The 60,948-nt window shown below is 34.7% G+C and overlaps 2 protein-coding genes across 3 annotated transcripts; both read right to left on the bottom strand.

Moving 5' to 3' along the window:
• Positions 1-583: 583 nt before the first annotated feature.
• LOC137408512 (uncharacterized) lies at positions 584-14,112 on the bottom strand. Its single transcript, XM_068095066.1, has 10 exons — positions 13,959-14,112; positions 12,861-12,973; positions 12,046-12,174; positions 9,959-10,141; positions 6,024-6,240; positions 5,244-5,545; positions 4,389-4,530; positions 3,694-3,851; positions 1,829-2,002; positions 584-923 (listed from the first exon to the last, which is right to left on the bottom strand). Exons 1-10 carry the CDS (start codon positions 13,967-13,969, stop codon positions 742-744), a joined length of 1,611 nt encoding a protein of 536 aa, XP_067951167.1. The 5' UTR covers positions 13,970-14,112; the 3' UTR covers positions 584-741.
• A 24,300-nt stretch (positions 14,113-38,412) lies between these two features.
• Positions 38,413-47,268, bottom strand: LOC137408413 (uncharacterized). 2 transcript variants are annotated; one of them, XM_068094936.1, is made up of 3 exons: positions 47,033-47,268; positions 44,779-44,964; positions 38,413-39,412 (listed from the first exon to the last, which is right to left on the bottom strand). In XM_068094936.1, the coding sequence occupies exons 2-3, from the start codon at positions 44,960-44,962 to the stop codon at positions 38,862-38,864; spliced, it is 735 nt and encodes a 244-aa protein (XP_067951037.1). In that variant the 5' UTR covers positions 44,963-44,964; positions 47,033-47,268; the 3' UTR covers positions 38,413-38,861. The 2 variants fall into 2 exon arrangements, with proteins under 2 accessions (XP_067951037.1, XP_067951036.1); XM_068094935.1 differs by lacking the exon at positions 47,033-47,268 and adding an exon at positions 46,585-46,717.
• Between the last annotated feature and the right edge of the window lie 13,680 nt (positions 47,269-60,948).

The following is a 60,948-nucleotide window of genomic DNA, read 5'->3' as shown; positions in this document are numbered from 1 at the left end:
TTTGCCTGGTGAACGGCAGATCAAATTCAGCATGAAACGGATATTTCATTCTTAAATTTTATTAGCTATAGCTGGACACAACAAATCACACAAAAACTTTGAGATTTATATATAGAGTTAGATTTACCTTTTCCGTAAAACCATGTGCTATCCAATCTATTTTTTAACTTGAAGCAGATCTACCTCGGTGTCTAGTTGTCAGAGCTGCAATAGCACCGATCAGATCTTCAACTGACATAATATACAGATGTCTATGGTATTATTGTAGATGTTCGTCGCACAGTACCACATTTGGCTGGCTGCTGGCACTCATGAGATACTCGTTTTGGTACTAAACCACCTAGTGCTTACCCTTGCAGTTGTCTCCTTTATATTTATATGCGCTACCCATGAGTTACACTCTGCCACCAAACAAGTCACCAATCACCTCATGCCAAATACTTTAGATGGACTTGATAAAAATGTTTTGATATTCTGCATGGCCTTTATATATTCATGGTCCCACTAGCCATTTATAGTTGAGCCTTTAATATGTAACACTGGCAGCATCGCGCTTGTTTTATCTCTATATTATTTTTTGTGGTTGGGAATATTATATTTATAACATAATATGAATATTATATTTACAATATAATATAACTTTGTTCAAATGCTTTGGTATTTAAAAAAAAAGTATTTTATTGTAAATATCCCTTTTCCTATTGTTAGTACCAAAAATAGAGTAGCGTCAGAATTAGTTCTTTACGATGTGATCTTTTGATATTTTGGTAAAAAGGAGGCAATTCGATGTCTGAATGAAGTTGTAGGGATGACTGGCAGCTCAAGGTGTAATCGTTCCCACTTGAGCTCCTGCTTTGTCCAGTCTATGACAGTGGCTACTTTCAGGGCTGACTCTACCTCGCTGAACTTCTTCCCAAACATCTCTGTAACAGAAGGCAATAGAGTTTATAAAACATGCAGAGACCTTCCTTGGACCCGGCTTTCTGTGAAACAGAGTTGTGAAATTTTTCTATTCACTGCATCATTCAACATTCAATGGTCAAAAAGTTCATTGTATTTCACTTGTTCTTTTTTTCTTTTTTTTATTGCTTTGTGCTGTTGTATATTACAATTCTTTATTTCATAACACTTCTATGGCTTTTATATGCAATATGGCGTATGTATAAGGCTCTGATTATAATTTACAGAAACACAGCATTGACCAATCAAAAGCATGTGATTAAGTTGTTATGAACTTTAACATGTGGAATATACATGTCACTCTCTGTGGCTGCATGACGTGTGCAGTTTGATTTATGGTAAATACAAGCACTCTACTATCCTGACACAGTTTTAGCTGAGAGCATCGAGAGATAACTTTTGATTACTAGTTACTTCTAGCATTGTGGCGATGGTTAATCACACAGAATATTTCAGACGCTAAGATGAGTTGTTTTTTCATCCCTCAAATGCTGCTAGACTTGTAACTGAAGTCATAGTGTGATTAAAGTATGCATTGAGAGTTGAGACTGCTACAGATCTCTGCAGAATGCAGCTCAGTAGCCAGTAGTAACAAAACAGCCCAACAACTGAACACAATCACTGACCGGTATAGGCAATAAACCTGAAGCAATGTTCTGATGCCATTAAAATCATCATTAAGGTCAACATTTTTTTACCAGTTTGTCGGTAAGTGCAACCAAGATAAACCAAAGCAATGAGGTTATGAACAAAAAAATTTCTTGGAGACAAATAGAACTTGAGCCATTATTTGGTTTCTCTTTAATAAAGCAGTATTTTTTAAACTGTAAAGTAATGACAAAGGTCAAAAATAAAAGACAATTCTTACCAAACAATTCTTGAAAGTTTATGTCTTCCATTTTTAGAAGTATTATTTTTCTGTGCTTGTTCAGTGCCACATCCAAAGCATATATTTTCCATTCTTCGGCGAAGAGCTCTTCCGTTAGAATGAATATGACCTTTTGACTGTTTTTTATGCCTCGCACGCAATCCTCGCCTTTCGCTGCAGATCAAGGTAAAACGACTTACAGTATAACAATTTATTACACGACCAACACAGATTGAATAAAATCAAGTAGCATACTTGAGTCAACAAAACAATCTCTCTGAGGTATAATAAAGTAACATACTTGAGTGAACAAGAGAGTCTCTCTGAGGTGTAATAGAGTAACATACTTGAGTTAACAAGATAACCTCTCTGAGGTATAATAGAGTAACATACTTGAGTCAACAAGGGAATATCTCTGAGGTATGATAGAGTAACATACTTGAGTGAACAAGGTAACCTCTCTGAGGTATAATAGAGTAACATACTTGAGTTAACAAGGTAACCTCTCTGAGGTATAATAGAGTAACATACTTGAGTGAACAAGGTAGTCTCCCTGAGGTATAATAGAGTAACATACTTGAGTCAACAAGGGAATCTCTCTGAGGTATAATAGAGTAGCATACTTGAGTGAACAAGGTAGTCTCCCTGAGGTATAATAGAGTAACATACTTGAGTCAACCAGGGAGTCTCTATGAGGTATAATAGAGTAACATACTTGAGTTAACAAGGTAACCTCTCTGAGGTATAATAGAGTAACATACTTGAGTCAACAAGGGAATATCTCTGAGGTATAATAGAGTAACATACTTGAGTTAACAAGGTAACCTCTCTGAGGTATAATAGAGTAACATACTTGAGTGAACAAGGTAGTCTCCCTGAGGTATAATAGGGTATCATACTTGAGTCAACAAGGGAATATCTCTGAGGTATAATAGAGTAACATACTTGAGTCAACAAGAGAGTCTCTCTGAGGTATAATAGAGTAACATACTTGAGTCAACAAGGTAGTCTCCCTGAGGTATAATAGAGTAACATACTTGAGTGAACAAGAGAGTCTCTCTGAGGTATAATAGAGTAACATACTTGAGTCAACAAGGGAATTTCTCTGAGGTATAATAGAGTAACATACTTGAGTCAACAAGGTAGTCTCCCTGAGGTATAATAGAGTAACATACTTGAGTGAACAAGAGAGTCTCTCTGAGGTATAATAGAGTAACATACTTGAGTCAACAAGGTAGTCTCCCTGAGGTATAATAGAGTAACATACTTGAGTGAACAAGAGAGTCTCTCTGAGGTATAATAGAGTAACATACTTGAGTCAACAAGGTAGTCTCCCTGAGGTATAATAGAGTAACATACTTGAGTCAACAAGGGAGTCTCCCTGAGGTATAATAGAGTAACATACTTGAGTCAACAAGGTAGTCTCTCTGAGGTATAATAGAGTAACATACTTGAGTCAACAAGGGAGTCTCTCTGAGGTATAATAGAGTAGCATACTTGAGTCAACAAGGGAGTTTCTCTGAGGTATAATAGAGTAGCATACTTGAGTCAACAAGGTAGTCTCTCTGAGGCATAATAGAGTAACATACTTGAGTGAACAAGGTAGTCTCTCTGAGGCATAATAGAGTAACATACTTGAGTGAACAAGAGAGTCTCCCTGAGGTGTAATAGAGTAACATACTTGAGTCAACTAGGGAGTCTTTCTGAGGTATAATAGAGTAACATACTTGAGTCAACAAGGGAGTCTTTCTGAGGTATATTACAGTAACATACTTGAGTCAACCAGGGAGTCTCTATGAGGTATAATAGAGTAACATACTTGAGTCAACAAGGTAGTCTCCCTGAGGTATAATAGAGTAACATACTTGAACCAACAAGATAGTCTCTCTGAGGCACAAGTGTATCATATTTCCATTTGTCCATCAACTTGACCAGGAGTTTACTCTGAACAAACTGCTCTATATCCTCTGTGCAACGCTCAGCATAGAATATGACAGCATGATAGTCGTAGTCAGCATTCGCTCTAAAACCATAATTACACCTGTTATCACAGTCACCAGCGATTTTGTTTTACATTTTCTAGGATTTTGGGCTACAAAAAAATCTGTCTAATCATCTCAAAATATTGGATAGAACAAAACAATTCCTAATTTATAATAATACTTTATGGATTCTATTACACCACATTGCATAACAACACACCGTAACAAATTATTCTATGTTACATTGCAATAAATTATACTGTATTATAAAACCATTAAAGATGACATGCACTATAATAACTATGGTAATGGCATGATACTAGTACAAAGTGACGTATTGTACTATTTCAGTTACATTATGTTAATATACTACACTAAGGTATACAACCTACCACCTTTCTTTGTCAGACCAGACACACATCTAATCTAATTCATCCAGACTTGCTTAATCAGCTCTAACCAAGCCTATGCATATCCAAACCATTTTTTTAAGTTTTCTAGATTTATAAACCCGTTCATTCTTCCATGAACATTTACAAACTTTCATTACAACAAATCTATCTGCTTTAAGGACTTACATATCAGTGGTGAGGTGCCATTGGTGCTTCAAATACTCGCGTATAAGTACTCGTTTTTTGTAACTGCTCAAAAATAGGATGGCTAACATCATGGCAATTGCTCCAGACACTCCGGCAGCCACATATGTCCAAATATGAATGACTGTTAATGCAACAAATGAATGGTGGCATTATCTATATTGGAGTCAGCACCATGTAAAGAAAGGTTACGAGACATTGGTTCTCTAACAGTGATCACATCTATGGAACTGACATATACAGACCTTACTCAAATGTCTCTTTCTTAAACCTTGACCTTTTGCTCCCGGAAAAACAACTCTTAAAAAACATATTTGACACATCTACTCAATTTTTGCAATATCATGTACAACATCATCCATTGGCAACACTTTCTGTATTGCTGTGCTAAACATTTGTATTTAATATGACTATAGAATCAGAAAGGCTTTTTCAAGTTTTATCCAGACTTTACAGGTTGTATCTCTCCCAGTCATGCATGAAATGAAATTAAATGATTAGTTTGGAACTTCTAAAACTGAAAATGTATGCATAATAACATAAAAATAGATGGTCGGTTTGGAATTTTAAAAACTGAAGATGAATTCAAGATTCAAAATTTGTTTTGGACATTCCTTTACTCTGGTAGAAACATTGTTAGGCGGTCATTGTGAACTGTGAGCTGAAGCAGCCTTGTGCAACAAAATAATTACTGGCTGTCCTTTATATGTGAACTAATACTGCCTTGGGCAGGCGAATGAATAAAATATTAAATGTGCCATACCGAACAATTGTGAAACGGAAAAATGTCAAATGCTCTCAGAATAATTCTTACAAACTCATCTCATAATCACTCACCTTTTGGTGCTTTTAGCAGAAAACTTCTTGTTATCATACAAGGTTTATCTAGTGTGCAGACTCCTTGTGTACCGTCCTCATAGTAAGTAAGGTTGGACTCATCTGACATGTCAGGTTTAGGAATAACTCCAACAGAATGTTCAACTCTCGGGTCAGCTGAGTGAAGGGTGTATTTGTTGAGAGTTCTATTGTATGGAGAGATTAAATCGACCTTTGTGACTACACATTCATAGCTCTGGTTAAAGTTCTCTGATGTTATGTTAGAGATTGTTAACATCAGGGTTAACTTATACTTGTCTGCACTAAAACAGAAAAAGATGCATTTTAAATGATTGAATTAGGCTAAAAACAATTATTTAAAAAAGTTTTCATGTAAGTTCGAATATAGCTATTGGTTGCAAGAGTTTTGGGATTTACAGGATATTGTATATGAGTCATCAATATTGTATATGAGTCATCAATAGACGAGCTGCAAAATGAAAATCTTCGCTTGCAAAAAAACAGTAATTATTTACAGGTATATGTAGTAGCAGTCGTTGCTTACAGATTACAGTATATATATATATATATATATATATATATATATAAAATCAATAAAACAGACTATAACTTCAGACACTTTAAAGAACACTTTATTACTATTAGTTTCATTGAGCACTCTGCCCGGATCTTACGCTTTTACTTATGTATATATAAACACATGTATATATATATATATAGATATATAGTATCGGTGGTTGGTCACAAATATATATAGTAGCACATCCAGTCCTAATATACCTTGATCTTCCACACATCGATACGTTGTGATTTCGTATGCCTCTCACATCAGTATGATTCCCATTGTTTACCAAATACCAGTTTATGTGGATCACTGAGGAGGCCTGACTGACACTAGTCTCGCAAGGCACACTAACAGATTTCTCTGGTTCGGCAACTTTGGATGCTGGGTCGTCATAAACTTTAGGTAGAAAGCCAACTTTTGTATTCTTTTTAGCTACAATCACAAGTTACATTAAGAGACCTGGTGAAGAGATCCAAATGCATGTTTTCAGTAATTGTTGTAGGAATAGCCTAATAAAGTTATGAAAATAGTTGTATTCATGAAGTTTTCTACATCTGGACTGACAAACAGGTCTTTGCAAACCAACCAGATATTGTAGCAGTGAAAAGGAGAGCAAAAGGGCTACTATAATATATACAATTGTGTATCAGTACCTAATGACTATAACAGAGCCAGCAAAGAAAAAGAAGTGGAAAATACCTCCCAATCAATGAAGAGATTACAAAGTGCTTGCATGTAAAAAACAACAGTAATTCCGGTAGGCATTGGAGCATGGGGTGCAAGAACACTGGCACATCAAATATTGCTTGCCCAAATACCAGCAACAATCAGCACAAGCTGCAGAAACGCAACTTGTGATGAATGTCTAAGATTTTTGGGCGCGTGTTCAAACTCCCAGGTCTTTGGTTAGGAAACTCAAGCTTGTGTAAACATTATCACCCACTTGAGTAAACCAGGGTGAGAAACGATTTTCTATATCTATATATATTTCTCAAAGTTGGTCGTGTGTGTATTTGTGTATTCATCTGTCGTTGTGATTGTCCAGCTATAGCTATTATTTTAGCATTGCGCCCATGCGTTACGTTGCCCCTGTTGAGAATTATATTGGGACTCAAGTATATGCAAAACGGTGCTTCTTTGTCTTCTTTTCGTTAGGGCTGATTTGTTCCGCCCCACGATATCGACAATGTAACTGCTCCCCTGGATTTTGTTGCGTATGATACACTGATGTTGGGATGTATATATGTAGCTTTATTTATACACACCACAAAACACCGTGAAACTACAAAGATATATACATTTGGCTAACATAATGTTGCTACATAAAATGATATAAGTAATAAAACATTCCAAGCAAGGTACAAGTACAGTTACAGTAGTTTTGGGTTTAAAATAACAACAAAAACATTATGATAATAGTTAAGATGCAATTACAACAAATTCAAAAGACAAAAATGTATAATCATACCTTATTGCACCTTTTCAGAAGAGAGTTAGTTACGTACTTGTAGACACTCCGTATACTTGCATATAAAATACTTGCAGAATATATGTATAATATGCTTGAATAATATGAGTAAGATGTAATCGATTGTCACTGTCAGATATAACATATATATGTAAGAAATATGTAAAGCCAGAGAACTCACATCTTGACAGTTGAGGCTCTGGTGTAAAAGTGATAAAGACGAGCACTTGCTGACAAAATACAGTGTTGAAAATTCTAGAAAGATTGATTCACTGGGTAAAAATTAGCCAAAATAATATGATTGCAGCAGTGATATCACAAAGGTAGCAGCGTGTCTCAACAGGAACTTTATTCATTAAAATAATATTGCTTGTATTTTGAAACTCTTTTGAATCATCGCACTTCTTTGTGCTGTGGCTATTTTTAATTCTGATTCTGGCAGTCTTTTGTAGGATAAACAATCAAATCGAATAACAAGGGTGATAGAAATGTTATTAGAAGTTTCTGGAAACGTTACAGACAATAATTTATCTTGAGCTTAAAAATTGGCGATTTGTGTATCGATTATAAACAGTAAAAACAGTAGAAAGTAGTTCAGTATAAACATCATTTTGTACTGATTATAAACGTTATAAAGAGATATACGTTGCTCGCCATGGCAAGTTCAGCGTTATCCGTTTTGGTAAAAGCCCACAAAACAAATAAATGATAAAAATGTAGTTAAAAGTTTATTAAAATACATAATAAAACTTCTTGGTAGCATGTGTTTAGTAAGCTAAATTCATTCGATTTATGTTCAGATTTTATGTTACACATCTGTCTCGAAGGTAAAACTCTCCTCGTAGTTAAAAACTCTCCTGTCATATATACTAATGGACATATGACAGGCCAACAAACCAACAAACAAACACATGTTATATATATATATATATATATATATATGAAGTTTATTAAAAACTACAGGTTAAAATCATTACTACTATTAGTTTCATGCAATCGTGTTGCAATCTTCAGGTAGAATCTGAAGATTCTACCTGAAGATTGCAACACGATTGCATGAAACTAATAGTAGTAATGATTTTAACCTGTAGTTTTTAATAAACTTCATACACAGCTCTAATTGACTCAATTATTGAGCACTTTACTTTACAGTGTAAACCACATATACTATATATATATATATATATATATATATATATATATATATATATATATATATATATATATATATATATATATATATATATATATATATATATATATATATATATATATATATATATATTAAAAACGTACAGAGTAATAAGAAATAAGCATATACAACAGACAGGGGAGACGAATCATGATATTTAAAAGGACAAGACGGTATAAGGCATAAAGGAGTAAATAAAGTAAATGCAACGTCCACCACAGTATTTAACATATAACAAAATTTGCCATTTTAACTTTCAAACTACATGTCATGAGTAAAGGGTTTTGTGTAGTTGAAATGAATTGAGAGAGAGAATAAAAACAACTGTAAAGGTTTTCAAACTTCATCAAACATTTGTAAGTTTCAAAGTTTCTATCATGAGAAAAAGGTTTTGTGTAGATCAAACAAAGTAAAAAAAATAAAACAGCTATAAAAAGGGTTTAAATCCAAATGGGAAATAATTAGAAAGTAATAAGTAAATTAAGTCTGTTTTGCTACGATCATAATAAAAGATGATTTGGTAATGTTACATTTAATACGAACTGAGAAAACAAAATAAATTTTTTGAATGTGTTGAACTAATAGTAACATCTCTTAGTAACAATCCTGAATGTGCTGAATTAATAATAATAATTCTTGCATAGAAGTGTGTGTACAAAAAGGGTTACTGTTCCTTCAGAAGCTATTCATCAAGACTTGGAATACGACAATACTGGTACTTCTCGATACTGGTAAAAATGTAAAAATGAGATATCGTAGAGATGTTGTCTGACCGAATGGAGAAAGAATGTACAGGCTCTTCTTACACAGATAGTACAATTGTCTGCGTGAAAAGAATTGGCCTTGACTGCGATATAGCAATTGAACCCTAAGAAAAACTGAAAATAAAAGTTCAAGAAAACACGAAAAAGCATCGGGTTTCATAGAGTTAATAGAATTCATAGAGTTTCAAATAATTTGTCCTTTGGTGTGTGCATACGCTATATGGTATATGATTATGCTTTTGATCAATATGATTTGTATAGCTCAGTGGTAGAGTGGGTAGATTTAAAACTTAGGGTAGAAATCTCCGTGAGTTCAAATCTATCACAATACGGAATTTTAATTCCAAGATTTAAATAGTTATAGCTGAACAAACACCAACACACACAGACACAGACAAAATTTGAGAAATATAGACATAAGATATATATATATATATATATATATATATATATATATATTGCATGGTAAAACATAAATTAAGCTGTATTCATTAGCCCAAACTTGCAGTATTAGGTAGCAAATATTGTGTAAGGGAAGGTCATCTATGAACACCATATACTAATTAAATATTATGTTACCCAAATTTTCAGTTTACCCATTGATTGTACAATGATCTTGCTGTAAAACCTGATAGCGGGCAAATGTAGGGCATGTTATTAAAAATAAATAGATATTTTGAGTAGGTATTGGAAGATGTTTTTGGCAAAGGTACACAGGTTACTCACGCAAGGCATAGAGAATGTAGCTCATCACTGTCTTTGCATCAGTAGAGTTGTTAGATGAGCTACAGGTGTAGTTATTCCGCGCACTGCCTCCCGTTGTATAGATGCTACTGATATAACTGTCAGACACCTCTACTGTACAACCATAGTTGGTGAAGAATCTTCTAGGATCACGGCTGTCTTTAACTTATTAAATATATATAATTTTAATATAATATAAATATAATACATACATTATATATATTAACCTATTATATACAGTATTTATATATATAGTTATAATAGCTGAATGCCAATGTTACACAAATGATAAAAAAGTTTTTGCACAAAAGATTTATTTTTAATCAACATATTCATGTTCAGCATTTATCATTCTAACTTTTAAATTAAGAAGTTTACTTATTTCTGTGCATGTCAGGCCAATGCATCATTTAAATATTTAAAAATTCGAGGAATAGCTACAACAGATTGTTTAGAAGCATTGCTTACTTCTTATGCTACACATTAGGTCAAAATTAAAAATAGCTTATAAACAGAGGCAGGTAATTTAGTTGCCATTGGCTAAGTTTCTTTATCCAGGGAATTTGAGTAACTTAAGCTAGTCTAAATTTTTACTATTGAAAGATCCATGTTTGTTCTTTTGTCTGGGTGTTAAGAAAAAATATTGCACCTCACAGGAATTTAACCAAACATGTGACGGATGCACCAATGTGTAGCCAAGCACACTACCACAAAGCCTCACAGCCAGTTAGCCACAATTTGAAATAATTTTACTTACAACCATTACGTGTCATGATCTCTCACACAATCATGATCTTCAAGCATGCTAGTAGTAACCAAACAATTATTCTATAGCATGACAATGTGGTTGCGTGGCATTTTGGTTGGTGCGCTTGTCTGCAAAATCGTTGTTCCCGAGTTAAAGTCCAGTGAGAAGAGGTTTTTCATTTCTATTCCTTCATCGCTATAACTGGACATACAGATGACAGACCAACAAACACTTAGATATATATATTTAACATATATATATATATTAAATATATATTTGGGGCACTAGGCGCAATAACACCGGCGCATAAAATGTGGCTTGCCCAAATACCAACAGCAATCAACTCAGGTGAGTTGCAGAAAAGTGCGCTATTGGGAACAGCTAAGATCTTGAGGCGAGTGCTCAAACTCCCAGGTCTCTGGTAGGAGACTCGAGTTAGAGCAGAATTTACCACTCATACGGGGTATCCGGGGTAAGGAAACAATTTTTTTTTAAATGGAAAGGTACATAGTAGTTAAATGAAAAGATAAAGTTATACTGTTTTATATATAAAGATATATATATATGTATAAACTATTTTAGCTACCTGGCAGAAGGCAGAAAGCATATGTTTGCGAAGTTTGAATGAAATTAGCCAAAAAATGTTGAAACACAACCTCCCATGCATGCACACATGTACATACACAACCTCCCATGCATGCACACATGTACATACACACATACAGACACAATAAGAAAGTGGCACATAGTAATATATAATATAAATATTATATATACATGTATATATGAATATATGTACAAAAATACACACAAATATAGGTTTTAATACGGGCGCAAGGGCACACACACGCTTGCACACGCACACAAGTCAACATATATAGAGATACACGCATTCACATTTCTTCTTGAGCTTTACTTGCCACAGGTTTCTTCCAACACCGTTTATAAAATGCGTTTTATTAAGGAAGAGGTGAGAAGCTATGAAGTTAGTTTAATTTTCTGCAATAGAAGAGGTCTAGTAAGATTGCGTCATAGACTATTTAAAGAATCAGTAAACAAACTGTACAATGTACATTTAACACAAAATCTTCAGCTCTAGTTTACTCTATTGTTTAAATAACTTTATGAACAATTAATCATTGGCAGCAACATCACACAAACCCTCCCTTGCCATAAATGTCTTACATTACGTCTTATTTGAGCAAAGGGAGCCACTTTAACATCTGTAGTCCCAGTTTTTCAAGACTGGGTTTCCCTTGATTCTTTAACAGAGCTTTCTGCATAAAAAATGGTCTACTTGTAATGTGGTACAGCTACTTACAAACACGTCCATTTTTCCACCAGGAGCATTGTGTAGCGCCATACTCCCCTTTCCTTTCAGGGATGCATTGCAAAGTTTTTGTTCCCGCTGGTTCAAGTGATATCACGGTGCCATCACGGTAGACGAAGTCTAAGCAGAAAACAATACACAACCAAGTGAAAATATCCACCTAGCTTGCTAATGGCTTAGACCTTTTAATTCAGCCCTGCCTGGTCATTTATCAGATAAGGAATAGAATTTTGGTGTTTTGCCATCATTTGATCATGTTTCTAATGTTACTCACTGTTTAAATATTTACTAAACACCCTTACCTCTACACTATTTACTATTTAAGTAAATACTTGACACACTGATGGTTTATAATAGCACCTGTACGCTTGTAGCTAGTCCTTTTTGAAATTATGAATTTGAACTCAAAGTTGGCGTTAGTTAGCTCGTGACACCTGTTGTCTCATATACTGTTGGCTGGATGACAGTGAAATATAAAACATGCCAATTAATTGATGGTGATTTATTGGATGCTATAATTAACACTTTAATTGATGCAATAAATATCAAAGCGACTGCTTCATTTCCTTGCATCACCACTTTACTTTTACCACCACATAGCTCTAGATGAAATAAACAACAGCTGAGAAAGCCACCCAATGTCACACAGTAGCACGAATGTTTTCCAGAGCAGGTGCACAAACTAGCAAACTCAAAGGTAGATAAATGCTGAGCATTGATAGCTACCTTTACCCAATAAGAGTAGAAATAATTTCTCATCTTTGGCCAATTAGTATCATTTAAGTATCTGATGTAAAGGTACTTACCGAACTCTTCATCAGTCAATGAGTCAACGATGATGCTACATTGATTGTCCAGACTTAAGGAGGAGCCAATAAGAAGAAGAAAACCCAAATATGGTTTTAGAGTGTTAGTAAGTCTACAAAAGTGACACCCGAATTATGCTATAAATATGTTTCTTTCAAAACCTTTTAAAATATGTAGAGACATGATTGTGTTATTTCTTGAACCATGACTTGTACTTGTCCTTTGTCAGCAACGTAGAAAGCATTGCCGGCAATGTAGACAGCATTTTCAGTGATGAATACAACATTGTCAGCGATGTGCACAGCATCGTCAGCGATGTAGACAGCATTTTCAGTGATGAATACAGCAATGTCAGCGATGTTGACAGCATTTTCAGTGATGAATACAACATTGTCAGCGATGTAGACAGCATTTTCAGTGATAAATACAACATTGTCAGCAATGTGCACAGCGTTGTCAGCGATGTAGACAGAATTGTCAACAATACACAGCATTGTCAGCGATTTAGACAGCATTTTCAGTGATGAATACAACATTGTCAGTAATGTAGACAAAATTGTCAGCAATGTGCACAGCATTGTCAGCAACATTGAAAATATTGTCAGCAATGTAGATGGGCTAAGAAGAGAACTCAGTGATATAAACCAACTCTAATATTGTTCTATATATTTCTTTGCTCCGACATTTCTCTATACAGCTTAATAAGTATTTGTTTCAATATACTCATCAGTAGTTTGTACAGTACACTTTGGTTCTCAATGTACTCAGTACTGGTTTGTACAGCACCTTTGGTTCTCAATGTACTCAGTACTGGTTTGTACAGCACACTTTGGTTCTCAATGTACTCAGTAGTGGTTTGTAAAGTACACTTTGGTTCTCAATGTACTCAGTACTGGTTTGTACAGTACACTTCAGTTCTCAATATACTCAGTACTGGTTTGTACAGCACACTTCAGTTCTTAACATACTTAGCAATAGATCTTCTAATAAATAAAAGCAGCTTTACTGTAGTTGGAGCCAAAACACATTGATCATAGTCGATAAGATCAATAATCTATTGCAACTGCAAACAGTGAATCAAAGAAACTGACACGTACCGCTCTACCATCTTCTTCTAAGTATATGTTATCACTAGCTGACAGAAATTCAACCCGACAAGTAAGCAGCCTCTCCAGGCGACTGAACCGCCTCTCCCTTTTTCAAAAATGCTATTAACTCAAGCATGACTTTTGTTCAAACCTCACACATACACGAGCATGATTTCTCCCTACATACACTGCAGCCGACTACTGAGGAATGCATGTTATTGAAGGAATTGTTGCCACCTGTTGCCATCTTTCATGACATTGCTTTAGAGTTGCTCATTTCCTTACAGATATATATCATAAGGAAATAGCAATGCCACACCGATAAACTCCACTTATAAACAATGCCACTTGCCATAAGACTGGCACATTGCCAATGGCTATTTTAAGTAAGCTAGTTATTTACGGCTCTTACTAATACATAGAATGATGTTGTGCGGTAATAGAAAGCGGTAGCGGATTTTCACCCATATAACCACATATATTGCCCAAAATTCCATCAATCTTGCATAACTAAAATTGTAAGACATTTACGTGGTGAACTGGAGGTTCCAAGATCAAATCTTCTGTGATCCGGATTCTTCATCCTAACATTTTAATAGCTACAGCTGGACAAACCTAACTACAGGCAGATACACACACAGACTTTGTTATATATATATATATATATATATATATATATATATATATATATATATATATATATATATATATATATATATATATATATATATATATATATATATATATATATATATATATATATATATATACATATATATACATATATATACATACATATATATACATATATATATATACATATATATATACATATATATACATATATATACATATACATATATATACATATACATATATATACATATACATATACATATATATATATATATATACATATACATATATATACATATATATACATATATATATATATATGTACATGTACATGTACATGTACATGTACATGTACATGTACATGTACATGTATATGTATATGAAATTCCACTGTCATACAGCCCACGACCAAAGTGATATTGGAAAAAAGAAAGGGTACTGATGGTTGAGAAATGCAATATTAGCAGTCAAATAGGATAACTGCAATGGTAGCTGTAATGTACTGGGTGTGGGTGTTATTATATACAACAAATAACAATAATGAAAGGAAAAGATTATATGTCTATATCTCTCCTCCTGCAAAAAGAGAAATGCAATATCGGCCAATATTAGAAGTAAAATACACTGATATAGATTTTTAGAAAATCTGTACTACGTAGCCATTGTTCTGTAGTTATCCAAATCTATAATTAATTATTGTAATAATCTCATTAGAACCGTTAGAAAAAATATTATCGTCTTTCCCTTTAGGCTACTTACATGTACACTGCGTTAGATTTTTAGAAAATCTGTACTACGTAGTCATTTTTCTGTAGTCATCCAAACTTATGATTAATTATTATAATAATCTCATAAGAACTGTTAAAAAATATCATCGTCATTTCATTTACTTATACTTCGTTGGACATCAGTTAGAATACGAAAGTCCTCAAATGTGTCAGCAAATGAAATTGAAAATGAAAAAATTGAAATCAACAAGAATGAAACGATTTCTGTACTCTTATGTTAATTGCCGAAACCTTGGGAACAATGCTATAGACTGGTGAAAAGTGCACGTTTTTTTTCGTGAAATGCGCAAGACTTTTTATCGTTCTATTCTCTGTTCCTCGGCGTTTCAATTTCCGGTCTTAACTTTTATTAAACGAAGCTTTTCAAGCGTTTTGTGACGATTTTCATCCTAATAAATCTGTCTATTTATGTATAATCCGATCAGATGGGTTAGTTTTAGGAATTTGCGGTAACCTTTCAAAGGCTTGGTAACATATTTAAATAAGTTTATATGCATTTTGTATCATTATTTTACTTAAACGACTTCACTGAAAAATAGTTAAATTTGTTGATAGGATTTCGCTGCAAGGGTTTGGTGACGGCCGTTAACGGATAATTTTTCGGGAGTTGTGTGCACATGTGCATTTATCATAATTTTCCCAATCATTCGTTTCACTCTTGTTTGGTCGTGGGAAAATATGTAGGATGGGAGGCTCCCTAATAAGAGCCTTTCGTGTATATATAAAACTTATCTAAAATGTGTATAGCAAATTGATAATAGGAGGCGGAACATTTTTGCCTATATATAGGCAAAAAAATATATATAGTATATATAGTATACATATATTATATATAGTATATATATATATATAGTATACATATACTATATATAGTATATATATATATATATATATATATATATATATATACTATATATATATATATATATATATATATACTCATGCTACAGATAGTACTGTTTTGGCTATTGAAGCCTCATCAGTGCAGTTCAGAGCTCAGGCAAGGGACACAAATCTCATTACCAATGAGAGTTGACTTCCTGCCATATATACACATGATAAGAGATAAGATATATTTAAGTATCTTATGTACATAGCTACAGTGTTAGAATAGGTTAAATTATTTTACCTTTTTCTAGGTTGATTTTTCTCTCTGGAGTCACAACAGGTCTGTTTCAGGTAACCTGTGGTTCATGGCTGATGGAATTACTTCTCTTGTGGTTATTGGTGTTGTTTGTAGTTCCGCCTCTGCCTGGATTGTATTGGTCTAAAAATTATTTTATGAAGCACTTGCATGTTTTGTTCATTTTGCTCCTTTTGTTTAGAGTTGCTGTTTCTGGCTTGCAAATAATGTAGTATTTCTCAGTAAGGCACAGATGAAATTTCTTTGTTAGGTTTGATTAGGATTTAGTTTCCTGTGTAATTTTCTATTTAATCCAATAGCTTTTATGGTCAGTTTTAAGCTTCTAGAGCGAACACGTTTAAAGGTAAGTTTTAGTATGAATGTTACTAAACTTTAACTTTATCATCGTCTAAAATTTTATCTCCTATCTGTTTCCAGTTTTGTTTTCACCGTAACTTATAGCAAATAACGCTAAACTGAAAGAGAGCCAGTGTCATATCTCTTTCAGATGTTGTGAGAGGGATTTTGGCTATTAGCATTTTTTCATCTTCATTATTCCGACATATTCAGAACACTGACTACCAAATTTGGAGTTCTACAGAAATTTTTGTAAATGGTGTATGGTGAAAAATCAAGTCATCAAGCTGAAGCCTTACAATGTCACGTATGAAAAAAGATTGTGTTTGTCATCATAAGGCAAAAAAATGTATAACAGGGATATCATAACCCGGAGGTGCACTGGGCAAGTATAATCTAAGGTATCACATGCATCTAAATAAATCTCCAAATTTGTTGTGGTTTGTAACCGCTGGGTATCTGTCCAACTATAGCGAGTAATATCTAGCAATGGAAAATTTGTACCTCAGAAGATTTGATCTCAGAACCTCTTGGTCACAATGCAGCAGGCTAACCCATTCGGCTACATGGGATACAATGGAATCATTGGGCGATACAAGTGATTATCTGGGTTAAAATACACATAGCGGCTCTGCATTACCCGCGGTGTCACTAAAGCTTGCTCTCCCGGCTCTTATTAGTAAGTTTAGCAATACTAGCTTACTCAAATTAGCCAATGAAAACCACATTACCTGCCACTGTTTGTAAGCTGTTTTTTAATACCCGTGCAACTCCAGCCATTCGGCTAGTATAGTATAATAATTTCATCTCTTTGAAAAACTAAATTAAGCATGTTTTATAAAACTGTAGGCACCTGCATCGCAGTTTTTAATCAGCAGAATAAATGAGTGGTTTTGATGAGTTCAGATTGAGTCGAGTTAAGATTGTGCATGTGCTTTTCACCAAGCTACAGAAAGTTTAAAGGTCTACAAGACACAAAGAATTAGGAGATGCGACACAAGAGACTAAAGTTGAACCAAAAAGTTCTTGAAGGCCTTATGATGGTTGAATTTATATGTATAACGTTTGATTCATATAAAGTTGGCAAGGAGACAAGATCTTACATGTAGCGTGCAGAGAGCTAACTTTTCAATCTGCCGAGCTGCCTTGAATTTTGACCATGTTTTTAATATCACATTAGCAATTGGAGCAAAAAAATGAAAAATGTGTAAAAACTCAATCAAAATCAAATTAAAATTGAAAAGTACTTGCTTTACCAACATTGCCCACATCGAAAAGCGTGCAAATTTAAAAAATCGAAGACCTTTGGTCACCTCTATTTATGTTATTTGTAGTGAATAGATCATCATCAATATCTTATAGAAGTCCTTTAATAAATTCATAGCTTGACTCACAAGTATCAGAGGTGGTTTTAGAGATCAATTAATGCTCAGCCAAAGCAATAATTATTATTAGTACGCTGGCAGCACCGTGGGAGATCATCATGTGTAATCAGTACGTGTACAGTTATTTCTTGATGCTGCAAGGAGGTTCAGCCATTCAGATTTTAATGTGCTTGACTGAGAATCCAAATATCTGGGTTTAATTCCTGTGTAGTGCAATTTTTTTCTAAAAGCTCTAAGCTTAGCTTTGGACTGACAGATGGACAAACACAGCTCTTATTATAGTAAAGATTTGAGTAAAAAACAATAATGAGATGTAATCTACTAAGTTTGCTGTTCCGACAGAAACAGACTGAAACCAAGGAAAGACAACTCTTTAAAGAATCTTTTATATCTAAGGAAGCTAATGTATATTACAATTTATTGTATTATACATTACAACTGTATTGAAATGCATAATATCATACAATTTTAAACTATTATACATTATAATATTATTATTGTAATGTATAACTTATTGCAAACTAGAAAAATTTTCCAAATGATGTGCACCACTATTGATTGGCAACTTAATACCCTGTTGAGTTTGTATAAGCGTAGTAACACAGTTCAAAATAAGGCAAAGTTGTCTGTCACTGTGATTACATACATATTCATGCAATGGTTTGGCTTTGCACTAAAAATAACATATTGGGAACCATATTTTACAAAATTTAGCAAAATTATCCTTAACACATGATCTAATCGCAATTTTCTACTTGTAATTAAAGTTATCCTCTCTTTTTGTTCATCATTTTGCGCTGAATTTGAAGCAAGTGAGTGAAATTGATCTTATTATAGTGGTTTGAAATACAAGTTTGGAGTTATCCTCTTTTTATGGTTAAAAAATTTTTGAATGCCAGCTAGTAAATAATGTTGTTTCAATTTCATTACTTTTTTCTATTGCTGTAAAAATTCACTATATAATTTGGAAGGTATTTACAATTTTAATTTGCCATATAACTAGTTATAGTGGTAGCATTATACTGTTTTGAATAATTTTAATATTTTTAGCATTACCGCTATTTTATACTTTTGTTACTACAAAATAAAGTTTTAAAATTAATATGAATTATACTGTATAACCTTGCTTAGTAGTAGTATCTCAGTGTATAGCAAGAAAACATGATGGATTGCTAGCTAGCTGGTTTTCTAATTCGCTTGTAAGAATTTTTCAGTTTGTGTGTTTATTTGCTCGTTCGATAGTCTGTCAGTTGAATCATCGACTCATTCAATAATTTCATAATCTATTTATGGGGTGTCATTTGCGGGTTCATAAATGACAATGAGTACAGTTTCCCAAGTTGTGATTTTACTTTCAAAGATGCACTTACACAAGATTTTAGTCTATTATATCAGAAAGCATCAGTATTATTTCTATCAATTGTGATTGTTTTAGATGTTTGAGGTGATCTGAATGCCAGGATGTTTCAAGATTCAAATTGACAAACCTTGATCAAGTGCAATTATGTTGCATTTCTTATTAAATTATACAAATCATGTGAAAGTGCAATTATGATGTCTATAGTTGCAAAGAAACTGACAGTATAGAAACACGTAACATTGTAACTTGAACGCAACAGTCGACTATAGCAAGGATAAGAAATAGTGATGTCTTTTCAGCAAATATTTTTCTTCTGAGCATTTTGAACCGCGATTATGTTTTGTCGATTTTAATCTTGAAACATCCTGGCAGTCAGATTACCTCAAACATTAGCAATTGTTGCAAATGATAGAAAAATACTGATACTTTCTAATAAGACCTACTAAAATTTGGTGTAAGTCAATTTTTAATGCGCAAGCCCTGTTGTCAAAGTAGTATTTACTGTTAGCTGGATGCAGTGCCAAGAATAATTGAAAACTAAATCACGTGTTCCCCCTAGTAGGATAAATTCAAAATTACATTAAGCATGCCAGACAGCTATTTGGTGACATCTCACAATGGAGCGTAAATAGCAAAACAATATATATAAACAATATATAAACGAAAGTGGTCAGCAGAGCTATTTCAGGCACTCATACTTGGCTGTCTGCCAAAATAGTTTCATAAACTCTGTATGCCTGTTTATAACTTTATACCTTTAGCCATGCTGTTGCTGCCGCTGTTTAATGAATGATTTGTAAATATCATTGTAAGGTTTGCTCGAAATACCCTACTTCTTGCAGCTACTTGTGTTAGGATTACAAATAATCTTGCGCTGACAGGCGGTCTTTCCAATCAACATTTGTCTTTGGCTGTATAAACCCCTCTTAGTTTTCAAGCACTATGATGAACATTCGAATCAATATTTACACAAATGTGCTGCAAATAGCAAAGCTTTCTCTGATGGCATGACTGGTTGAAACAATCTACATGTTTTGGAATTCTTTAACCGTGCCAAGCAACAAATTCAGCTTAACCCTGATAACCTACAGAATAAATAATTTTGTTTTGGACTTAGAGCAATGATGCATCAAATTTGAGAAGTTTGCCACGAAACATTTAGCCGAACCAAATGCTTGAAAAAGGAGATGACCTGTTCAAGATGCTAATTGCTACATATATGTTTGAAGGATTGGTCTCTTAGGAATTGTTTCAACCCTTTAAAACATGCAAACAACCAAGATTTGACTCTTTCAAAAAAATATTGTTTTCGTATTTATGTTTACAAGAACGAAACCAGCGGATGATATACTTAAAAATTTACATAAATATAAAACTAATATAAATTTATGGCTGACTTTCTTTAATTTATTTATTGCAATAGAGCAGCATCATGGTTTTAAATATTTTCTGTTGCCAAAAAATTTGGTCTATCGATAGTAAAAATAAATAATGTTTTAAGCTCACATCTGAAATTTTACTTCCTTATAAAGTTGAATTATAAATAGAATTACTTATTTGTAAAATGTCAACAAGAGAGATTTGCCATGACTCGTCAAAACTTCCTAATACAAACATTCAGAGTGTTTTAGAAATGTCACCTGATCCATGTCAAAAGTCTTACAAACAATATAAACACAGCTGATGCCAAGAATTTTAAATATTACATCAGTTGTTGTAGCAGAGCGTGGCTACACACTCTGATTTTATGCATTAGTCAGTTCAATACATGCTTTCGTTGATTCAAGATGTTCAAAGCGTTTGTGTTGCTCATTGACTAATTTGGCTAACCATGCCCCCAATTTTAACATTTTTAAAGTTGCTTGAGACGGATGCTTGTCACTGTGGCAAGTTTGTTACCAGACTACTAGAAATGAAAAATGATCTTTTAATAGGCAGTTTTATTGGTCAATGCATATTCAGAGACAAAATTATTAAAATATCACAATCTACTGTACATCAAAATGAAAAGAACAAATCAGATTTTTTTTTGGTCACTTGCCCCTTAGCCATATATCTTCTTTTATCTATCAGCAAACTAAAACAAGCAATTCCCATTCTCAATTTTAGACACATGTATCAGTGAGTCTTCTAGGCATTTATAATCATACACGCATTTATATCGTGTTCGTTTAAAGTGAAACAACATCTTACACTAAAACAGAAACTACTCTAGTCCAAAATGGACATTATCACAAGTAACAACTAAAAACATTTATGATATGGGTGCTACTTTTGGCTGTCACGAGGTCAAATAAAACTTTGGATTCTTATTTTTAGATATAATTTCTATGTCAGTAACTGAATAACTCCAACAGCAAATGTCTTTCACTGCTAGCAGGAATTTTTGTGTCTTATTTATGCGACACACCTCCGCTACATCTCAGAGTTAGAACATGACAACAGACCTGTAGCATCTGAAATGCATTTATATGTATATATCAATAAACATAACTAAAGTTTGCTAGGATTCCAGCTAAACTAAAAATATCAATGTCTTTGAAACCTTGTGTCTTCTTATTGCCCTGTTTTATTTTATGGTTTTTAGATCACTTCCACGATACTTTTTTTAGAATGAAGGCTTATCAACTACCTCATGACCAAACCTCAGTTTTATTGTAGAGAGAATAGTGGCTAGAGGAATGCTCTAAGCCTCTCGACCACATCTATAGTCACATAAATCAGATACCTTCATGAATTTTTTCTCTCAGTTTATGAATTCTTTTTTTTTGATCACACTCTATTGAGCACCTGTAGCAAACATTGCTAACGTTTGAGGTGATCTGACTGTCAGGATGTTCCAAAATTAAAACCGACAAAACATAATCACATTCAAAATGCTCAGAAGAAAAAAACGTGCTAGAAAGTCATCACTAGTTGCTATGGATGCTATAGTTGATATCGACTATTGCGTTCAAGTTACATCGCAGCGTGTCTTTATTCCCTTGGTCTCTTTACATCGATAGACAGCATAATTGCACTTTCATTTGATATTAGCGTTTTAACCGCGATTAAGTTATGTTAATCTTGAAACATCCTGACAGTTCAATCATTTCAAACATCAGAAGCAATTGCAAATGAAAGAAAAATGTTGATACTTTCCGATAAAATTTATTGAATGTTTGTGTGTTTATCTTTGATTGTAAATATTTTTGACTAGAATCTACTAGCTGCACATTTCAATATGAGTTCATCTTAAAAAGTGTAAACAAATTTAGGTAATTATTAAACCAAATGCAAGCTTCAGTAGTGCCTGACTATGAAACAATATAAATCAATTTTTCAAAAAACGAGTACAGTGTCTGCAGACGCTGCAGAAGCATTACATGTTTTTAAGAGCCATTGTTGCCCAAAGAATTGCTCCGTGAAGTTGGTTGAACATGTCTGAGTTCAGTGACAAGAAAGCCTTGACAACTGGAGACATGCCCAGTTGCAGAAAGCAATTTAAGGTTGGATTTTTTGGGAATTGAACCACAACCTGTTGTTTGCAGGTCAGTGCCTAACTAAATTTGTGACTGCAGCCACTCTGTTGTAAGCTTCTAGGCTTCAGTTACTTTAGTTGCTTTTATTATAGAGTTGAATCGGACTTGTTCAACTCTGAAATGTTATTCAGAACAATTTCTCGCTCGTAAACATAATTAAAGAACAGTTGTACATTAAACTCTCATGAAAATTAAAAGAACAAAGTTAACAATCAGGTGGCAGATTTCCAATTTGGAGTTGTCTTGTCTCAAGATTGTTTAGGACCATAAGGCTGGGCATTTCTGACTGTTTATCATTTGTGTAAAATTTGGTGTATTGAGCAGTGATATCAGTCAACTACAAGTTTGGAGTTATCATTCCAATATGAGTAAGCAGTTTTTAGCTCAACAGTTCAGCTCCGTCAAACACTAGATTCCTAAGGTTTGTTTTGGGTTTTATTGAACTAACATTTTAGTTTTCATGAAATATAGTTTTTTAGTGTTGTTAGCTGAGCTTTGATTGTATAGTATATATATAACTTCTATATGTATTATATATTTGAGAACCTCTAAACTTGAAGCTGTGCTACTTCTAAAGGTTTATAAAAATGAAACTATTTTGTATTTGAAAATTTAAAAAAAAATTAGCGGTTCTAAACTTGGCGGTTTCGAAAAAGGAGACTGTTTGTATTATATCAGATTCATGCTTGTTGACCATGAAGGTCACATAAAAAGCTATCTAACTCATGATTGTCTGGTAAGTTAGGCTATTAATAACTGGTAACAAGGAACTTAGTTCTTTGTTACCAGTTATTTATAATATAAATACATAGATAGATATGAACTTCATCGTCACCATTCAAAGCAAATTAGAACATGAGACACAAATAGATTATTAGGCAACATATAAATAACAGTAAAGTAAGATTATATCATAGTTGTACTCTGGCAGGCTAGTCTAGGTGTAATAACTATGCGTACAATTGTTCAGGGAATTGTAGTGAAGAGGTTTGTTGGTGCAGCTGGTAGTGAGTTGCTAGTGCAGATGTGCTGAAAGTCGCATGTTCTAATCTTGTTTGATGCAATCATTTTTTCAAATTTCCAACTTTGAATAGACTTTGATTGCGGTTAAAACACTCAGAAGAAAAATAAATGTGAAATTACATCACTAGTTGTTATCATTGCTATAGTTGATATAATCTATTGCGTTGAAGTTGCAGCGTTACTGTCTCTATTCTGTCGGTCTCTTTGCGACTATAGAAGTCATAATCACACTTTCGTTTGATCTGAATATTTTAATCGCTATCAAGTTTTATTGATTTTAGTCTGGAAACATCCTGGCAATCAGATCAGTTCAAACATAAAAATCGATCAAAAATGATAAAAAAATACCGATTTTTTTTGACAAAATCTACTAAATCTTTTTGCAAGTTCATCTTTAAATTAATCACTAAGACTAAGGTCATTGCTTCATGGCAAGAACTACCAATAGAGATTGTTTTTCATAGTTTCTCATTATTTCCTTATTATAAACCTCTATGTAAAAGTGAGTTTGACATTACAATGTAGGCTAAGCCTGATTCATAGCCTAACAACTTTTGAAATTTTACCAAATGTGTCATATTAACAGCCGCTTACCTGCTGAAGGTTGTCAGCCATCTCTGGTGTTATTGAATACCTTCGAGAATCAACATATAAAAGCATTTTACTCTGTGGTTGTTGCTTCAGACTAGTGAGCACAGAGATGATGTTTTTTGTAAGGTGAAGCAAAATGTGGCCGAGCTAGGGTGGACAGTTGGTTGAGCGTGTGGTTTGTAAGTTGATAGTACCAGGTTCTTCTATCTCCAGTCGTGGTATGCCATTCTCAGCAACTCAGTAATTTGGGAACTCGGCATTCATCTATTTTAAATACTCAGTAACTTCAGAATTGTAAGGCGGATATGTAAAATGGCTTTATGTAAATGACTCTAGCTGTAACTAAAAGCATATAAACTACATCTTTCAGCAGCTAAACTTTTGTACAGTACGAGCTATGTCTGTCCGCAATCAAAACTGGAGATTGAAAAAAACATTGCAATAAGCAGGATTTGAACTCACAACATTCACCTTCACGGAGCAGCCCTCTAAAACTTGTACCAACCAACCGCTTTGCTGTATCATGGAATAATTGGGCATATAGTTATTCTCTGAGCTTGATTGGAGTATCTGAGAATCTCTCACAGACTGAACTGCAAGGGTGCTAGTATGTAAAAAAGTGCTTAGTAATGGCAGCAAGATGGTAAAAGGAATATAGATTTTCTTATGATCTATTTTATGTAAACAGCTAAAAGATAATTTGTATTTAAGATAGTCACTCAAACTGTTTGAAGAAAGTAACTCTTGCGCCATTCTGCCAAAATCCTTGATTCATAAAAAGTTTACCACTTTTTGGCTAAGACAACAACTTCACACAGCTTTTGAGGCATACACTTTCATACCACATAATTCCTGAATGATGATTTGTCCCTTTCGTGGCTTAAATTCTGACTTAGATGTGTCTCGTTTTTTTCATCTTTATCAGTAAGTGGTCAAAGAAATTCCCTGACTTGCTCTGTATTGAAGCGCTTCCAAGTGTTGTTCAAAATATTTACTTTCTTTCTGGAAAATTTTCTTAAGGTAGCATTGTTAAAACTTTACACAAACACATATACGCCAAAGAAAAGGCACAACACCTACAAGCAAAACTGTTGAAAGTCACAAATGGTTATTTGAATGCCAACCCTACACGCTACATGCAAGTCTAATGATATAGGTCAGTGGTCTAGATCATTATCCACTATTCGCTCTGATAGCTGCGATGTCATGCCATTTATGTTTACAGTAAACAGATAGCTGCAGAAAAGCGGATTTCGCCATAACCTGGTTCAGGTATGGCCATGACAAAGCTATTGTTTGACCTCTTAACACTGAGACTACAGGTAATGAACTCTGTCTATCCCTCATGCTATGCTGATGTTACTGCCTGTATCCTGGTAACATGTTTATAAAATAATCGCCGAAGAGATAAAACTACCATTAAATCCATTATTAAACTATTAACCGTAGACTATTTTAGGAGCAATATTGACAGTTTCATGCAACCTTTCCTGTTTGAATGAACGTAAGCGCTAACCGCAGTGTCTAATTGGAATTGTCAAACCTGTTTAGAAAAGATTTAGGCGATGACTTTTGACATAAAAGATCACAGATTTTTCGCAAGCTTTGCAAATCTTGCCAAAAAGGTTTAACGAAATTACGTAACGACTGCTTGGAATTACCTTGAGTAAATACATGACGAGAAAAGCAAACCGGCGCAGAGATTTTCTTAAAAGACTTGACTGTTTATCTTTGGTCGAGTCTGTTATGTGGGCGACCACACAATCATTGTTTTTTCACTTAGTGGTCAGACAGCCGAAAGTGTTTTTCACTGTCATCTACATGTATGTGGAAAATTTCGAGCTATTAGGAAGTAGCAATAAGGGGCTGCCTCACACCCCACCCCAACTGAGAAAAGTATCTGAAGTCACTGAAACCAAGAAGTATGCAACAAATACCTTCAGCCATCTTCAATTCAGTTTAACCAGACACAAATTAGTATCTTGTTTTGCTGAAAAATTCATTAAATATAATTTGCCACAACAATTTTTTTTCTTAATTTAAAATTGCAGGCAAATTAAACTAAAACTTCAGGGATGGTGTGATTTTTAAAGATAACAATGGCTTTTAAAGGTTGACTTGCAACAAAATTCACATTACAGTTATTTGGTATCAAAAGATTCGCCATGTCTTACTCTATTGGGTTGTAAGTGCCAAATATGTGGGAATGTGATTACAAGCTCTTAAAAGCTCAAAAACGAACAGAAAATCGCAGCCACACGAGACCGCCCTAGTTTGGATTCGTTTTCCAAAACGGCTAAAATGTGACGTATGTGTGCTAAAACAGCTAAAATGTGTGCGAGATAGTTTATGTTTACACTTTCATGCATCCTTATTCGTCGAACTATTTTCACAAATATACTTCACGCTTGCGATAAAAACCATGTCTATTGTTCTTACGCGTCTATTTTATCGGCATCGTAATGCTGCAACTTTGAGCACTGATATCTCAAAACATAGCATAAAAATATGTTTAATTTTTTAAGCTTAGCTTGAACGATTGCATATCATTCTCTGATAAAAATGATGAGCTTTTTGGTCCGCTATGATAGTTGAAAAATGCTGTAAAAATTTTTCGCGCCATATAGCGGGAATTGTAAGTCACATGATCAGATAATGTTAGTTTCAGTTCAAGTTTGATCTATCGCAAATGGCAAACACGCTATCTCATATTAAACTTGTTTATTTCAATTCGTCATAATGTCTAACGCGCCACATAGTGTTTGTGCAGCTGCCAAACTGAGAAGCACCTTTTTTGGGCCAAGAGCTGAGAAAAGACTAGACCTTCACCGGGCGTGGAGCAACTGGGTGAAGCTGGATGTGACAAACTTTATTTATTCGTCTGCTTACTCTTACCTTTGTTTTCGCCAGTTCAAAGACGACATGTTTTCTAACCTGTTTGCATACTCCACATATCACCAAAGCACGTGAGTAATTTATTTTATGAACTACTTGTATTAGTAGTTGTAACTCGGGTTATTATCTAGTATTCTCCTAATAGTACTGTATTAATCTATATTTAATATAACAATATTAATGTCATTTAATTGTAATATTATATTATTAGTATTTTATCTTTTTAATTACGTGTATTATTCTTATTATAATAACAAAACTAATTCATACTGCATATCTATCTGTAAAACGTAATATATTAATATATAATTGATAAAATAATGTTGTTTCACGATTAATTTCGCCAAATTTCTTAACCCCACTCACTTATAGATATGTTATATAAAATAGTTATTGTCATTTTCTGGTATCATCGTTAATAGCATATTAATATTATTAGTTGATTATTATTAGATAAAGAGTTTGTGCCAACCACTGAAGACTGGGGAGAGTTTGAGCGCTATGTTGGCCAGCATCAAACGCTCTCCAATTACATGTAAGATAGAGCTGAACTAAACCAAACTTGACAAAATATAAAAAATATCCATAGAGTTATTACTCACATTTTATGTTTACAATATCATGGATTCTGATAGGGTTTTGTAAAATCTGTGTCATGATTGCATGGCTATATATTTATTCTTTTTCTGATCAAGCAAATATGATATAATAACAGGAAATGATGTTGTACAAATCTTATTGCAAGTCAACTATTGTGTTGTGATTTCAGAACCGAATCCTCCTTCAAAGAGGAGAAAATAATAGTAAGTGTGACAGCACTCCAGCGACTATTTCACTGTCACACCTGCGCCCTCCCCTGCTCATTCACGATGGTGCGAGAAGGCGGATGGGTAGAGTTCAAGGTTACATGTGCCTCCTGTCACCGATCGTACACTTGGGAAACAACTGCCAGGGTGAACAGAGCTCACGTCATCAACCCCCTGCTGGCAGCTGCATCACTCTTTTCTGGCGGATGCCTTACGCAGAACCTCCGTTTTCTGTCGCTCCTGAACATCGCAATACCAAGCCACAGCGTTTGCCTCTACCAACAAAGAGAATACTTACATGGTGTGAGTGTTAATATTTACTCATAAACTTGGAAAATGTGAGTAAAAGCTTGGCACACTAATTGAATAACGACATTTAGAAACAATTTTTTTTTGAAATGAAAATATGTCATCCTTCAAGCAAAATATATTATAATTCAAAATTCTGATTCATCATAATATAGCACAAAAAGGGGAAGAGGATTCTACATTCTTAGACTAATGATAATGATACAAATTAATCTTGTATAATGAAGTTTTACAATATTTTACAGTGTATTGCTGAGCAGTACACCCTGCATAACGAGGGATTGATGGCAGCAATCGATTGGGAGCTTGATTTGGCAGGTGACGGTAGATGCGATAGTCCGGGGCATTGCGCACTATACAGAGCCTACACTATGATGGATCAGAGCTGCGGTTTAATAGTCAGCAGCCATCTTGTCAAGGTAAAACTTTGACAATTTTTACTTCACAGCCTGACAAAAACCCAAATTTTTTAGTAGTTATCAATACATAAACATGAAGTTGCTCATCTAGCTAAATAGTTCATTCAAATAATGTGAAAGTAATTGTTGGTCGTAACTTTCTTTACATTGCAGTCAACAGAGACCACCAGCTCTAACACCATGGAGCTGGAAGGCTTCAAGCGATGCCAGTCCGATCTAATTTCCCACGACCTGAGAGTGAGGTCCATTACAACGGATGTGTGCATACTGCAAGCTTGTGTTTTGGCTTATGCCGCAAATTTGTCGCCGTGAGCGACGGCCTCTACCTGCATGCTTGGTGTCTAAGATTCGGGCTCTTTTCCCACCAACGAATGATGAAGAAGAGTTTGCAGACTTGCAAACAAGATTTGCGGCATAAACCAAAACAAGATTGCGGTATGCACACAACCTTTTCCGAGCATTTGGCGATGGCTCTCCAAATGGGAATAGATTATCTACCAAAACAACTATTGAAAAACAATAATTGCTGATCATCAAAATAATCTCGATTTTTATATAATAAAATCATAAAACTAATACACTCTCTACTGTAGTAAGTGTACAAGCCAAATATACCAGTTCTCCTTGTGTTCCACGAGTTCAGAATATGTGTGTTCAACTGATGCATTAAATGTGTAACACAAGAATTGTAGATAATGCTTGACACATTAGCATAACCTTGGTGTTGTTGGCATTAAATGAATATCCAACTCACTATGATATCGCAGGTAATTATTCCACCTCAACTCAAGGGGTGCAGACGCCACAAATTCGTTTACACCAGGATGCATACGCAGGCATTCATGCTCCCCTCGGTGAAGGAGACAATGCGCAAACTCAGCATAATGGCAGCACAAACATTCAGGAAGAGATGGCATGTCTTGACAACGCTCGCAGGCACACCACTCTGTAGCCGGTGGTATTAGCTCCTAAAGAAATGAACAGATATGTCTATGCAACCATAGCTAATACATCAGGTCGATGTTATCCAACAGTATATCAGTGCAGCACTAGATTTAAATATTAAAATTGTTAATGTTGTCATTCGAGAAAAATCTGTAATTATTTTTTCGCAATATTGAAGCGATAATTATCATCATTAAAATCATATATAATAATATTCGTTCTATCACTCTCAAGCTAAAACTATTACTACTAGCTAGCTTGGCACATAAGAGCTGGCTAGTGGCGGTGCTTACTTGCTGGGAGGTTTTATTCTGTTGAGGATTTTCTTCAGATAGAGCGTCAGACTCGAAACGCCAGGGTCTTAACTCTTCAGAATTTGACATTTTTTATGATCGCAACTCAGACATGAATAGTCAAACGGAATGGCCAAGCCGAAACTGTAAAGTAGCGAGCATCTATATTTGATACGGGGTCTTAGGTAAAACCCGAAGTGATTATCATAAACTATTGCTACGATAAGTTTGATATTGAGCTTTTTATTGGCCTTTCAATTCACGCGAGAACATCACGTGACAAGACAATAACCATACAGCGCGGATACGTCATCGAAATCAAGAGATTCCAATCTACGGCGGCTTTTTGTTTTTGAGCTTTTAAGAGCTTTTAATCACATTTCCACATATTTGGCACCTACCACACAACAGAGTAAAACATGGCGAATCTTTTGATACCAAATAACTGTAATGTGAATTTTGTTGCAAGTCAACCTTTAATGATTTTGGTTGGATAATCATACTTAGCGAGACCCTTTTTATATTAAACTTTTGCGCTAACTATATTGTTTGTAAATTATAACCCATTAGCTAACTAGTTGTTACTGCTCTTGAATAAAGCAGATTTTACAACATAAACACAACTTTTTAGCAGAACAAATTATATGTAGGTAGAGTAATTAGCACAAGTCTAAGTAGATTTTATCAGAAAGTATCAGTATTTTTCTATCATTTGTGATTATTTTGATGTCTGAGGTGATCTGACTGCCAGGATGTTTCAAGATTAAAGTCAAGAAAATTGATCAGATTCAACGAATGTGCAATTATGACATCTATAGTTGCAGAGAAACTGACAGAATAGAGATGTGTAACTCTACAACTTGAATGCGACAGCCGATATCAACTTATCAACAATAGAAACTAGCAATGTCATTTCGATACGCATTTGTCCTCTGAGCGTTTTAACTGCAACCGAGTTTTGTCAATTGTAATCTTGAAACATCCTAGCAGTCAGATCACCTCAAACATCAAAAGCAATCCCAAATTGTCCCAAATCTGTCGCTTTGAAATGCTGGTTTCTTCGTCGTCTTTGGACACTTCAACGAACTCGGAGTGGTGGAGCGTATCCATTCAAAGGCTCGCAGTACTGCTCCAACTCTGTGATGCTGCAGCGATGAATGCAGTACTCACACGGCATTCCACTCTGGTAACTTCCAATCGGATAGTTTAGGAGAGCGTTAGCTTCTTGGACATCAAGAAATATCTGTCGTGTTCCAGCTGTAAAAAAATAAGATTGTCGCAAAAGCTGACTGATAAGAAGATGGTTTAGACAAGGGATTGATATGTTTTGGTCAAACATTTCGGAAGCTATCAGAATAGTCTTGATAAATAGCGTCTACACTTTGTATTTCTCTTACTGTCACATTTCAGCATTCAATACTACATTTGGCCAAAATAGTAGTCTGTGTTACTTCACATCTACCATTCCAACTGAGATTACTACTGATATAGCTATAAAAATGCCGATTGATAGAAAAATGCGGATACTTTCTAATAAAATCAACTAAAATTTTGTGTAAATTTATCTTTAATAAACCTTTGCAACTTAATATACTTTACAGATATTCAATTTGTACTGAAGTTTTTGAACTTCAAAGATTTTCTAGTCAAATTTAAGTTTAACTTTGGTTTTACAGTACAAAAACTTTATTTGTGAGTCTGTTACCATCGCTAGCCATTGCCATTCCACCAAAAATTACTCTCCATAAAATAGCTCTAACAACCGCCAAAGTGTAAGCAACTCTTTCATGTTTTTCACTTTAGTAGTTGAATATTTCAACGTTATGGTTGTCTGTCAAGTCAAATCAAGTCATTATCAAGTCATTATCAAGTCATTATCAAGTCATTATCAAGTCATTATCAAGTCATTATCAAGTCATTATCAAGTCATTATTAAGTCATTATCAAGTCATTATCAAGTCATTATCAAGTCATTATCAAGTCATTATCACGTCATTATCAAGTCATTATTAAGTCATTATCAAGTCATTATCAAGTCATTATCAAGTCATTATCAAGTCATTATCAAGTCATTATCAAGTCAAATTATACTATTAGTTTTATTCATGCTACATTTAATTCAGGTACAATCTATTATTATTAACTGGCAGTCTGCTGCGCTGTGAGAGATCGTCAGGTTTAATAACTAATTTCACAACTATTCATAGGTGTAGCAAGGTGGTTGATTGGTGCAGTTAGTATAGTATTGGTTAGTTGGTATAGTTGTGGTTGGTGAGGGTGAAACTCATGAGTTCAAATCCTGTTTATAGCAATCTTTTTTCTAATCTCTAAATTTGGTTTCAGACATACGAACACCATAAGAAACCATAATCAAAAAATCATAATTATCATAATAAAGATTTGCATTGCTGTACCGCATAGAGGTTGAACACTGGTACAATTATCATAACTTCTTTTGCGCATCCTTTTAGCAAATATAATTCTAATATCAGCCAATGAAATCATGGCACAAGTTAAAACCTAGTCATGTATTCGAAAGTAAAAGAATGGTAAGAAAGCATAAAAGTATTAAACATTAATTTAATTAACAGAGAACATTAAAAAACGTTTTTTTTTATATTTTTGCCCGCAAGATGGTGACTTACCTGTCAGCACCAATGCAAAGGTTTATGTAATGGAGATGTTTGATATGGAACTATTTTGTTCAGATAATTACTGTTAAAGTATGACCTTGACCAAAGCTAGTGCATTCTTACGCAAGATAAACTTTCTGAAAAACAGTATTGGAGTATTTGTCAATGTGGCAGTTTATAACATACCGTAAAACCTTTAATTGAACGCCAGGCGCTCTATTTTTCAACCCTTTTCTAATAGTGGCAGTAAAATAGAGGTGATGCTCAATTAGAGGTTTCACGGTATGTTGTGTAGTGACAAATTACTAGGCTAAGTGGCTTTGTCAAAGTCTTATTATAATAGTAGGTGCATGTTATAAATATACCCATTTATTTTGCTCTGTTCTTTGAATTTTGTCATTTATACCTGCGTGTTCACCTTAAAATTTTGAATCACCATGATTACTAATTGCTGGAGTGTAATCACTTGCTTGCCAAAACTTTTGGTCAATCTTTCAAGGTCGACTAGTGTTAAAAACAACCTTTGAAATTGTATGAGAATGATTGTTTGTGCTTAATTCTTATCCCTCTTGATGTCGGTCTGTTGTTAAGTTATTAGTGATCTTCAAATGTACAGGTCATCCTCACTTAATGACAAGGTTTCATTTTGATGACTCCGTCATTAAATGATTCAAAAGTGATCATTAAGTGATGCAAAAAATTTGCATTGGTATTTCACGTTACCTAGAATTTACATTATAGAAGCATCTACTGTATTTTATTTTTATTTTGCTGCTTTAAGCATATTTTTGACAATCTTCACAATTTTTAACACGTCGTCGAAACTGAGAGTCCCCATTAAGCGATGGCTACATGCGTCAATATCTTGTCAATATCAGTGGTGTCGTGGATAGTAGCTCTATTGCTCTACTACATTCACAGAGAACTAATAGAGTGTTGTCTTTGAAATTTATGGATAATGGCGCTATTGTTCTCACGGGAGCTAATAGAGCTTTGTCTATATAGTTCATAGATAGTACCTCTATTGTCTAGAAAGTGGCAAGAAAGGTTTCTATGAAATTTTGCACTCAAAAATCATAAAAAACCTTTGAAAATCCTGCTATGAAGAACAAGCACCAGTCTATCAAAAATTTCCTCACATTGGTGGTTTAGTTTTGTAACTATTTGGCTAAATTCCTTTGTATCATTAAAGATGGTCATCATCAAATGATGTTGCTTTTTAGGACCAAAGGCTATAAACATTATTATAGCTTGTTCAGGTCAGTCTACATGACATGTTACATAGGCTAGACACATGTAATATAGGCTATGTACATGTAATATAAGCTATAATACACGTAAAACATTGTAGAATATAATACATGGTCATTGTAGCATATAATACTTTGGTCTCGCGAAAGAAAGAAATCACTTGAAAACATCTGCGTGCAGCTCTATAGAAATAGGCAATTGTAACAATTTCTAATACCGGCTCAACATCACCCAGGTTAACAAGGTTTGCCCTAGATCGCTTCCTCTCTCCTGCACCCCATGAATATTTGGATAATAAAGATGAAGATATTTGCTTCAAAATTGTGAATTATTTCTCCTAGGTTTATGCATATAGTTAATTTCTCAGGCCCGAGTGACCTAGATTGTTATTTTCCATATTCCAGTAGTCAATATTATGACATAATCAATCACAAAACATGATTGCATAAATTACGCAAACGAGTGCCTGCGGCCTTTAGTTACACTAAAAGGCAACATAAAACAGCTGATGCAATAAACAAGCCTTGATGAGCAACTTTTAACATTTATGTCACCTGCTGTCACCCGTCAACTATGTACCTGCTCAAATACCACCACCCTTTGGATTTTTTTGGTGCTCAATAAAAAGCTTTGCCAATTTTGAATTGGAACACGAGGCAAAAAATAAAACGAGACATAGTTTGTATTTTTTTCATTCATGTCTCTGTGAAGGATGGCGAACATTTGAAAAAACAATTCAATTGTGTATTTAACCATTGATAGCGGTGAGCCAGGTTAGAGCAAGCCAAATGACGCAATTTTGAATCTGAGAGGAAAGTCCTAATATTTTTACACAAACCTCATGTTTGTTGTTACTAGTCATAGTTACATGCAAATAATATTTGACTTGGCACAGCGATAAAGCAGTTTTTAAGGTGATGCCTAGAAAAATGAGACCAATTATCTCAGACAATAATCTCCCGGTCGTTGGACTGTCTTTGGTTGCAGAGTCATTGAAACATGATGACACGAATGACCACAAAACTTGGACGTGAAGCTTAGCAGATGTCTGGCCACTAGCTAGAATGACCTTATACGCTGCAGACGCTATGAAGTTTTAACACGTTGAAGTCTTGTATATACGTACAAGCAGGTCTCCTGATTCCAGACAGTATCAACAACTTTCCATGGACGGTGAAAGCAATTAGACTAGCACAAATTTTTTTTGAACTAAATATCATTTTGAAGCTACAAGCTTGCAGAGCTCCAAAAACAAAACAAAACAAATACAGTAAATAGTATTATTTCGCAATCTTTCAAAGACGTGATGTTTTAGTTAACTGAAGAAACATAATGATTGCAGTACACTGAGTCAGATAGAGCCTGTATATTTGTTATGAATATAAAAAGAAATCAGATGCGACAAATAGTTTATTTTATGATGAGTGACATTGCGAACAGAAATCAACTAAATCTATCGACCTCTAATAGAACTGCAGCACTTTTTATACATTGCTATTGCCAGAAAATAACAGCCTCAAAAGTCGCGACTTAAACATGATTTGAACCTTTATGAAACATCAAGAAATCACAGGAGATCTAATCCCTAGCATCTATTTACTTTATTTATCTCATGAAAAGTTTGGGAGTTACCCCAGTTGCCTTCGGCAAAAACCTGATTATTAACACTTTGAGGTCTAGTTTGGTATGTACAAGTAGAACCCCCTGATGCTAGACAGTATTAACAACTTTACATCAACTGTGAAAGTACTTACAGTAACACGATTCCTTTTCAACTGAGTATCATTTTGATAAGAAAGTCTTTAGCCTCGCATTCGCTATAACTTTTACCTAACTTTTTGAAAACTGTTTCAAACTGATCTGAGAAGAAAGACTGAGCGATGCTGTTTTTGAAAGCGACTTCTTGACTATACTTGGCTATCGAGAACCGGCTCGTATCTCAAAGATTATTCGTATCTTAAGGTAGAAACTTGCTGGAAAGTCAGCTCTTATCCCGAGTTTCTCGCGTGTTGGAGCACTTGTATGTAGAGGTATGACTGTATGACAATAAACATTTCTTGCTGCGAAAATGTCGTATGGGTGCCTTGAAATCAGATTTCATTCAGTTTTGAGAAGAAATCAATAAATCGAAACAGAAATCAAATAAATAAAATAGTATTTTTACGCTTTTTTCAAAAAAGTAATGTTTTAGACTTATTTGAAGAAACATATGATTGTAGTACACTGAGTCTGATAATGTGTATAATATTCGTTATATAGAAAAGCAAATAGTTTTAGTGTGGAGCTCTTGTTGCTGAGAAGGAGCTTTTACCAAAGGTTTAAAGCATTATCAATAGTTTCAATGAGTGTGTCATTAGAAGCTACTGTTCTGTCAGCAGCCATTTTTAATTTCTCGGTAGATTAAAAGTGATCTCAGTATTTTGGGAATGCTGCCAAAACTAGTAGACCAATCAACTTTTTCCAATCGAAATTTTACTCGAAATGCATTACACGCAAAGCGACTGCAATTTCGTATTTCTATGTAAGCCGGAAGTACGGAAAACAAGCCAAAACTATGCAACGGAGTGAACTCAGCTGCACAGGGTCAAGTGAGAAAACAATTCCCAGAACTATTTCAAGCTTCAAGGTGTTCAACAAGCTAATATGTATAATTCTCACTGTAGAAGCTAAATGTTCCGAGCTAATAGAAAAGTTATTTTTATTATTTCCTGTTCTTTTGATCACAATCACCAACCCAAACTGAAATTCGTTCACCTAAAGAGCTATCTTATTACATTAAAAAGCAATTCACACATGCCAAGTAGTTAGAGATCTCCAAGAACATTCTAGAGCCCTGGGTGACCTATTAATGTGGTATAACAGTCACAGTTCATAAGTTCATCAACATTTTGGCATCAGCTACATTAGGTACTTGCAATGTTCTATGCCAATAAAATTTCTTATTTTATTAGTAAATCTTTAGATTGCCAATTTTGGTACCAGCTACAAATTATCAAGATGACTATTGAAAAGTAAAGGGTAAAAGACTTGGCTTGACCTTTTTAGCGAGAAGTGATAGCAATTAACAAGTTTTTGAGAGCAACTTTTTGCAAAATTCTCAAACTGTCAATTTCGGTTTAGCGATTTGCTATCTAAATTTTTAAAATATTTCTTTAAATGTAGTGTGCATATCTATTTATTTCATCCTTGATTGCAGCAACTGTCTGAGCATCAGACCTGTTTACTGTTAACTGTCTTAACAGACCTCGTTTACCTCATGTATGAGAATTCTACCCTTGTCTCAAACAAGGCTTTCAGCTAGACTGCAAACTGAAAATTTGAGTAAATTTTAGTAATTTTGTAATGTTCGAAGTGTTGTTAGCCTATGCATGTAAGAGTTATCTTCTCATTAGGTTTCTGTACATAGCAATGAATCAATCATTTGTCTGGCTATGTAGGAGTGTGGTTTGGGATGATTTTTCTAAGAAACCTGACTAAAATTTCAGTTGTACCTTTTGTGATGCTGAATTTTTGAGAACACCAACTGTTTTGACACTATTTAGCCATATTTTTGACAGATGTGAGTAGAGTTTAAAAAAATGCAAATTGAGTTTTGCTGACCACATAGATGAATGAAACAGTTTTATACTTGATTGAGTTTGCATTTTGTTTTGTACATTAAGATTCTGATTATCTATAAATATCTGTAAAGTGACCGCTACAGCTGCAGCTAGTACATTTGAGCCAGTTTTCCGCTCTACCAATGAGATTAGGAGTAAGTTCAAAGTCCGGCGATTATCATGAATAACAAGTCTGAAAATCTGAAGTTGGTAAATAAAGTTAAAAGCCCCTTTGAAGATAAACTATCAAAAATATTGACAAACAATTTGAAGCTAAGCCAAACTGACCTATATTTTTGCCTTGTTGTGACTGACCAGGTGCTCTTTCCCCTAGTGCCCAAGGCAATCCCAAGGGCACTGCAACAACTGACACAACAGAATATATTTAATGCATCCCCAGCCACAAAAAGGTTTTTCGTTGAAATGTTGTAAATATGTGTGGCATGAAGTTGCCAGGCACAATCTAACCATAATTGTATGATTGATTTAGAAATTTGATTGCCAGATCTCAAAACCAAGTCAGTTCAAATTCTTTATCATCTTTATTACTATTCCAAGCTTGTGTCTGTGCAACAAAATAAAAAACTGTGTGAAAGACAGCAATACCATTAAAATTAGAGCTTATATATTTAGTGAACTATAATAAAATGATGCTTTCATTGACTATTGATTATTGATTGAATGAAACTAGGAGTTCTATAGAAAACCAAGTTCCAATGTCATAACATCATATCATCATGCTGTCTATTCTTTGGTACTTCTGTTAAAGGCCATTAAAAGGCCAAATTTAACCAACATTTCTTAAGTCATACAGTGCAACAATCTGTACTCAGCTTTGACAACTACTAGAATAAACTGTTCCAAGGTCCTATGGATACAAACACCAAAACACAAACATTTTTTGTCTGTTGGTGGTTCATAAATAAACAAAAATAAACTTCTCGGCATAGAATAATAAGATTATTCACAAAAACTTGTTTACAAACAACTTTTGTGGCGGCGTGGATGAGACGAAAGTTGTTGCGATTCCTTGTTTGTGTCACATAATACTCTTGACTTGGAGGCATTTGCCGGTTCTTCTCTACCCTGGCTGTCCTTGCTGAGAGGCTGTGACCTGTTTACAGACGCCTTCGCGTTTCTCTCGCTAACCAAGTTATATCGGACCAATACCTTGTTTTCTATATTCTCTAGCTTCCATGATTTTATCTTTCTAACCTGATCAAATTTCTCAATAGAAAGCTGTCCGATCCGAGGAGCCAGCGGGCCCATTACAGACGCATTGATGGCATTATAGATTTCATCAATGTCTGTCACTTTGAAATGCTGGTTTCTTCGTCTTCTTTGGACACTTCGACGAACGCGTAGTGGGGGAGCGAATCCATTCAAAGGCTCGCAGTACTGCTCTAACTCTGTGATGCTGCAGCGATGAATGCAGCATTCACACGGCATTCCACTCTGGTAATTTCCAATCGGATAGTTTAGGAGAGCGTTAGCTTCTTGGACATCAAGAAATATCTGTCGTGTTCCAGCTGTAAAAAAATAACATTATTGCAAGAGCTGGCGGATAAGAAAATGGTTAGACAAGAGATTGATATGTTTTGGTCAAACATCTCGGAAAGCTATCAGACAAATCTTGATAAATAACGTCTACACTTTGTATTTCTCTTACTGTCACATTTCAGCATTCAATACTACATTTGGCCAAAATAGTAGTCTGTGTTATTTCACATCTACCATTCCAACTGAGATTACTACTGATTTAGCTATAAAGCAATTAATACCTTTGCTTATCTTATTCATCCAACATATTAATAAAAACATGGCAGCGACTTGCAACAGCAAAAAATATCAGTTTGCCATGATGAGGTAGCAGGTACTACAAAGTCACGACTATTGATACCAGTGTTTCTCTGCTGCCAGCCAGAGTTTGCAATGCAGAAATGAAATGCAGTTCACAATGCAGATATGAAATGTAAACCAGAAAGAAGGGACAAATTATATGCCAAAATTGAAGCTCAAATCAATTAGACAATAAAATGTAACTTCAGCATGCAATACTGCAGTAAAATCACACTCATGGAGGAGGGAAACTGCTCAGCCTAATGCAGAAGAAATGGCCACAGAAAGGGGTAGTTGACCGCAAGCGAGAGGAAGGAGCTTGCGGAATCAGCTGTTGAGATATTTGTGCCAGGGCATCAGTGGCTCTATCAGTTTAAATAATTAATGGGCTTTCTACTGCTGTAGTCAGCATATAGATGAGCATACAGAAACTTTAGTAGATGTTATGGGAAGGTATCAGGTATCTTTCACTTGTAATTGTTTTTATGTTTGAGGTGACCTAATGTTTTAGGACTAAGTGACAAAACTTGATAATGGTTAAAATGCTCAAAATAAATTACGTGCAAAATGATGTCGCTAGTTGTGATGGTTGCTATAGTTGATTGATATTCATCGTTTTTTTTGACGTCATCACCCTGTTTGCACATGCGCTCATCTACGAAAAAGCCGCCAGCTTTGTAAAAAACGATCGTCATTCTCTTGATTAATGTTATTTTTTGGTGTTGTTTTGATACTCAAATAAAAAATTTGCTAGCAAAACCATTGTTTGCAATAATTAATTGCAGAAGCTTCATGTTTTTAGTGATAAAAGTTGTCCATAAAGATGGCTGACAAGGATAGAATGACGTCATGAAAAAAAACGAAGGATTGGCTATGACATTCAGGTTGCAACGTTACACGTCTCTATTCTGTCAGTCTCTTTGCAACTATAGACGACATAATCACACTTTCACTTGATCTTTATGTTTTAACTGTGATCAAGTTTTGTTGATTTTACTCTTGAAAAATCCTGGCAGCCAGATCACCTCAAACGTCAAAAACAATCGCACATGATAGAAAAACACTAATACTTTTTTTTAAAAACCTACTAAACTTTTGTACAAGTTCATCTTTACTAATTGAAATTACATTAATTTGTTTTTAATTACAGACACAAAATTTTAGTAGAAATTGACATATGAATATTTTCTTCTAGAACAAACTTGAATTACAATGATGCTTTTAGCCAACTTTAACAAAAAGGCAAAAAGCAATGTATTTCTGTTCTTGCGAAAGTAAAAGAGATGACAGTGATACGGTTGAGCACTGTACCATTAGGAGCTTATGTTGCTTATAGAAATAGACTTGAAAAATAAAACCTCAACATGAAACCAAATTTTCCATTTTTGACCTTTTTTGTGTTACATTCTGAAAAATTGAGCAGAACTTCTAAAAAATACTTCAAAGCAATTCATTACAATCCTTCTGAAAGGTTAAAATATAGGGTACACAGTGTCTGACCAAAGACTAGCAAAGTAGGCGTATCCCACCCAAAAAAACTTCAGTTTGTAAAGTACAGCCGCCTTAAACTTAAAACAAATTTAAAACAACTAATTGTTCCAGGTATTTTCTGTCAGGCAATTGCATGATTCCATTCGTTGATTTTTGCCTCAACGGCGAATGAATTCCTAGTTTTGAAATAAAACAACTATTTTAATTACTACAAACATGTTCTCCAATTAAATACAGGCTTAGGCTACTCCAAGATCTAATCCAAAATGTTCAGTAACAAGAGTTTAGGTTTTCTGTTGCTTCAGTTACAGTCTTAAACCAAAGCCTTAACTTTCTTCCATAGATGAAATTGACAAAAAGATTTCTGTGGCTAAACCATACAGGTTGAACATATAAACCCGCTGACTTACTATTGGCCAATTGAAGAAACAGCTGTCAGTGGTCAGTTTAAGTGGTCAGTAGAAATAGCATATGACTTGGGTATGTGGATGGGTGCCTTACAAAGGTTGATTTGCTTTGAAGCCTTCAGAAGGCTATAAAGGCATTTTACAGTCAATTTGTAAATTTTTTGCAAATGCAGGTTTAATTTCTAATTTGCACTGAATTAACTCACCATTTGAAGGCTTGGATAGCACTCATACCCAAATAACTACCTGCTTTTAAATGCCAGGTTATTTGTTAGCAAGAATGAGGTGACTCACCACTGCTATGAAAATGTAATGGCTCTAAACTATGTGAACCCTGCTAATTTTAGGTTTGTTTTGTTACAGTGTGGAAAGTACTTCACCAAATTTGTCAAAAATGTTTTGATCACATCAGATCTGAGTGATCAACAACTTAAATCATGCTTCTATATTGTGGTTTCTGATAAAGGTCTAGATACATCATGAAATGTTTTTCTTCACTGCTAGAGTGGGGGGGGGTTGTGGTAAGATTTTCATTCCAATGGTATCTACAAGCTGTTCCCTACTGAGAGCAGTTTTGATTTGCTAGCTCCTGATTGGCTAATTCCTTTAGCGCCGAGTACACTTTTTGCATTTATCAAATGTTCTAAAATAATTTTCTATGTACAACGATAGAGCAGACTCTCTATCTGAAGATAAATACATTGTGATTTCTTAAAAAAACCCTTTCATCACTCTGGGCAATTGGTTAAGGGGTTGCTATGACTAGACACCATATACTGGCATTAATAGAAGGCGTTTAGCGAGGACAAACAAGGTCACGCTACGTTAGGTTGTTGAGACAGCTGCAAGGCTATTGGTCACTATGGCAGTGACCTCAGTGTTTGTTGATGAGTTTTCTATGGTGTCTGAAGGATGGTTTGAACTTGTGGCGGTTTAGAAACCAAAGACTGTCTCAACCGAGACCATAACCAGGCACTAATTAATTATGGCATACCGTTGGGTGGAAAACTTACATACCCAGCATTCTAGTAGGTAGCCAAATCACAAAAATAAATGTTGTTTATAACTCTGTGATCTTATGGTTTAAGGTTGTCAAATTTTAAAGTAAAAATGTGGCATAAGGTGGCGTGGAATCACCTAAAACCTGTTAAAAAGTAAAATGTCTTCTTTTATTGAGCAATCTGTCATTCTAAATGAAAAACAAGTTGTTATAGTATTTTCAAAGAGCCTTATTACCACTTTTGCAAGTCTTTCTCTGTAGCCAAAAGACGTGTCATGAATACTGATGCTATGGAAGAGTGCTGCCCCACATCGTCTAACATTTGCAAAAAACTAGCTCCATAGTCTTTAAATGGCTTTTTAAAATTTATTAGTGGCTCTCAGATTTAATAATTTTTATTTTAGTTGCTTAGCCTGTGATTTGGTAGTTGGTTCAGCGAGGAGTATGCGCCTAAAGCAGAGCATATATAAATGGTTCCAGAGGGTAAGGTAGACGATTTGCTGATGCACTATGTTTCCATGACGTGTATTATGTGAATTCGGAGTTGTGTTTCCATGACGCATATCATGTGAATTTGGAGTTGTGTGCAAGTCGCATTACTGCTCGAATTAAGTGTTTCTATAGACATTCACATGATTGTTGAAAAAAGGCAAAGAATTGTAGGCTGTATGATAATAATTAGCGATGCAGTTGACAACGCAAACACGTTAAACTCGATCGAAAAGAGGCGACCAAAGTATTGGAATGCTGCTTCCATTATTCGCAAGCATGATAGATTTGATAGAGTTTTGCGAATCGAAAAACTCACTTAGCTTGCGAATTTAGGCTGTTTCCTTGATACGGTTAACTTGCAGATTGGCTCAAATTTGTGAATCGTGCGTGTCATGGAAACACAGTAATAGTGTATTTTCAAGAAAGGATAAAATCTGTTTTAAAGCTTTCATCACTAAACATTAAAAGTTATTTTGTATTCACATCATTCTGATATTCAAAATGTACCCGAGTTGCAAATGTATTTAGGCTTCATGATCTTGTGAGTTTTATTTTCCAATAGTTGACAGAACTGACAACGAGTTGTCTATATTATACGTGCCTCCTTATTTGTACTTTTATGAGGCATGAAACAGCACAAAAGCTGCTAATCATGTCAAGAGCATTATAAAGTGCAAAAAGTATGCTCACTTATCATAATTATCCAATCAAACTCGGGATGCAAATGCATCACAAATGAAAACCGATATGCTGAACTTAGGGCTGATGTCATTGGCTGCTGAAGCGTTACTTGGTTTTCATAGAGAGTTGTAACACGTTTCAATTTGTGTGGGAGGCAATAAAACTAATCTTAAGTGAAATAATTTAAAATTAAAAATACATTGTCACTAATATTTCTGAAATTTGATGAGTATAAAGTAAAATATTGTTCCAAAAAATGATGACACTGTTTTTAGTAGCGTTAGCTTAACACTATTAAACAATTTATGTTGTTTTAGGGTACTTAGTGAATTATATTATTTTTAATCACTCTCATAACTTATCAGTTTCTCAGCAATATAAGGCTACAGCAGGCATCTCTACTTAAACTTACAATAGTTAACAACCATTATCCACCAGTTTCAATAAACACTTTCCTCTCTCTTATCTCCTAGTACTAAAATAACTATTTTTAATCCTTGAAGATGAACATGCTTGAAATCTGTGGTTTTCCAAGAAAGTATCAGTATTTTTTATCATATTATTATTTTTATTATTTAAAGTGATCTGACTGCCAGGATGTTTCAAGATTAAAATCAACATAGCTTAATCGCTGTCAAAACCCTAAAAAAAACATTGATTTAAAATGACATCACTAGTTGTTATCATTGCTATAGTTGGTATTGGCTTTTGTGTTCAAGGTGCAGCATTACACGTCTCTATTCTGTCAGTCTCTTTGTAACTACAGACATCATAATCATAGTTTCGCCAGATCTGGATGTTTTAACAGCGATCAAGCTTTTGCAATTTTAATCTTGAAACATTTTGGCTATCAGAACGCCTCAAAAATCAAAAACAATCTCAAATGATTTTCCAAAACTTTGTAATAAAATTTTAAACAACTTCATCTTTATTTAAACTAAAACAATTGAGCTAAGTTAATGTCTTTTAGCAAAAGAGAGCTTACCTATTATACCGACACTCTTGGAAGGAGAGCAACGAGCAATGATGAAATCTAACAGCTGGAATACGCAGTGTTCAGTGAATGGATTTCTATACTCATCAGCTGTGCAGGTGTACTCCAAGTCAGCTTTCACCATCTGACACAGCATCGCCATCAGCAGTACGATTGAGCTCTCCTCGAGACGCATGGCTGTAATAAATAGGTCATCTTTAGATCCGCTCACAAATTTGAATCACTACGTTTTCAGGGTGTAGATGATATGGATGTGGAATTGTGGAATACCTTGCAATGAGTATTTTAACGGACATTTGTTTGTTGCGAATTAACCCAGGAGCTTTGTTAAAAATAAAAAGTTCGATACAAAAGGTCATAGCTGTGTACTCCTGTCTGGCATAGCAGCAATGCTTTCAAAATAGGAACGGCTAAAGTGTAGAAAAATTTTAAAATGGAATAACTTGTGCGAAACGTTCTTGAGCATTGTTCGCAAGGGCTTCTTCCATTTTTCACAGACAAGAAACATTCGATAAAAATTTGCGAGTAACATAACTCTCTAGATTTATGTGTTTATATCAGTTCTTTCTCATGAATGATGCAAACTTTTGTGATAAGCATGCCATGAAAACATAGAAAATGTAAGGAATCAGCAGCTTTATCATAAATCTTTTTGCTTTATAGCAAAAACTATCAGCAGCTTTGAAAAAGTGATGAAGCGCTTAAAGTTCAGCATAACCTCTCGTACAAGGGATGATGCGAGTGAATTAAAAAAAAGCGATAAAATTCTTGTGGTAATTCCTAAACAAGTCTGAAACAAAGTAAATATATAACAAAATTTTCACAGCGTAGTAATCAATACTTGCTAAGTGATTTAAATAATCTGTAAAAGAGGCATCGCCTTTACTTCAACTATTTGTGGAGTTATTTGGGAGTTGTGTTCTCTTGTGCGTTTCTTTACTTATTCTCACAAACTCTATACTAGCATTTGCTTGCGAGTTTTTAAAGCTAGTCACGGTAAGTTTTAAATGAGCTTTTAATAGTAACATATGTTTAATGACTCTGCTCTTTAATCTACTGGAATTCTGTCGTACTCTCTTTTGGAAAATTGGAACTTTTCAAAGTTTTTCTATTGACAGATTTTCTCCTTTTATCTCAAACTGTTGCACATACATTGACTTCTATACCTACAGCTTTTAAATTCAAAGAAATGCTGCTAATCTCTTAGGTTTTCAGGTCTCCAGTGAAAGGCCATATGCTGATGTTACTCAGAAGGGTATGAGATAACATTTGTGACTCATTGTTGAGCAGTTGAACTAGATAGAATCTGTCTTAAAAAGTGGCAAATTAATTTGCCTAAAAAAGCCATTACTAAGGTTTTGCAAAGAAATTTCAACTGAAATGCTGATGATATGTCCTTAATAGTAGAAATGTTCATAATAGGTCAGCTGACACACTTCAACTGCTGCCAATAGATGAATCAAATCCTTAGTAATTACTGAACCTTTGAAAATCCACAATAATTATTTTGCTTTAAATGAGCTACCTAGTTGCTATATTTTTTACCAAATTTCAAGAAAATCTTAGAAAAACTGTGTTTCACATTTTAGAAAGATACAATGCGAACAAATGCAAAAGATATTCTAACACTTGCTACTGTCAATTAGTTTTGAATGATTAAAATAATTTATGGGCTTTGGTAATTTTTTATTGAAGAGGTTTTTTTATTTTATTTCTTATTACAAAATATATCTTTATTTATAATAAGAGCTGTGCCCGTCCGTTTGAAATCTTGCTAAGGGCCTTAGAAAAGATTACCTCGCATGAGAATCAAACCCAGGTATCCCGTGTTGAAACTAAGCTTTCTACCAACTGCACCACTTGGCAACCTTGCTGTTTAGGGAATATATATGCAGTTACTTATCACACATGACGATCTCCCACGGCGGGCCAGACTGCCAGAATACTAGAACCCAGAAAATCTGCAAAAATATTTATTCCAATATTTTATTTCGCAGCGAAAAGCACCAAGTTTACAAAATTGTCTTTAGTGTGTATTCTTATTTTTAATCCCTGTTACTAGTTTTGGTTACCAGACTTTTGAGTAGTAACCTGCATCAGTTACTATGTCTAGTGCCTAGGTCTATGTCTAGGTTGTTGAAAAATCTATTAACTTTCTCATAAAAAATAACCTCACATGAACTAAGAATCAGTCAAGCACATGAAACTAAACTGCGGCTATAATTCGTATGTACAAAATACCTACCTTCTGAAAACTGTATGAAGCTTGCTACACCTGCTGAGACTTGTTGTTAAGTGTCAACTAGCTGGCTAATCTGTTATGTTTTATAAGTGTCTCTGAGTGGTTTAAATATATTCCTAAGAGACTTTCGACACCTCAATCAGTAATTGCTGATAAAAAAGACGTGTTTACGAATACCTTCGGTTTCTGTGGTGTCTGAGCAGACAGAAGGAAAGATACGGGATATTGACTCTACGCACGGACGCACCAATAATAAATGTTTACTGGCTGCTAGTGGTGGCTTTTATAAGTCATTTACTCAGTCCTGCTGAAAGAAAAGCTCATGTGTTCGTGACACATTCCTCTGATTAGTCCTACTGAAAGAAAATCTCATACGTTTGTGATTCGTTTTTCTGTGAATTGTGCAACACTTGACAGAAACACTAGGAATGTTATATTAAACAATGTTAACAAATACATAAACATTTTGAAAATGATAGACAGCTAATTGTGTTTAATTGAAATATAAAAAATTATGTAGGTGTACAACTCAATTATAGACCTACTCTCAATGCATTTAGAACACTGCTGTCTCTGATGCCTAATAATAAAAAATAGTTATAATATAATGGTTTTCACAAGATGCTATAAAACTTTTGAAGTTAGAGAAAACCTTTTAGACAACTTTTTAAGCGTCTATATTAATGATTCCCACTTTGTCATTGCGTGTGTCTGTCTGTTTGTTTGTGTAAATGCTATGCGATTCCGCATTTTTGGTTGATTTCATCCAAACTTTATAATCATTTGCTTGTTACCTTTTACCAGGTGGCTAATGGTATTTGATTTTAAAACTCTGTCTGGTTTCTGAGAACCAGACTCCTAAACACCCACCTGCAGTATCTGATTAAAAATTTAAAAACCACATGCGTCACAGGGCTTAATACTAGTACAATCAAAAAAACTGTAACATTCTACAATAGACTACAACAACTTAAAGAATACTTGACTCCTTGAGTGATGCAAATGCTTAGCAGCAGTTCAGACCATAGACCGTATAAGGAAATGACAATTTTAACCACAGATAATCTAAATCTTAGTATCAGCATCAACATTAGTGGTGTTACTGCTAGCAGAAGTTTCGAAAAAACCTATTGTTCCTAAATTGTCCAGCATGTCTTAAAATAGTAGCATCTTTACGAAACTGCTGCTGACACGATGCCTGTGGGCCTAACACCAAGATGCATATCACAGCAATCTGAGCAAATCGATATACAAGATTGTTTTCCAGCATCAGTATAGTTGATCACCCAAATGTACGTCAAGTTCAAACCTCAAAGTGTCATCATAGGAACCGTGAAGAGGCTGAGGTCATCGGGACTACTGAGCCTTGATAATTGTTTTGGCATGCTTTTTATTGATGTTGATGAAGAACAGGTTTGAAGTGATTTGCTTCTGATGTAGGAGTGTGTGAGGTCCTTCCACAGAAACAAACCGCACAAATATCTGTGTAGTAGGAAACTTTTAAGCCTGGTTTCCATATGACAGCGCAATGATCGTTGCGCGGCCCAGTGATCGTGCGCAATGCATTTCTATATTTCCATATTGCGTTTCCATATCGCGCATAGGCGCCATGCCTGCATTGAACAGGGTGAATAATTTCCTTACGTTTTCGTAGGAGAGACATATTTCTTCGAAAAAATAGCCCTCCGTTGCGAAATTGCGCTGTCATATGAAAACCAGGCTTACTCTTTCGTACGGGAGACCTATTTCTTCGCAACACAGCCCTCCGTTTGAATTGTGGGATAGGTTGAAAAGGTCTAGCGGTGTATTGTGGGATACATCATCGCGCGCACCCATCGCAAGGATCCATTCTGTTGGATCCTTGCGATCAGCGTACGCACGTCGCGTGATCGTCATGTGTTGACGTTTCCATATCACAGCTGGCCTACGCACGACATCGCGCGCCTTGTTGCGAGCCTTGTGCTGTCATATGGAAACCAGGCTTTAGAGGTTTACTAGAACACCGCTAGAGAGCTTCTAGATTTACTACATGTGAGGGGATATGCTCGTGGGTTACAAAAATTGCCCCTAACAACTGTACAAGAACTAGATGAATGCCGGGTGTTATACCGGGTATTAAAAATCAGCTTATAATGTAGTTGCTTGCCACTGGCAATTAGCCTGGCACATCGCCAATGACTAATTTAACTAAGCTAGTAATCTTACTAATACATAAAATGATATTGCGCCGTAACAAAGAGTGGTAGAGTATTTTCACCGCCAGCGACATATATCGCCCAAAGCATCAATCAAGCTCGCGTAGCTAAATTGGTAAGATATTTGTCTGGCCAACGGAAAGTTCCGAGATTAAATCCAGCATGAAACGGATATTTCATTCCTAAATTTTAATAACTATAGCTGGACAAGCGGAAACACACACAAACTTTGAGATTTATATATATAAATTATTACAGTTTTGGCAGTGGATTTGATAAATGCTAGTACTGAATATCGGGTGGGGCTTTGTGTATCATTTAAGAACAATCTGTGGTAGGTTTTCATAAATATACATTGTTAATTAAAAAACCTGACAAGCATTTGCTTGGTCCTATATAATATATCCATAAACTTGACATTTTCGTCTATATGCTGCTCTCAAACAAATGCGATCGCAACTGGAACTTCTCTATTGATGACTGAAAAATGAATCAACTAAATATATTTTTGCACATGAGAAAACTGTTTGTTATAAAACAAGCCTTTGGTTCCTTCACCCTTCAAACATTCAACTGTTTATGAAAGTCTCAGGCTTTTTATGACTTAGTGAATGTGTTTTGTAGGATGTAATTTAATGAGTATGCAGGGTTACAGTATATAGGAACTAGCTATTCTAATTTAATACTTCATTTACTAGATTGTATTAATTCTCATTGTGTTACAAGTTCCTCAAGAGCAGGGCTTGCCAATTGGGGATGCTTGCGCCACCTCTAGAGGGTGCGAGCTGTTGGTCTCGGGTGCGCAAATCAACTGTGATGACAAAAAAAGTTTATTTATCGCCGCAACAACTTGCCTATGTAAACTTGGATTTTGATATTTTCTACTTATCAAATTTAATTACCGCAATACCATTAATCTTGAGAATGATCTGTGCATTTTACTCAGCCACAACATGTTTCGAACAAATAATAGCGAAAAAAGGCATAAAAAGTCAAAGGTCATAAAGTGAGTTGATTATTGTATATGACGCTGCTGCGTGAAAACATTAGACTCTTCTTAGAATGAATGACTTTCTATTAACATATTGTTTTCATATATTTTAAATTTGTCTGCTTTTTATTATGTTTTGAGCCTTTTTGTTTCATTCAAAATGAGGGGTGCAAGATTGCCCTCCTCAGTCAAAGAGGGTTTGGTAATAAAAACCGATTGGGAAGTGTAACTTTAGACTTTAGAGTGAATTACTTCTATTAGCAATTTTGTGCTTTTGCCAAAGGTAGAGTCAACACTACCCATTCCCTTGAGGCTACAGTAGGGTGAGGGTAGGGATGACTGCTACCGTCAGGAATTGAAAGTGACCACATGATCTGCATCCACCGCTGACAGACAGATGACAATCTGAGAGCTTTAGCAGAATATTTTAACTTTGGTTAAGTTCTAGACCAAATCTGACTTTGAGCTTGGTTTTTCTTTGATTTGTAACATTTTTGGTTTAAGTAATAAAAAATTTGTTTGCTATACAAGTAAAGATATTAGGAAAGTGTCACCCTTTCATCTACTGGTGGTAGACCACAGTTATTCTGCAATATGGTTACGGTATGGCCAAACCATTACCACTTAGGCCTCCTAATATAATATTTGTGTTGAATTTTGTATACTGCATATTATAGCAATGAATAGGTCTTCGGCATGTGTTTTTTGTAAAGAAATCGTAGTATTAGTATGTCAAATCACATTGCAATATAGATAAAATAACAGCAGGAAATAAATAACAAATTTATCAGAACATCTTTCTTGTGTAATCACAATAGTGTTTGAAAACTTATAACAATCAAGTGGTTGGTTGAAGAATTCACTTTGATTCCACTTTTTTATTAGAAAAAACTTTTTATGAACTTGACTTTTGATTGGTTTATCTTCTATTAGAAAAGAACATCTACTGTATATTTTTATTATTGTGAAGATAGTCTGTTGAGAATTGGCTATTCTGCTAACCAGGAAGTTTTTATATTTAAATATAAACATATTCAAATATTCAGTAACACTTAGCATGCTCTAAGCCAGAAGAGTTGTCACTATTATAATGGGTTTTGCTATTTTTATTACGAGTACTCTTACAGCCTGGTGCTCAGTGAAAGGTTGTCTGGTGTACAGTATTAAGTGACAAGCTCAATTATTTTACAACGGAGCAAGATGGTCGATTAGAGTAAAGGAACTGTATTGTCTAATAAGCTAATGGTTGTGGGTTCAAATCCTGTTGACAGAAATCATTTTTTCAAACTTCTAAGCATTGTCCGACCGACAGATGGACTGACGGATGGACTGACGGATGGACTGACAGATGGACGGATAGAACGACGGACAGACCGATGGACCGACGGATGGACTGACGGATGGACCGACGGATGGACCGACGAACGGACCGATGGACGAACCGACGGACGAACCGACGGACGAACCGACAGACGGACCGACGGACCGACCGACGGGGATGAACCAACGGGGATGAACCAACGGACAGACGAACAAACAGACAGACGGACAAACGAACAGATGGACAAACGGACAGACAGATAGATGAACAGACGGACAGGAGGACAGGTTGACAGACGGACAGACGGAAAGGCGATAGAGACGGACAGACAAAAGAGATGGACAGACTGACAGGCGGACAGACGGAGAGACAAACTAACGGACAGATAGACAAACGAACTGACGAACAGACGTACATCTGAACAAACAGACAGACGGACACAGTTCTTATTGTAGTAAAGATTATTGTTAGAAATATAATAACTTAATAACTGCTGTCACCAGTACTAGTAACTTAAGAGAGAATCATCAAAATTCCACACGTCACCAATTTGTGAACCTTGGCAGCTGTAATACATCTGACACAGCTAGTCATCGTTAAAAAAATGGAGACCAAAATTCAACATTTTTGCAAAGTGAAACTCTGCTTGGTGTGGGCTATAAACAGGTTTTTCATTGACTCAGTGTAGCCAGAAGGTTTCTATTTGTGTAAATGGTGACATGATAGGCTAACTACCCTAGGACACTTTTATTTCGCTAGTATTTAGTATCGTGAGTAGCACACAGAGTAATATTTTGCTGCAACCCAATTTCGCAGCTCTGATGAGTGCGAAAATATAGTGATGTGAAAATAAATGCGGTGGAAAAAACATATTACATTCCTCAGGTCCAGTTCGCTAATAAGAAAAAAAATTCAATTTTTTTTTATTCTTCTTGAAAGATTCACAACCAAAACTGTATAACCCTTTTGCTGCCATAAACGCATTTATGCGTTTTCTAGGGGCCACTGCCATAAACGCATTTTTGGACTTTCTCAGCAATTGCGTGGTAACCTGATTTTATTATTCGTTGACCACATAACCCACGATCTTTAAGAGTTTTATGAAATTGACTGTGTCATCCGAAGATTTCTCTATAAAATCAGCCTAAAATAGCGAAGCAATTTTAAACTTTTGTCTGAGAATTTCTAATCTAAAAACGAACATTGTTTGAACATTTTTCTGTGAGTTCATTAACTACCGCGCGCGAGTCATAAAACAGGTAATTAGTTGTTGATGACATTATAGCCAATTAGGATTTAGATTTTCGGCGATTATACAGATAATTAATGTAGCAGCACTGTCTCTGACAGTGGTGAAAGTAATAGTTTTGTAAGAGTAAGGAACATTGTGGAGGATCGTTTTAGCTTCGGATCGATCGTAGCTTCACATAGCTTTATCATCACGCACAAGTATAGATACATCGACTTTTTGCATAGCAATATTGGTTAAAATGTTGGCAAAATAAAATACTGTATACATATCATGAAACAGTATCGGCAATTTCGGTAAAATGGCTGGCACTAGGCCGATGGCGCATTTGTACATGGTTGGCAGTGAAAGAGATAATGTGGTTGGACCTGATGAGGGTTGATATTGTTTTTGGTTGGTAATAAAATTCATCACTACAATAATTATTCTCCAATTTTATGACTTCACCTATCAGACTTTCATCCTCATCAGTTACAAATTCGGTGACTAATCTGTTATCATCTTAATTTGCTTTGCCATGCTGCTCAGTCGGTGTATTAGCTATAATGAGTTTACCAGAAATTTCCCATTGAGCCCAACCACACACGAAAATTGTCTGCATTTCTAATATGACGATTTTATTGTGGATATCAATGAACAAAGCTATTTAACTTCGTGTTTTTGCTCGTTCGTTATGATAGTTTAGTTTCACTCATGAAATTTTCGTGAGAGGATGACACCGCGAAAATGCGAAAGTTCGATGACGCGAATACATAAGTGTCCTAGGGTAATTAACTACTCATCACTCAGAATGGACCTACTAAAACTGAACCACGTCGCTCTTGGTAAAACAGAAACGATGCACCGAGCTGCACCATACCACACATGTATGCAATGAGTAGAACATAGTCTTTATGTAAGAAAGTTTTTTACGTGTTTTATTGCTGTACGTTCTCATTTAGGAGATTTTGTTAATTTTTGTATGACAAGTTTTTAAAAAACATTCTTATTTATTTGCTATTAATTTACTATGTAATTAACTTGATAATGACGGTTGAAATTTCGAACATTTAAAGAATATATTAAAACCCACATATTTCACTAATATTGACAGCTTTTCTTCAAAGTTCCTTTCGGATTTTTTATGTATAAAAAAAGTTCACTATTGGTTACACAGAGGCTTTAAGTTTCAATTCACCTACTTGTCACAATTTAAATAAAAGTATGTTAGTTTTACCTGTGATTACGGCTGATGGTAGAAGACAACAGCCGAGTCAAGTAGAGTTAATTGTCAGCAGTAAGCGCTTCTGCGGCAAGTCGACAACAAAAGCTGTAGCCCAAGACTTTCATAAATGGTTTAATAATTTTAGGCCATATTAACTAAAGTCTGCTCTATAAAAATCGCATTCAGTGTGTGCTAAGAGTATTTTATTGGAGTCATTCATGAGTTTTCCATAAAGTATTTGCTACAAGAGGATAACTCCCGGTTTATAGATATGTACAAAACTAAACGATGGCTTGTGTACATTTTTCCATTCTATAAGTATTCTTTCAATATTTTGTTATATGGATTCCTCTAAGGAATTCATATAACAAAATAAGGAATCCATAAGGAACCCGATAACACATAAGTCACTCTACTAAACTTTGAACAAAAACTATGTTATACATAGAGTATTCCTATCCTATGTCAGAGTATTGAGACTTGTGACTTGTTGTAACAATTTTTGAAGAGCCACAGCTTTTTATTTTTTTGAAAAAATTAAAAAAAAATTACAGTCACCACCTTTATTATTTGAACTATTAATTCCACTTTTTGTTGTCATTTGTCTCATGGTCCTATTAGCCTTGATCGACATAGTCTGATAATAATAAAGTTCATATTAATCGACAAATCTTGGAGTGGCACAAAGACACTGGTTAGTGGTAAATTGTATTTTTTCAGAAATTAAAAAGATGTACACTCAAGCAACCATGTTGAACATTTGACCTCAAATCATAGATATAAGGATTGTAGCACTCAAAATGGCTGTGTTTTCGTTTTTTAGAAGACAGTTACAGGTTTTCAACTTATTGCAATTTACGTGATATGAACAAATTGCATACAACATCTAGCAATTATTTTAAAAATATCATTGCTTGCTGCTTTAACAATCTTCTACCAAATATCTGCTCTTTTAGCTGGGAAAGGTATATTAAATGCTATATGTCAAAACATTTATTTGATTTTAGTAGCTAACTGTTCACTAACCCTTTTTTGTTTAACTATTGTTCTATAGCCTAATTTGAAAAAAAAAACGTTTCTATTGTTGAAATGAAGTTATTGCCAATAAAGTACTATATATATATAAAATGGGTTAGTAAGCAGCTGCTACTAGCTGATGGCTGTATGGTTCAATGTATGTATTTGCATTGACTAAAGTAAATTTGTATGAATCTTGGCTAGTCAGAGACAACATTGAATTGAGTCATCAATGATTGCTCATCTGCATCTTTAGTTAACTGCACTCTACTTATCTGTAAATAGTTGTGACTTATGATTACTTATTGTCACATGCTATCACTATGTTTCCATGACAAGCATGATGCGCAAGTATGAGCCAATCCGCAAGAGATCCGCATCGTGGAAAGTGCAAAAACGAGGAAGTTAAGCGAGTCGTGCTATTCTCAAATCTTTATCGAATGTTTCATTTTTGTGATTGATAAAAGCGGTACTTGCGAATGATGCTCATTAAAACATTGCACAGGCTATTCCATTTTAAACATTTTCACACTTGAGTCGTTTTGTTTTGATTTTAGCGGTTCCGATTGCTGCTGAGTGTGACAAGACTGCATCACTATTCATTGATCTATGGTGTCAATAATTAGTGACACAGTCTACTCTAGTCTATTTACCAAAGCAGTAGCGTTAAATGGCATCAATTTAAATGAAAATATGTTACTTTTACTCATGATTACGGTTGATGATAGAAGACAACAGCTGAGTCAGGTAGAGTTCATTGTCAGCGTTGAGTGTTTCTGTGGCAAGTCAACAACAAAAGCTGTAACCCAGGACTTTCATAAATGGTTTAATGATTTTAGGCTATGTTAACCAAAGTTGGCTCTATAAACATCGCATTCATTGTGTGCTAAGAGTATTTTATTGGATTCATTAACATGTTTTCCATAAAGTATTCGTTAAAAGAGGATAAATCCTGGTTTATGAATATGTACGAAATTAAACGATAGCTTGTTGTGTACACTTTTCCATTCTATAAGTATTTTCTTGATATTTTGTTACATGAATTCCTCTTGGGTACCCATAAGGAATCTGATAGCACATTAAGTCACTCTACTAAACTTTGAACAAAAACTATGTCATACATAGAGTATTTCTATGTCATAGTATTGAGACTCAAGACTTGAAGTAACAATTTTTGAAAAGTCATAACTTTTTGTAGAAAAGAAAATACCGGCTTTAAAAAATATGGGAAAAATGTTACGGTCACACCTTTATTATTCAAACTGCTATTTCTACTTTTTTGTTATTGTTTGTCTCATGGTCCAATTAGCTTTGACCGGCATAGACCAATGATAATCAAGTTCATATTTATTTTAAATCACTTTAGGGACACAAAGACAGTGGTTAGTGCTAAATTATTTTTTCAAAAATTAAAATGCACATCCAAAGCAACCATATTGAATATTTGACCTTATGATCATTGATATAAGGATTGTGGCACTTAAAAGGGTTTGTGTCCTCGTTTTTTACATGACAATCACAGGTTCTCAACTCATTTCTACTTACATGATATGAACAAACTGCATACAACCTTATTTTGAAAGTATCATTGCCAGCTGCTTTAAAGGTTGACTTGCAACAAAATTTAAATTACATTTATTGGGTATCAAAAGGTTTATCATGTTTTACTCTGCTGTGTTGTAGGTAAAAAATATGTGAAAATGTGATTACAAGCTCTCAAAAGCTCAAAAATGAACAATTAATCCACAACCATCACGAAAGCGCTGTAGTTTGGAATCTCTTTATTTTGATGACGTTCTCAAAAATTTTGGCAAGTGTTTTGACGCGTGATGTTATCACGTAAAACTAAAGGCCAATAAAAGGCTCAATATAAAACGTCTCGGAGCACTAGTTTATGACAAACACTTCAGGTTTGACCGGAGAGCCCGTATCAAATATACGTAGATGCTTGCTACTTTACAGTTTCAGTTCACCCAGGTCTAATCATATAGCCGTAATCTGATCATGTGACCCATACTTCATATCAAATGGCCGGACAGTTTCTGCGACATTTGTTGACTATCACAGTTGACCAACAGGATCCTTGTGTTAATCAAAGGATAATATGCTCTCCTTTGAGCTAAGGTTAAAAAATTAAACAAATTTTTACGGTAGGTTTTGAGATGTCAGTGCTGAAAGTGACAGCATTACAATGATGATAAAACAGACACGTAAAACCAATAAACATATTTTATTGAATGCGTGAAGTATATTTGTGAAAATATTTCGATGAATGAGGTTGCATGAAAGTTTAAACAGAAGCCATTGTGTTCAACTGCGTCCCATTTGAGCCGTTTTGGAAAGGGTTTCCAATCTACTGCGTTTTCGTTATGGCTGCAATTAATTGTTTGTTTTTTAGCTTTTAAGAACTTGTAATCACATTTCCACATATTTTGAACCTACAACACAGCCGGGTAAGACATGGTGAATCCTTTGATACTAAATAACTGTAATTTGATCTTTGTTGCAAGTCAACCTTTAGCAATCTTCCATCTAATATCCATTCTCTTAGCAGAGAAAGGCATTTTAAACACTATTTGTCAAAGTATTTATTTGATTTTAATGGCTGGCTAACTGTTGCCCTTTTTTGGGTATTACTATTGTTGTATAGCCAATTTGAAAAACATTTCTATTTTTGAAATGAAATTATTGCCAATAAAGTACTATCTATATATATAAATGTGGAAGTATGTCTGCCTTTCCAGCTATGGCTACTATTAGAATAGCGTAGCTGGACAACAAGCTGTGACACAACGTCATGCCTACCGCCATTATTAACTAGCTTACTAGAATTTTCCATTGCCAATTTACCAGGCTAATAGCAATCAACTCTCACTACCTTTCATTGTTTATAAGACAAAACACTTTTCTCATGATATGTAGTTTGAAAGTTAGAATGGCAAATGTTATTATATGTTAAATACAAATCAATTTTCTGTCCAAAAAGGCTTTTCTATTACCCGGGCAATGCCGGGTAGCACAGCTAGTATATATATAAAATGGCTTAGTAAACAGTTGCTACTCATTGATAGCTGTATGGTTCAATGTATGTATTTGCATTGACTAAATTAGATTTGGATGAATCTTGGCTAGTCAGAGACAACATTGAATTGAGTCATCAGTGATTGCTCATTTGCATCTTTAGTTGACCACTCTACTTATCTGTGAATAGTTGTGACTTATGATTACTTATTGTGACATGCTATCACTATGTTTCCATGACGAGCATGATGCACAACTTTGAGCCAATCCGCAAGAGATCCGCATCATGGAAACGGCAAAAATGAGGAATTCAAGCGAGTCGTGTTATTTTCAAATCTTTATCGGATGTTTCATGTTTGTGACTGATAAAAACGGCACTTGCGAATGATGCTTATTAAAATATTGCACAGGCTATTCCATTTTAAACATTTTCATGCTTGAGTCATTTTAATTCGATTTTAGCAGTTCTGAATGAACTAATATTCGAAATGCTGGTAAGCGTGACACGACTACATTGTTATTTATTGACTTATGGGGTCAATCATTAGTGAATAATATAATAATAATTAGTGACGTAGTTTAGTCTTTTTACCGAAGCGCTAGCGTTAAATGTGCATCATCGTGGGAATGTCCGTTGAAACACTTACTTGCACGGTACCTCAATTCGTGCGCAACTCCAAATGCAAATCATGTGAGTCAGGGAAACATAGTGTATGAGTCATCACCTCTTGTCAAGAATGGAATGTCGTTCGGTCAACAATACCTTTTAATGGAATTTGTATTATGTCTATAAAAATTGTTTAAAACTTTTGAAGGATCTTCAATGTTCAGTTTTTACTACAATAAAACAATGTATTTCTATCTAAATGAAGCCACCATCGTGATAAAGCCCACGACACACAGGTCGGTGGACCAACAAAACACTGCATCAATCGATCAACCTTTCTGACTAATCGCACAGATAGTTATTCTTTGTGCTTTTTGGTACGCTTGACGATCTTTCACCGCTTGCTGGACAGCCAGAGCACTAGTATGTTCATTCAAAGCTATGATTAGAAGCTGGGATAAAAGATTGCTTTTGAGAAGGCTCGAACTCACAAGTTTCAGGTTGGTTAACAGGCACTCTAACACCTCTGCCAATCAACGGACTTTCAGCATTTCAGAATAATTGTACAATCACAGATTTTCAGTGATTTATCGACAAACTTGATGATACTAGATTGCCAGGGTACTAGCACTCCATAAATTCAAATGCTTTTTATTGACGACTATTCGCTCAGCCATGAATATTTTGAGTAAAATTTTTTAACTAACTTTGTTTACTGATTTGAAGATTTTTCCTGCTAAACCAACATAATAATAACTAATGAAGTGATATTATGTGTATTGACCTACTAAAAAGTGAAATACACTGATCTAATTGTAAAAATAAATGAGCCACAGCAAACAAAAACGTACCTTAAGGTAAAATCCAGAATTATGCAGTAGCATGAAACTAAGGTGAAGCGTGAAACGTTTGACTGTTTTGTTTTTATATGCTACTAGACCAAGTCAGGTGTGCAAACTTCAAAAACCTGGGCTAATTGTACTAAAATCCTCTACAAATGCATTATTCTGAAAAAATAGTTGTGAGGGCCACTGGTGGCCATCTTGGTAAATTTTTTTATTATCTTGACTACTAAGTAACATAATAAAACATGGGGTTTTGTATAAGGAGTGTATTCTTAAGTAGTCATTAGACCCTAACTAGTTCAAAATGGCTACTAAGAAATGGATCGAACTGCGTGCAGCACTGCTATATACGATGCAAATTACGTATGCGTGTAATATGGATGTATTTATCAGAGGCCTTGTTCTCAAAAATAATTTTGACTGAATGGACTGTTTCCGTTTGGTAAACTTTTTATAAAATTTCACCTAATAAAGCTACAGAAAAAAAGCATTTTCTGAATCGTAAAAAAATGTGCATCACATGACAACATAACTCTAAAATGAACAAACTCCGTCGAAAGTACACTCTTGCTATGTGTGATTTAAATAGCATCTGATTTGGATTTTAATAGTTTAATAAAAGCTATCAAATCAGTTCATAGGGTTATATAATGCTATATAAGGTCACATTAGACCAGAACCGCGCATAGATAATAGCAGTTCATTTTTGAAAGTGAACTAACAGAAGATTTTGCACCATCCTGAACCAATCACATTTACACCAAAAGAAGCTCTTGCAAAAGAAAATAAATCTGAACCCTTAATTAAATGTAGCAATGTCTTCTTTGATTTAAATAAAAATTGATTCTTTGACTGGATCACCTTTTTTCTGTAAACTAAAAATAGATGCTAGTACTGGTAAAATAACTGTTTGTCACTTACACATAAGCCATCTGGAAGCAGTTTGTACTATGCCCCAATTTACCACAAACCTCTGAGTTTTGCAAACTCTAACAGAAGTGATTTGGCTTGGTTCAATCTTATAATTAATCGTCTCAGATGTAAGTTCTGTAGTAAATGACTCATTCCTGTAGCTTACTATAATTTTTGACTCATTCACTACAATAAGCACCTTCCACCTAAAGCCTGGCTCACACTATATGGTTTGTCAGCGCTTTCCTTCCCGTATTCATCTTCGATTATGTGAACCGTGAACTGATGGCATCGACGAAGCTACTTGGACACGTCAGGAAAGTTTGCAGCTGTCAAACTTGCCCAATATTTCGCCAAGCATCAACGACCGCCTTTTTAATGTGAACCATTTCGGCGATGGTAATTCGCGGTTATGGATAGCGTGATTTATTCATATCCGTTTGTGATATTCATTGCAAGAATAGTATTTGATTCCAGCACGTAAAAGCAAAGAAGTTTTTACACGAAAATTTAAAAAGAGAAATGGGAACATTATGCTGTGGAGTATTTCCTGATGC

This window comes from Watersipora subatra, chromosome 11 (genome assembly GCF_963576615.1).
Source record: "Watersipora subatra chromosome 11, tzWatSuba1.1, whole genome shotgun sequence".
NCBI lineage: Eukaryota > Metazoa > Bryozoa > Gymnolaemata > Cheilostomatida > Watersiporidae > Watersipora > Watersipora subatra.
This window is presented reverse-complemented; position numbering and strand designations above follow the sequence as displayed.

What these genes read in the sequence shown, in the direction of transcription:
- LOC137408512 (XM_068095066.1), bottom strand. An exon ending in TCGATGTGTGGAAGATCAAG is followed by an intron (nt 5,546 to 6,023) that starts GTATATTAGGAC and finishes TTTCTGTTTTAG; the next exon opens with TGCAGACAAGTATAAGTTAA. An exon ending in TGGCACCTCACCACTGATAT is followed by an intron (nt 3,852 to 4,388) that starts GTAAGTCCTTAA and finishes TTATGGTTTTAG; the next exon opens with AGCGAATGCTGACTACGACT.
- LOC137408413 (XM_068094935.1), bottom strand. An exon ending in CAAGAGTGTCGGTATAATAG is followed by an intron (nt 39,413 to 44,778) that starts GTAAGCTCTCTT and finishes ATTTTTTTACAG; the next exon opens with CTGGAACACGACAGATATTT.